Source organism: Ictalurus furcatus, chromosome 5 (assembly GCF_023375685.1).
Source record: "Ictalurus furcatus strain D&B chromosome 5, Billie_1.0, whole genome shotgun sequence".
Taxonomy (NCBI): domain Eukaryota; kingdom Metazoa; phylum Chordata; class Actinopteri; order Siluriformes; family Ictaluridae; genus Ictalurus; species Ictalurus furcatus.
Window position 1 is genome coordinate 5451542 of NC_071259.1, and position 72089 is coordinate 5523630.

Genomic DNA, 72089 nt, shown 5'->3' on the forward strand with positions numbered 1-72089 from the left:
GCACTGCATATGAGTGTGGTTTGTGCATATGTGTTAAAACCAGCCCTAATGCTCTGATGATGTCCTCTGAGATGGCATGAACTCGCACATGTTGGGACTTCAGCTAAAGGGTCCAGATATTATTTTACATCTACTTACAGCTAGCTTAGAGCTAAACCGTGGCAAATGTTCCCATACTGGTTCAGTCCTGTTGAACCGTTTGCTTGTTTGTTTGTTTGTTTGTTTGTTTCATGATATGGACTTCTGACCTGAATGAAGTCTCAACAACATGAACCAGTGTAGAGTTCAGCTTTATGAAGAGGGCAGAATGAAGCTCTCAGTGAAGCACCACGTGGAGAGATCTAATGATCCTTTGAGACGGGCTGATTTTAAGAATATTTGTGCACATCGAAATTTATGCATAATCCTAAAAATAGCTTGCACGCTTTGAACCTTGGGAATTAAGTCGAAAGCTAAATGCAGGAACGAAATTTTGGATGCACTAGTCGTCTGGCTGTTGGAATTGAGCTAGCGTATGTTGACTTTGGCCTCTCGTACATTGCGGGTGAGTGGATATTTGGCTTGAGCGCATTATTTGCATCAGTGCTGCCAGTGACTTGACTGCTGCCAAGCGAAATCCTTCTCTCATCAAGTCAGCTCTTAAATCTCTACCACCCTGTCCTCCTAACCTGAAAACAACCGTGCTTCTGTCATGTCTATGGATGAAATTAGTCAATAAAAAAATGACAAAGTTTACTTGAGTTTGTCATGTGTATAATCTCAAAACTGCAACGCTGTTAAATTCTTGATTCGGATTATTCAGAAGGTGATTATTTCTTTCTGTAACCGCAGCTCTGACAGTATTCCTATCTGCAAGGTTCATAATAATGTAACAGATCATTCACAGGGACATGTATGGCAGCTGTTCCATATAAAATGTTTGTAAAAAAAAAAAACCAAAAACAAAACATGTCTAATTGTTGATACGATTAAGTTTTCTGTGTGGAGATGCTTCTTTATTGCTTTTCTTTATTACTAGGAAATACTTGTATTTATGCCTTATATTGTATGTCTTTATTAGCATTGTAAAAATGTATATAGTCCATTTAACGTCTGCATTTTCTTCTTCCTAGCAGAAGAGAATATTGTAATATTAAAACATCCTCTAGAATGATTATTATTTCATTATACTGGATGTTATATGAGGGTTTTAAATAATATATATCACTGCAGTGGAGGGGTAGGTATTGTAGAAATTTACAGTGCAGAATTGATGTGTTTGTTCTTTAAAGAAATATGCAAACCTGATCTATTTTGAATTCGTAATTCGTATGCTAAGGGAAGCTGCACGCATAGAAGCGACTTGTTTTGTCACTTTTTGAATACCGTAGTTACATACTTTTGCAAATATGATAAAGCTGGTACGTCCTACAGATAAACTGTAATGAAAGTAGTACAAACAAAAATGTTTAAATGAACGAATACACGAATGGTAGTTATCATTTTCCAGTTTCCATCAAAAAGGAATCAAGCTGCAATAAACTCGATGTTGCTCAGGGATGAGAACATTAGCCTGAGTTCATTTCCATGATTCAGCATTTTACCTCCTGTTGTGCCAAGCCGAAGCTATTCCTGGCACACTGCCAAAACAAATTATCTTATGAATATGTGCATTTGATTTTCTCTTTGTCGCAGCCTGACAATAAAGAAGCACATCTGGTCATATACACATTACACTAGGCTTTGCTGAATAGCCAACTGTGTGAATGGAATGGGGTGTGTGTGTGTGTGTGTGTGTGTGTGTGTGTGTGTGTGTGTGTGACACAATTCAGTTCAAAATGTTATTCATGCAGAGAAACTTAACTATGGCTAATGATGCCTCATCCCATTAAAAAAAAAAAAAAACCCAATAAATATGAAATCATCAAGCCAAACCAAAGGGGCTTTAATGTGGCAGGTGTATAATGTAAGTAACTTGTGGTAGTAAGCCTTTGTCATTAACATTACAGAGGCGTGTCTATAACATTGTAATTGCTATTATCACAGCTACATCAAATACATCTATTATAAAAGTATCTGTCCTTATTTACAAGACACATCACACATAAAAGATTTACAAAGTAACCTTACAGTGCACATAAAGTGCATTGTATAGTGCTAGATTACAGGCAATAAAATAGTCAGTTTGCACATCCACCAGCCTCCATATACACCCTTAGCCATCCAATAATATGTAAAGCATACAATATACAGAAGAAAGAAAGGAGGACAAGAACAAACGACAACAATATTACTAGTAGAACTTTTACTATTACTAATACTACAACTAATAATAATAACAATCCATATCCCAGGAAACTCGGGGCACAAGGCGGGGTACACCCTGGACGGGGTGCCAACCCATCGTAGGGCTACAAATAATTTGGAAATGCCTGAAAAATCAGCCTAGAATACATGTGTTTGGACGAGGCACGACAAGAACATGCAAGCTCCGTCCACACAAGGCGGAGGCTGGATTCAAACCCCCAACCTCTAAGGTGTGAGACAAACGTGATAACCACTAAACCACTGTGCCGAAGAAGAAGAAAAGGAAGAAAATAATAATAATAATAAGAAGAAGAAGTAGAAAATCTAGTCCCTGCATCCATTATCATGTATATAAACTCTTACAGAAGATGTAATCTGGCTGCACAGCACTTAATTGTACAATACATTGAACCAAGTGGGCGGGGCTAAAGACTTCTTGGCAGTTAGTGGGCGGGGATGAAGACCGTTTGTATGCAGAGCGATGGGCGGGGCTTAGCAACTTTTTGGCTGCTGTACAGTACAGTACGTTCACTCGGGTTCTGGGCGTGGCTAAACAGTGTAGAGCAGCCCGTAGTGGGCGTGCCTTACCGATTTACGAGCCGATAAACAGAGTCAGAAAGACTCTTGGATGTGATGCGGTGCTGTAAAAACTGCTGCAGTGTGTCGTGTTTAATGCCGGTTGGAACCTGTAGCCCAGTTAACATGAACTCAGGAGGAGAACTCCAGCCGTCGCGGTGTCAAGTGGACTTGAAGACTTAACGAAAGAAAGTGAGAATATGCTGAGCGACTTCAGTTCAACCGGAGCACCACTCACAACGTGAGGCATGTCGGTTTGAACTATGTGCTGAAGATAAGATAAAGCAGCCCGGTTTCTTCTGAACTGGCTTTCAGCTGATTTCTCTTTAACCGGTCTGCTTGCGAAAGGCACCTGTAAGAAACACCTATCTGTCAGAGGACTTTTCTCTCCCGGACTAGTTTATCAGGAATTGGGATAATGATGGAGACGCTCACGGATGTTTTACTAGTCACTGCAAATGTTGGCTCGTTATTTGACAATGTAAGTATGCAAACTATTACCGTCTTGTTTCATATTTGTTAACAGTTTATTATTATTATTATTATTATTATTATTATTATTATTATTACACAGAGGATAGAGCCTGAATTGTTATACTGTGTTCAACTGCTGTAACTGAAGGTGACATGTAATAATAATTGAGGTAACCACGCGACATCTTGAAAACAACCGCGATTGCACCTTGTATAACCCAAGTAAACTAATCTATGTTAATTCGCTCTTACTAGGAAATACCACTATCACCATCAGCAAATCAGGTGATAGCAAAAAACAAACAAAAAAAACCCCAACCAAAAACACCCTCCTTATGTTGTAATTCAGGTTGCGACATCTTCACAATATTAACAATTCTTGCGCAGTCGTAGAGTTTAGTCTAGTCCCCCTGCCCCCGCTGCCCCCCCTGCCCCCCCTTTCTTTTTCGTCGCTAGGCTACTTAAATACTGCGTTCACAAAATATCATACTAGCCTACTAATTAGTATTTCAAATTATAGTCGCGTACTGTTTTGACATACTACTTAGTACAGTAGTATGCGCCTTTTGACTCGCGTCGTTCCACCAGGCCTCGCGGAGCTTTTTCACATCCCCGGGCTAGAGTAGCGCTCTGTCGCCGGCTCGAAGCGCGCTGTCACCGGATTGGCTGTGAGAGTTCCTCGCAAGGCGTCGCGACAGGAAACTAGCAGCCAGCCTATCAACAGCCGCTCAGTGTTTGTGTTTAAATGAAACAGGAAACAGACCCGTCAGCTCTGAGACGTTTAAAAGAACTTCATCCATTTCAGTCTTAGCAGAAATCACTAAATGCTCAGTTAAAAAAAGAAAAAAAAGGCCAGGCCTTTTTTTTAACGCTATAAATAAACGTACATTTACATTTTAAACCGTTTACATATCACGACAGAGCGAGCAGCCCGGCTCTTACAAGTCTGGATACTCCAGACTGCATACTACCGCACTAAATAGTATTTATAAATAGTGCACAACCCTTGATAATTTAGACATTTGGACAGCCTGCTTAATTTGGGTAGTTTGGGGTGTAACCTTTGCATTCAAATAAATCAGGAAGTCGTCGGCTTCTTCATTGACGTTTAAAGGGCTGTGGCGCGAAAATGAACACAAACAAACAAAGAAACAACACACACTGAGACATTAAATTAGCCTTATAGCTAAGTGAGAAGTGAAATAGTAACCATGAATATTATTTATGAAGGTGTCTGTGCCTAAATACTACATCACGATATTTGAAAACTTATTCAATATACTATATGTATCCCAATATTGTTTTCTCACAGAGTAGTCATCAAATTAAAATAAATAAATAAATAAATTAATTAAAATAAATGGAGCTATGAGTTTAACAAAAGAATAAATATTTTACCACAGGAAAGGAGAAAATCATTCGCATTTTATCATCCAGTCAGCTACTTGTTACAATGAGCTGCTCAATAGTATGAAAGTACTGACAATCTATCAAATAAAAAAAAAAACCCCAAAGTATTGTGATGTAATTTATCACGATCACAATATTACGTAATAACCATAATCGAAGATACTGTGGTGTGACGCGACCACGCAGAAGTCGATTATTTCTCAGTAACAGTTCATCATGAAATGTTTAGTCCTCTCGTACTACATCAATATGACAACGCGAGCATTTCTATTCATTTAGAAATGTTGTACATGTTATAAACAGTTGTTAGTTTTCCTGCATCTCATTTTTCAATCTGTCGAAAAGTTATTAATACAAAAAAAAAAGAACAAAACAAAAAAACGAACAAAACAAAAAAACGCGTGTCTTGTTTGTGAAGACTTGCTTGAGATTTACTTTCTTACTTCTGACTGTTACAAAACACTGACACTGGAAACGTCTTCCAGAAAATGCTAAATAAATATCTCTTTACAGAAAACTTTATTTACACAGTCATTTACACACATTTTTAAAATCTGTTTACGTAGCGAAGCCCCATCAGAGACTCTGGTATATAAACTTGATCAACGGCTTCTGAATTCAACAGTACTGTAGTATGAATTGTCATAATGACCTAGTCCTTGTAGAACGTTGAGTTGAGCTTGTGAATAATATGAAACGTATTAGTGGTCTAATATTGTCATGAGGTGCTTCATGTAATGGGAGCTCTGCACAGGTCGATGGTTTCCCTGTTTGAACACACCTACAAAAAGTAGAAGAATTAAGGTGTTTACATGTCTATAATGCACTTCGATAATGCGACTAAAACAGGAATACTCCACACGTCTTAATTTGATTTGTGTTTACTTCGAGTACGATCTTAATCGGATTAAGGTAATTAAAAATGGCTGTATACATGGTAGTTTCTTAATCAGAGTATCGTCTTAATAGGGTTAATAGTGGATTATTGTTGTCCATGTAAATGCACTGAATGCTCAGCTGGTTTCTGTGATGCACAGAAAGTTCTGTAAACGATGTCTAATGTAAATATACGGACCACCAACATCCAGTCTATCAGAGATGCATCCCACATGTTTCGACCAGCTCCAGTTACAGAGCCTGGTGAAAACCTGGGAGATAAAAGCAAACAAACAAACAAACAAAAAAAAACCCCATATGATACGGACCAGCAACATCCAACCAATCAGAAAAGCAGGGATTTCTATTTGCATGTCAGTCATGTTGCCTGTCAGATCAGAAAGCTTTCCTATTGCACTAGGGTCCAGGTGTTCTAGCCGATGGACAGTAGTACGTGTTTTATGGGCTTGGTTTTGGAGGGCGGCGGCGTGGGGGGTTCAACATCCAACAGAGTGACTGACTAATCCTTCACTGTTGTACATAGTTGTACATTGACAAACAAGACCATGTTGGTTCTCAGCTTGAGATTACAAAGCCCAAGTTGTTGTCTTAAGAGTTTTGGTCAGGACTTCGCCTTCATTATATCTGCAAATGGAAATTTGGCCACACATCCAGCTTCCAGTGGCCATATTTGGCACAGAGAGCGCATGTTTGGGTCCACTGTGACCATAAACAGATGAATATCTTTCCTCAAAACCATTTCAACCTCCTCTTGACTTTTTTTTTTTTTTGTAGTAGGTCAGCGCTGACGTGCTGGCTGTGAAAACAAACGTCCAAAAATGGTGGGGCTCCTTGTATTCACGTCAACGGTTCACAGATATGATAGGAGCGCTGAGAAACCTGAGGTGCTGTCTGTCTTCGTGCAGGAAAGTTATGAAATGTTTATGTGTGACCTGATTGTAGCAAACTGTGTTCTGTTGTTGAAATTCCTACAGATAGTGTGAAGACAAAAAGCAGCTTTTTGGTTGTGTTTCACTGCAGCTCAGTTATACTTCTGAATTGTGTCAAACTTTGTATTGACAGCTTTTACATTGAAAAACCACATGACACCTTGTGTTGCATGCTGTTGTGAAGTCAACAATCCTCCAAGCAGCTGAAACCATCGAGCACTTTCCAGGTCATCTTTCTCCATCTTGCTGCTTATTGTTGCTTATTAATGCCTTTTTTCTCTCTCTCACAAACATGTCCTGTTCAGCCAGAATTAAACGACAGCTTAAATGCATTTAAAGTATCTCTGAAATATCAGCTCTTCCAAGTGCAAGTCCAGCGAGCCGAAATGACGCAGTATAAATTTGCGGATTTCTCCTGAGACAGGGAGATGAAGGAAGTTTCCACTGGCCTCATTGTTTTTCCACTCTCAAGGAGTGAATGAGTGAAGACATTTGCTTCGAGACTGCTTTTAGGCAGAACAACCTGGGAGAATGCTTCTGTAGGCAGACCTTTGACTCGTTTCTTTTTGTGTCATATCTGAAGTTAATATCAAAAGCATATTGACATTGAATTTGAATCAGTGCACAGTATATAAACAGCCTTCTGTTTAATCTATCTGGCGTGAAGCTATTTAGTCACTTTTGTTTTCCATGATTTGTCTGCGAACACGACTCCAGAAGATTTATAAGATAATTCAGGCCTTGCGGCATTTTGGAGTTTCTTTCTTTCCGGCTCGTTGATCATGTTCCTAATGTTCTTGGGCTTCCTGATCTTGTACTGATGATCAAGATAGTCTTCATTTGTCTGGCTTCAATATTTTTTGGATTAGCTGCTCTGCCCACTGCTAGATGATCTCAGAATTCTGCCTGGAGCACCTTGTGTACTTCTGTTATGGTAAATGGTCTGCACTTATATAGCGCTTTTTTTAACCTTAGCGCTTCCAGAGCGCTTTACACCGGTTCTCATTCACCCATTCACACACACACACACACACACACACACACTCACACACCAATGGTAGCAGAGCCGCCATGCAAGGCGCTAGCAACGTTGGAGCAACTTGGGGTTCAGCTCTTGGAGTTCTTGTCCAAGGCATGTGGAGTCACGTGGGCCGGGAATCGAACCGCCAACCCTACGATTATTGGACAACCTGCTCTACCTGAGCCACAGCTGCCCATAATGTAGAATATGGTACTTCATTGAAGTAATGAATGAGCTCGACAAGTAAACAACCCCGACATTCGGCACCAGTTTGCCGTACTGGAGTCTGAAGGAATGATGTCAGATGTCTGTGATATGAAATAAAAAGACACGCTCACATTAAGGTTTGTGTAACTCTTCTAGGAAATTGCCATTTAACGAATTACCCTTAATGACATTCCATAACGAAGCAAGGAAATGCTTTATGAGTGAGCCGAGGTAATTGCTGCAACTGGTAAACAGGACAGCGCTTCGGTGGAATACAGTGAAAGTGGTTTTGATGTCATTGCCGTGTGGTATACAGGTTCTGCCCACGCAGTAGACCAGTGCTGGCTCACAAGCATGCAAATAATTTATGCAAAGCCCCGTGAACCTTATATGGTGGGTCAAGGTAGACCATTACTAATATAAAACCATTGAACCATTCTTTTTAAATCTCCTGGAGTCCATGTTTGCTTTTATCCTAAGAAGGGAGCTGGCACCTTTGGAGACAAAACAGACCCACGACATACATACCACCTCCATCATACTTAACAATGGTGATTTGGTTCTTTTCTGTATAACCCATCCTTCTTTTTACACCAAAGTCACCTTGAGTGTTTGTTTCTTACATTTGTTGTTAGATGTAAGAAAAGGTTTTTTTTTTCTTTTTCTTGGCACTCCTTCCAAATAGCTGTCATACAGTTAGGGAACTAATTAGATTTTCCAGATTTGGCAACCAGAAAATGCTCCTGCAAATCCCCAGCCTTGACCTGTGGAGTCATTTTTCCTTCTCTTACCATCCACTTCATTGTGCATGGGAGCAAAATACACTTGCATCCTCTTCTTGGTTGGTTCATTACAGCTCAGCTTGTTGTAAAAACTTCCTAAGTCTTGCCCAAACAGCGGATATGGGCATTTTCAATCGTTTAGCTATTTATAATAAGACTTTTGTCTCGTTTCATTTATGGATTCTCTAATCTAACCTTCTCCCGTGTTACTAAGAATCACTAAGGGAATTTGGCCTCGGTGTCACCTCATATTTTTACTTCAGTGAAACAGGAAGTCATGGATGACCAGTTCCATGGACAAGATTTTCTAAGGTACACTCAGGGGAACCTTAAAAAGTAAGATATAAGAACTTCTAGGAGTCAATATTTGTGATTCATGGTATTGTTTAAAAAATTGATAAGGGATTAGGGTTTACCTTCAAATAACTTTACTTGAATTAAAGGTTAGATTTCTTTATTTTAGCATGATATTAAACTAATTAAAGACAAAGACATTTCAAAGCTATTTACCGGGGGTGCCAATAATTCTGAAGCTGGCTGCAACCCCTTAGCTACCATGGCCCTGTTAAACATTTTGTGACTCTAAATTTAACAAAAAATATTATGACAAAATCAAACGAATTAATTATTTATAATTAATACTAATTAAACATTTTTATTGAATATAATGAATCACTCATAAGCAGTTTCTGGGAATGCTTTTCTTTAAATTTCGTGTTCGGAAACCGGTCTGCACCTCTTTTGTCTTAAAGACCGGTCTAGCAATGACTGATATGTAAGATATGTAACTCAAGAGCATGACCTGAAAGCCTCCGCTTAAAACCGATGTATGCGAGCAGGCTCTGGTTTCTAACTTAATCCTCACACACATTCTCCTCTCATGTACTTTAGATAGCTTTGGTGTTTTTCTGCCTGTGTCTCATGTATTATTCAGCATGGCCTTTGATCCAGGTTTCTACAGGCTTCGCGTTATTGCTGCTCTTTGTTCAAGCTCCCTTTGTTTAATCACAGATTTTCGAGGTTCCTCAGAATTCAGGATTGATTTGAATGAACTGAGTACTGAAAGTGTTTGAAAGAGCGATGTACTGGATAGAGGTCGACCGATAGTGGATTTTACCGATACCGATAACTAAGCTGGGCAGTACTTTCCGATAACTAATTAATCAATAGATAGTTTTAATGAAGTAAAATTGATACTGAATGAAACCGTAACACTCAGAGTAAAATATTACTGAACTTCATTACAAAAAATAAACAGTACTGACTGTACTATGAAAATGTACTGTACTTTTTAAATTATATATATATATATATATATATATATATATATATATATATATATATATATATATATATAAACTTATAATCAATATTAAAGTAGCTAAAAGATATCCATCCAAACTGTATGAAAAAACACTCCAAATAACAAATAAAAATAGAGACATCCAAACTGAATAAAAAACACTTCAAATAACACAACAAAATTTGCCACTGATGCTTTTTATTTCGCCTCTAGAGGCCGCTCTCGTACTGTATAACGATTGCGGACCCTTATCAGCCGCTCTGCAACAGACGCAACCGGGATATGCTATCGGTGTGGATTTTTGTCGATAACCCATAGTTCCAGCAGCCAGTTATCAGTGCCGATTAATCGACAAAACCGATCATTCGGTCAAGCTCTAGTACTGGATCTGTGGTCTTAGTTATTGAAGTCAAAGACTAGTATATATTCGTCATCATCATCAACAACAACAGCAACAATAATAGCAATAATAAGGACAATCACGACAATAGTAATAACATTAACAGCAACAACAACAATAATAATAAGTATTTAGAATCTTTGATGACTGTCTTGATATTGAATTACAGTTAATATAATGTATTTAATTATAATTTACTATTATTAAATTGCGGTAATGTATATAATTACGCAATTACTTCAATAGGATGCCTAGCTAGCTACATATCTGGCTCATGGGTTTAGCAAAAATTTTGGCACCTTGCAGGTTAAATCCTTTTTCGTTGGTAATCTAATGCATAGCATCCACATTATAAGTAAAGTGTGTTATGACGATATTTTTTTTAAACAACGTATGTCTATCTGTAGACATATTTTATTATTTGGTGCAAGAAATTAAACAGAGGAACAAGCTCTCAATACCACCTTCTTATTACTTTTATTACTTTTATTAACACTTTTTTAAAGTGACTTTTCTTTTTCTTTTCTTTTTTTTTTTTAAACTGCGGCAGAATCCGGACCAAGTTCAGAGCTGATAAATGATCAGTGATAGGATGGTTGCATGACTAAGTTTCCACTAACAGAACAGAAACAAGTGCATGATAGTTTATAGGAAAAAGAGATAAAGCCACAAATAAACACAGACACGCACACACACACACACACACACACACAATGACACAGAGAAATCCATAACTACATACACGCACAAAGCACAGAGAAGGCTGATAGCGGCTAAGCGGAACTGACCCTCACAATACTCTTAAAGTTATATTCACTTTGTTTACCATCTTATAAAAATAAATAAATAAATCCCCCCCCCCCCCAAAAAAAAGGGAATTATTTCCGTCATCATTTTTCTGTATCGTGAACCAAATCGAAGCTTCACCTTCCTTTCATTGTCACTGTAGTTACTGAATATCAAACTGAATAATATTGTTTAAGACAAATCACCGTGACACTGATACCAGAACCATCCTCTCGTCCACAGCTGGGCGAAATCCAGAATGACTGGCTGCGAGAGTTCTTCACAGTGAGTTCAGCAGCACTCTTTTCTTTGCTGTTCCATTTCTCACGGACACATCATACTCACGCTCTGTCAAACAGGAATATGAAGAATATTGAACATGCAGGTACAAGCAATATGAATGATCTCTGTGTTTGTGTGAGCAGACTGTGGGCACACACAAGCCCCGCTTCGTCGCCCTGCACTTCCAGGAGGTCGGGGGGAAGGACTACAAGGCCAACATGGCTCACGCTGAAAACTTCTTCTGGTAGGCTAACTCTTTTTTTTTTTTTAAGTATTTTTTTTTTTTTTTACTTAGCCGACTAGGTTTAAAAGTTATAATTTCATTATGGCAGTATACTTTGTTTTATTATCAACAACTTTAATTGTGCTGTCTGTTTTCTCTCTGTACCAGTGTTATTGTGGAGAAGTGTGAATGGTTTGCCCAGCAGGGGGCTCACACCCCTCCCCTTTCCCATGCCCCTGCTCACCAGCAGATAAACACACAGTCACGATACTCTACACACAGAAACCCAACAGCGTCCCGGCGTTCTTATAACAGACTTGTGGCGATAAAATGATCCACTTGTTAAAATGTCTAATAAGTCGATTTCCATTCAGCCGGCGGAATAGAACGCCAGTGTACTGCTAGAAAGGGTTAAAATAAAAAATAAAAAAATGTATCCAGTCATAAAGCATCCAGTGTTAATAATGAAAATGTTCATTTGCAGGCTAGTTAAAATAGACTGAAGACATTTGGGTTTGAGCTGAAAAGATGAACACGAGAAGAGAGATTAGAATTTCAGCTTTTATTTCCTGGTATTTATATGTAGACGCGCTAAACGACATTGAATGTAGTACGTTTTGTATCAGACCAACCGTTTTTTTTTTTTTGGCAAGAAAAAATCTTAGAATAGGTGACTGACAGGAGTTTCTTGTTACTCAGGTGTGTCCTGTTAGATTGATTGTTTAAAGAATAAATAGCTCCGAACATCTACTCTTGGTTTTAACCTACAGTTTTTCCAGTGAAGACTGCATGTGTTGTTAAAAAGGATAAGCCCAGATGAAGATCAGAGAGCTGTCTATGGGAGAAAAGTGAGTCATTCTGAAGCTGAGAAAATCTCTCGTCTCATACCCATCTCTTGATCTCAAACCCACATTTCTGGTGTACAGCGCAAACAAATGAATTGCCGTTCTACTAGTTTCAGAGGGGAGCGTATAAACCGTCATTCCCTCACCATCCTCTTGTTTTTCTTTCTGTCGAAGTTACTAAAACAAGCTAACAACACCCCCCCCCCCCACCACCACCACACAAATGTCTTGTTCCATATCAATGAGTATACATTTTTCTTTTTTAAAAAATAACACCATGTTTATATTTATAAGATTATATAGAGAGTTCACCATACAAATGCCTGTAAATGAGCTGTTACTATAGAAACGAGTACATAAAAAAAAAAAAAAAAGCAATGAATGATGTTTATAAGACATGTTCCCATTTAAGGTCATGAACTCTTAGAGTTCTCTGAACCAGAAATATTTCCTACTGGCTCTCACAGTTTGTCTTTCTGTCTTTTTTTTTTTAAATTATTTTTATTTTACAAGACTGATAAATGATGTTTATTTCCACTACACTGTCATGTTATCCTTCCATTCCAGGACCATCGAGTCCAGCTCGGAGATGTCCGAGTTTGACCGAGCGTGCGTCTACATAGACAGCGACTTCAAGACCGAAGACAACTTCACGGTGAGGGCTGCTTGGACATACAGTTCAGTTAGGGTTAAGACCACTAGGTGGAGCACTGCTCCAACAGTCAAGGGGTGTGTGTGTGTGTGTGTGTGTGTGTGTGTGTGTGTGTGTGTGTGTGTGGTTAAACTGTATGTTATTGTTCTGTTCGTTAATCCACAATCAGGCTTCGAAATATATGTTACGTAATAAGAGCACACCTCTCTTTGTGTGTATCCATTATCTCTGTGTCGTGCTTCAGCTCGGTTTCCGTGAGCGGCAGGTTTCCTCCTCAGATCAGCTGGATCTCTTTATTAACAGTTCTGAAAAACATATTGATTTATACACAGGTCTGTAGTGGATAAGCCCAGGTTTGACAGGTTTAACATTTCCAGAGGGTCTGCACTCTCTCATACGCAACTACAGAATCTGGGGGTCTCAGCCACACACACACACACACACACACACACACACACACACACACAGATGTATGTAAAGCTGAAAGGTCTGTGTGCTTTTCAGTGCCTTTGGGTTCCTGCCCGTCGTGTGTGATTGACAGAATGTACTAGGGATGGGCGATATGGACTTCAAACTATATCACGATATTTTCTGGTATTTATTGCAATAATGATATCAGTGACGATATAAATATTGTACCGTGCACCACTGTTTTTGGCTACAAGTGATAGCTGTGATCTTGAGAGCCTCAGAAACACAAACGTTGATCAAAAAATAAAACCTGTAATCAAACCAGTTCCAGATTGTAGAGGTAGCTCCTCGTTTAGCGATAAGCTCCTCCTCAGCTTCACGCCCGCCTTCCGCCGTACTCGTTTTCGCTCTGTACGTGAGCCGCGAACGGGTTGCAGAACGTCGAGCACAAAAATAAATCATCAACTAGGCTTTATTGTTATTATTATCGCGGGCAGATTAATTCTTATCGTGGGGAGAATTTTTACCAAACGATAAGATATCGCCCCATCCCTAGAATGCACACATGCAGCGGATATGTTTACGTACTAATCACCGAAGGTTGTGAGTTCAAATCCTACAGCTGCCACAGCGCCAGTGTTAGGTCCGCCAGTGTTAGGTGAACTTCTCAGTTCATGGATCGGATTTCTTGTCACGTCTAAAGCGGCGGCCACACTAGACTTTCTGCATGCGAAATTTCTTCCGCTGCGAATATGGGCGGCAAACAGATACAACATCACACGCCAATGTTAAAACATACCATATGCTCCTGTATGCAGCGACACCGCAATCCAGGGAACTTCTCTTTTTGACGTTGATTTGATATTCTTTTAAAGCAGGAATCGGTGCGTCCTAGATCTCGGGTTTTCTTCTCACATGTCTTCGCCTGACACGGATTCACAGGTCAGAGTTCACCAAACTCGTACTTTGGAACGCAGTGAAAAGCTTGCGTTTCCGGTCCACAACACGCGTATGAACGGAAGTCAGTGGAAATGTCTCGTGAAATTTACCTTTACGGGTATTTACATCGTAAACGTAAATACCCGTGAGGTTTCTCAGTCACATCCCAGCTGACAAAAAAGGATCCCCTGGACATCCCCTGAATGGCCTCAATGAACGTCCCCCAAACATCCATGTGTAGGATCCCCTTGACGTCCTACGGATGTTCAAGGGGACGTTCACAGGACGTCCAGCGGCCATTTGGGACGCTTAGGGGACTTTCACCGAAATGAAAACATTCAGTAGTGTTATGATTTGATATCCTCTGACGTCCTCGGACGTTATAAACCGGACCAAATGCGGACCTAAGTGGACGTTCGCAACGTCCGAGGGACGTCCTCGGTTTGCTGGGCTGTTTTTACGTGAATTTTCCGAACTCTAGGTTAAATGTCACATAAAACCTTTTTTTTTTTTTCCTCCCTAGAAGAGTCTATGTTCCAATCTAAACACAACTAGAGAGTATCAGACCACAGAAAAACAAGAATTCCAGATTCTATGAATATGTACAATGGAAACACACCCCAGGATAAGCGGTATAGAAGATGGATGGATGGATGGATGGATGGAAACACACCCCGCCCCTTTCCTCTGGTTACCCAGTGATGTATGGCCTGCATTTGCATACTGGAACATGATTGGCTCTTATAGTTTACGTTAGTAATAACACTGCATTCGACTTCGTGGGAAGTCGGAGCTTGGAACAATGTCATTATCTACCTCTGTGCATTCGAGCTACAAAAATATGGACGCCTCCATGTCAGTCTCTAGTCAGCAACAAGCTAGCCGGCTAACTGTAGTGAGCAATGCATATTGTACTCGTCAAAACAACAACCAGTATAGTCAGTGCTATAGATTTAACAAGCCAGTATGTGTGCATGTTGATCGATCTAACGCGAATCCTTGTATATCCTGTATAACTCATTTAAAGGTAAGAGGTGCTACTTTGTTTACTGCTGATTTTGTGAGCAGCCATGTTGATTTGATGAACTGGGAGGAACTCGGACTTGAGGAGACCATCCTGAGTTCCCGAGTAGGAACTCTAAATTGAGAGGGTGTGGGATTAATATATATATATATATATATACATATATATATATATATATATATATATATATATATATATATATATATATAAAGTTTGAGGTTAACTGGCAGAGGAGTGTTACAGTAGGTAATTGATATATGAGGCTAATGGGCATTTGAGTGTTATACTGGAAATCCTATACGGAATTGGCTTTCTACTGGATTTTGGTCGAAGTTTTGAGAGAAAGGTAAACACGGAATTGTCAGCATTAAAGCACTGAATCGTTTTAGGAGCAGAAAATCTGACATCAGAGCGAGTGGCAGGATATTAACCCTAAGCCCACCCAGGTGAGGAGTGATAGACCTTTCGTGTGTGTGTGTGGGTTTGTGTTTGTCCCGGCAGCTGATGGACTGGGTTAATGTGCGGGAGTGGCCAGGCAGCAGGCCGAGTCAATACGTTTAAGTCCAGATTAAAAGTATTGATCAGCATCTTCAGTTTGGCCATGATAAATAAACTTTGGGGGGGTTGAACAGCTGTGGATGTGTTTGTTACCCCTTTACCACACGCTTATCCTAAACACACGCACACACACACACACACACACACACTAACTCTAACTTGTGCTATAAATGTAAACAAACTCTCTTTTCCGCCAGTAACACACAGGTGCACTCACACACACACACACACATACACACACATGAAAACCCACAAACCACTCACTCAAACCCACCTCTCCTTTAGAAACACTTTCTCTCTCTCTCTCGCTCTCTCTCTCTCTCTCTCTCACACACACACACACACACACACACACACACTCACACACAAACTATAACTATAACTTGCTCTAAATGTAAACAAACTCCCTTTTCCACCAGTATAATAGGTGCACACACACACACACACACACACACACACATGAAAACCCACAAACCACACAAACCTCCCTCTCCACCAAAAACACACACACACACACACACACACACCAAAAATGAGCTCTTGTGCACAGTCTCAACACCCATCTTCATCAATCAGGTCAGTGCAGCATTTAATAAAAAATTATTGACTTACAAGTGATTTTTTATCAAAACACAATTTGTACTGCTGCAGCCTGCTCACACACATACACACACCTGCGCACACACACACACTCTCGCTCACACACACTCACACACAGGCGCTACTGCCCAGGAAAGCGATGATCTACAACCTCTGGAAAACTGATAACAAATCAATAGAGGCGGTGTGAGAGAAATGAGAATGCAGAGATGTGTGGAATGGGGACACAGCTCCGGGTGTGTGACCTTGATTTTGGAAATACGCCCAGATTCATTTCTCTTTATCATCTCTAATTGGTGGGATTTTCTGTGATGTTTTGAGATTATTATTATTATTATTATTTAATGTCTTGATTTTGTACATTACAGAAGAATGCTTTGTCTTCTTGTCTTTGTTTAAGTATCTGGAGTCAAATGACTGCAATCAAAGAAGAGGATGAGTTTGGTTTCTCATAAGACTTCCTTGTTTGCGTGAGATAAGATTTTATTTGGATAACTAGGTGTGTGTGTGTGTGTGCAGCCTGCCACATTTCTGCATAATACACATTAAACTCAGTCACTGATGTACTCAACATCTAATTGTAGGATTTAAAAGGTCACACAAGGGCTAGGTTTGACAAAACAATTCAGCAGAATTAAAGCTTCGAGATTCAAACGAAACCAGCTCGTCTCTAAAGACACGAGCCCCAAACACACGTACACATGCTGCCTGAGCGAGAAAACACCTTAATACTAGTGTAAGAAGCGGAGAATAGAGGCCTGAATATTTATTATTAAAAGCTGCCACTGTTGGGCCCTTGAGCAAGGCCTTTAACCCTCTCTGCTCCAGGGGGCGCTGTATCATGGCTGACCCTGCGCACTGACCCCAACTTCCTAACAAGCTGGGGTATGAAGAAAAGAATTTCACTCTGCTGTAATGTATATGTGACAAGTTTAGGCTTCTTCTTCTTCTATTGCGGAGTTTCCTTGATTTTTACGTTCGTTTCTGCGATGGTAAAATCCCGAAATCACGGAGGGACTGACTAACTGTTAAAGGTTACACCCGAACATTTATATCTAAAATTACTTGGCAGTATTTGGGTCTGTATGAAAAACCAAAGCAGAACAAAATCCACAAGCATACAATCATGCAACAAAACAAAAAAGTAAAAACCGAGCAGTTTGAAAATCTGAAAATTGGAAAGATTCGAGCCTACACGTTAAAAAAGCATTTGTTTTTGTGATTCTCCGGGCTTCCTGTCATCAACCGGATCAACTCTCCCAGTGCAGTCCTGCCTCAGGGCCGGTCATCTGGAAAGCACCGTCGTATTAAACAAGCATCGCTTTACTCACAAGATTTATTCCCTCCTCCTGGGGATGTCTTGTCACCCTCGGTGGGGCTCTATGTGTGTGTGTAAGTGTGTGTGGGTGTTTCAGGACTTGTCAGGTGTTGGTGCTGCAGCGCCAAGTGGCCCAGAACGGCAGGCGATTTTTCTTCTGCCTGCGTCGGCCTGCGCCGTGGCCCGCGTGTTTAATCACCGTGTGATTGTTTTAATTTTCTGTCTGTATCGATCTCGCCGGGACGCGATTGATGATCGAGCGCAGGAGCGGGCAGCCAGTACATTAAACCCACTCATGACTTCAGCACTTCTGAGTTTGTGTATATGAGTGGGCGCTCATATTTATATGCATCCGGACAAATCTGCGTCCTTGTCTACGAGTGTTTTAAAAAAAAAAAAAAAAAAAAAAAAAAGGGTGTAGATTTTCACAGACTAGCGGTGTGTGTTGAAATACCCGTGTTGTACGTGTCTTTACGGTTTAAAGTTGTGCAACCGACATACTGACCTGTGGCTTAAATATCCATAGTGAATGATTTATAAAGATGTGAAAATCAGTGGTTGAAGATCAGTAAAACCATGGCAAAACATGCCATGCCAACTGGCATGGGCAGCGGTGGCTTGGTGGTTAAGGCTCTGGGTTACTGATCGGAAGGTTCAAGATCCAGCACTGCTAAGCTGCCACTGTTGGGCCCTTGATCAAGGCCCTTAACCCTCTCTGCTCCAGGGGCGCTGTATCATGACTGACCCCAACTTCCTAACATGCTGGGGTATGCGAAGAAAAGAATTTCACTGTGCTGTAATGTATACGTGATCAATAAAGACTCATTATTAATTATTATCGAAACCTACAAAGGCCGCGTTTATCCATAATAAACAACATGCTAACGAAGAGGACTCTTCCTCTCTCTGTATGTGTCCACAGGCCCTCGGGAGCATGTACTTCATGCACAAATCTCTGGCGAACATCCAGCAATACGATTTCAGTGGTAAGCGATCACAGAGCTGACTTTTTACATAACTGTGTTTTAATTGTGTTAGTTCAGATGAAATCTCAGTGGTGAAGTGCTGGGTAGCTGCAGCACTCGTGCACTTAACTACATAACTAGCGCAGTTGGAGCGTAAGTTTTTCCATCATGTTAACTACCCATGTTTAACCTAGTCAATTAAATGTCCGTTAGCGTACTTGTCCAGTGAGCTAGGTAGATTTATGATTTGTCCATCCTTAAACCTGATAGGGTGCAGACGATTTTCATTTTCATTTCGGTTTGATTTGAACAGAAAGGGTATTTTTGTTTACGTTCCTGCGCTCGCGTTCCACGCCCTCTCTTTTTTACATTTACAGTGAAAAGAAAATACTTTTCTTTTCAATGTAAAATTGCCAGCGTAGATGGAAAATCAGTATTTGTGTGGATATGGCCTCAATATATTCGCTGTATTTCTTAATATCTTCAGGAAGAAAATAGCGCGAATGTTCCTTTTGACAGTATAAACTGAACTTTCTCAAATCTTACTCAGTTTCTAAAATAACATGTTATTATTATTATTATTATTATTTTTTTTTTTTTTACCCTGATCATATGGGATGCCAACTTCAGCGTCGGTCCTGATACGCCGACACCTCACATATCGCCTTGTATCGCTCTCACGCCATAAAGCGCAGATAAAGCGTATGAAACCAAACCTGGCGTTAAGCAATTTAAACAGGCTTCTTCCATTCGTGCTATTCATTAGTGCAAACATTCAGCAGAACCTGGAACACTTCAGACAAAGCCTTTCTGTATCCTGCAGGTCTTTATCTTTGAGCTAATACGGCGGAACACAAAAGCTTTGAGATAGTAGGGTTCGGCAATCCTCCCGTTTCATTCGTCGTGATTACAGTTATTAGAGCTGTATCGTGTCAATTACGGGAAATCGTGTTTGCCCTTTCACTTTATTTAAAGAAAGTCATTTTAGGTGTTATTTAGTCCGTATTTGATTTCGTGCAGGCTTTTTTTTTTTTTTTTTTTTTTGTGATAGGTGCAGCGGCTTTTGAAAAAAAATTTGAAATAGCAACTGCACAAAATAGATTTGCACGCTCTTCTCTTTGGCTGCAATGTTTGTCGGTAAACGAGACCTTTTAGCTGTACTCGCGATGACGTCACACGACGCGTCTCGGCCCAGAAATTCGAAGCTCATTCGAATATTGCGGAGTTTGCTTGATTTTTGCGATCGGAAGATCCTGGAGGGACGGATTATTTCGGGTATAAAACAAGAAAATAAGCATCGACACTGGAGACTCCTTCCAGAAATGTTAAATAAACGTTACCGTAATCCCAAAACCCGCTGAGACGAGAACTAACATGGCGTTCGTTTTACATCATAACACTGTATTTTGTTAGCATGACGTAAATCTAAATGTACGTCAACATATTCCGGCCAGTTTACTTCGGAGTTTTGCGGGGGGGGGTATAAACCTAGGTATAAAAGTCCTGTTTCAAAGTTGTTCAGCTCTAAGCCTGCGCGTGATTCATTCAAGCACTGCACGGTGATTTTTTCTGCGTTAAATGCGCGACCGTCGTAAACGCCAGCAGCTTACTTCCATTAGGCCGTGATTCGTTTCTAATCACTCAGTCTGGAAGCACACAACAAAACGCTCTTAAATTCAGATTCTCATTTGCTTTTGCCGCTCTCGGGTCTCTGCGTGCACCTTCCTGTCACGCTGTCCCGTGAATAAGCCTTAAAGAAGAAGCCTAATAGAAGAGCCATAAAGCTCCGCGCTGCCGAATTCGGCTCCCCATCAAATTCGTGCCTTATGAATCTCGGCGCACGCCGTAGGGGAGCGAGGTTAACATTAGCGCATTGATTTTGCGTTTGCATGTCTTGCTCTTTCTCTCTCTCACTCGTTTACTCACCCTGCCTCTCCCCCCCCCCCCCCAGCAAAGGAGTTCAGATCGGTGTCGGGACGCAACAAGTACGCGGGTTCGCTATATGGCGTCACGACGGTGGAGAAGGAGAAATTCCAGAGGAACTTTTGGCCAGATGTGAGTTTGTGATGTACTCCTGGGTAGCATTCAGGCAGAGCCAAAAAAAAAATGGACTAATAGGACAGTATACAAATGCGAAGCAGGCGAAGATCCACATCAATTGTAATCGAATGAATGTTTATGTTGACGATTCTATCAAACTGGTGTGGTGGTCTGGGAAAGCCTACTGGGGATATCACTGTTACTAAGATGATTCTTTGGCTAAAATGTTGACGTTGAAGATTGGAAGAAGACCCGGTGATGTTTTTCCAATCTTCGACCGTCCACTTTCGGTGTCCCAGCGTCCACCGTAGCCTCAGACGGCGTGGTCTTCTACTGTCCTAGGCATTCCGACCTCGAGGTTTGGTGTGCTTTGTGTTCTGAGATGCGTTTCTCCTCATAACAGTCGTAAAGAGTTGGTTATTTGAGGTACTTTAAGCCCTTCTGTCATGCTCAAACCTCAAAGTCTGGCCGTTGTCCTCTGCAAGAAACGCCTTTAACAGATACTTAACACGCAAAACTGAAATATTTCCGTTCCGGATTAAGTCCGTACGTATATTAGAATGGTCCGAAGGTTTTCCCAGGCCTCCTATCACGTAGTTAGTTATTGAGTCACTGTACTGATCCAGACGATATTGTGCAAGGAAGTCTGACTTCACCTCGAGATCAGTATCACACACATCGCACTTTTGCCGCAAGTGACTATCATGAATATGAGAGCAGCGCTTTACTCTGTACTCCAATCCGAGCTCCGAATACCAACGTGCAGGTCTATTTCTTTTTTCTTTTTCTTTCAGAGAAAGTGGTCAAGAAAAGGATACATGAGGACACGCTGGATGATTCACAACCAGTATGTCAACATGAACACACATACACACACACACACACACGAATAGGCTCCTGCATCTCGTCCTCGAAGTGTTCTCTGGTTTTTATTGTTTTTATTTTTTTAAGTCTGTTTGGTGTATGTGTGTGTCAGGAGTGTGTGCGTGCTTACGTGTCCCCTCAACTTACATCCGCTTACATGAACACAAAAGCTGTGTGTGTGTGTGTGTGTGTGTGTGTGTGTGTGTGTGCAGCTTGTCAGCGAGAATGATTGGCGTTAATATCAGACGGGTGTTAATAGCGGCGTCGTGGCAGCAGGTGTGTAGAAAGTGTGTATGGGGGTGAAATGATAAATGGGCCGAGTTACCCTGGCTGCACTGACAGCACACACACACACACACACACACACACACACACACACTCGGCCGCACACAGATTCTCCTTCCTTACAGCTAATGAATTATAGCAGCCAGCGAGAGTGACAGCACTGATAGAGAGACTGAGTACATACGCACACTCATGCACGCACACACGCACACACACACACACACACACACACAGCTAGACACTCCCTCTTGATAGCTAATGAGTTATAACTGGCATATTCAACACCACGCACAGACGAAAGGTTAAACACACCTGTGCAGTCGAGTCATGACGAACGCCGACCGACGTGACGGTGCGATAACGATGCGGTGACACGGGGAAAAAACGCAGTTCATGATACAGATCTGAAAAGATAAAAAACACAAATAATTGCAAGAATCTAGAACGATGCAGAACACACATAACAGGTGCACTTTTCCTTTGTCGGGCTTCTAGTACCTGGGAAGATGCACAGTGGCTTGCGTAAGTATTCACCCCCCTTGAACTTTTGATCGCAAAATCGCAGAAATCCTGAAGGGGTCGCTTAATGTCAACGTTGTCTTTGTCTTGTCCATTTGCACGACTTTTTTTTTGTCATGTCCCACGAATACAGTATCAATGAGTATCAGTGGTCACCTCTAGATGTCCTGTAAACCTTACATACTAACCAACAACAACAAGCACACATTGTATTTGTAGCTCTATTTGTATCAGTTTATGAATGTATAATGTATTCATATTTGGTTATGTCTTTATAGTAAACACAGCCTGCATATTCTTATTTCTGTGCGTGTGTGTGTGTGTGTGTGTGTAGGGGCCTGGACTTGGTAAACGTGCACCTTTTTCACGACGCTTCAAACCTCATAGCCTGCAAATCCAGTCCCTCGGTGTACTCCACATATCGGCAGAAAGCCCTCCGTTACGTCATCAGCAGGTCAGCCCATCACTATGAACGTTACAACATCTGCAACATCTGTAATCCTGAAACTCATTTAGACAATCAGGATTCCGGTAGTGTAGTATCGGTACGCGGTATATTTTCTTTTAGAGAGCGAGCACTGAAATAACACCGAAACCCTTGAATGTCTTCGATAAGCAGGATATCCGATGACTTCGTCCCACTGCCGTTTTTCCTGTTTGGAGATTTTAACTTCCGCCTCGATACACTAAGTCTAGTACAGGTAGGATGCACTTCTGATCTGGACAGACACCTCAGCATTGGTGGTTAAAATTAAATAAATAAATCGTATTTGGAATGCGCGTTTGTGTATTCAGGACCTCTCGACGTCTGCGGAAGTACAGATGGTGATGAAGGACAGCACTAACGAAGTGGAGAAAATCATCTACGAGGACAAAGGCAATGACCACAAGGTGCGTTTGCGTGATTCATGGAATACATCCTGGTGCTGTTGGATGCACAGGACATTATATGGCACTGGTACCATAGAGAATATGGCATCCCTGCTGCTCTGTACACTACCTGTGCTGTACCGAGATGATTTATTGACTCTTTTTGTGTTCAGCTAAACACTGTCCGGTTAGATTTATGACTCAGGAGACAATATTGACTTTTTCGCCAGTGGAGAGAATGCGTGTCTGCATTAAGATCGCTCGGGTTGAGGTGTGATTAATTTTACGTGCCAGACCAGTTGGACTTAGTGTCTTGTTCTTCAAATGTCTAGCATTAACCTCTGTCTTTTTTTTTTTTTCCTCCTCTTTTTCTCACTGTCTTTTCTTGCACTTGTTTAACACATTTTTCTTCTTCTTCTCTCTCTCTCTCTCTCTCTCTCGCCACAGCAGGTGCTATTTCAAATAGAGACTAAGCGCTTTTTATACCTGCACCACAAACTCTTCAGAGAGGACACTGGACGAGAGGTGAGCTTAAACCCGTTTGGTGGACATAATCCTTACGCAAGCGCCTTTAATCATGTACGTTAAGGACATCTTTCACACCTATCAGTCCTTCTGCTGAATCCGAATCAAACTGTGAAATCGATACTTTTGATTCGTTTGCTATTTGGTTCGGTTTGGTATCAAATGAAGCGAATCAAAAAGCAATAAATAAAAAATAAAAAAAAATGAAAAGGTTCAAATCAAACTCTCGTTTATTGGTAAGAAGCACGGACCTTCGCTAAGTGCGTGTAGAAATCCAAAAATGTCTCCCAAGCATGGACAACATGGAGTCGGTGCTAAAAATGAATTCGGTAATTGTATAAATAAGTAGTTTGAATATTTTATGTTGGACATCCGGTGTTTATTTTCTCTGTTTTTATTCACTCGGATAAACATCGCTAAATACACGGCATGTTTGATTCACTTCGAATCGATTCGGAGTCAGATTCACTGTGGCGCTAAAGAACCACACCGAGGTGGGAAACGCACCAGGATAACGTTTAAATCAAACCGACTGAACTCCGCATACGTGAAAAGTCTTGCGTCTAGAATCGTATGAATGAGCTCTTATTTTCCTGAAGGTTGTTCTGTCTATGCAAACACATCTTCTAATCCCCACCCCCACCCCCCAGCTCCTGGAGTACGACCGGGAGACCGCGGCCTTCCAGGACATCATCACAGAAGAAGAGATTCTGTTTCCTCCCAGGTGACGCACGTCTTTTGGGGAATTGTGCAGAATTTACTGCATGCCTATGTCTATGCCTACGCCTATATCGATGTTGTATTGTTCTTTTGCAGTTACCCGTACAGTGAAGACTACACTAAACCCACACAGTACATGAACACGCGGTGTCCATCCTGGTGCGATCGCATTCTCATGTCCCACAACGCACGGGACGTCATCTACAGGGTGAGCACCGCCCTACGTAACTCTCACGTCCTCCCCACGCTATTTATCCGTCGTCTCATCGACAGAATTGATGAACAACGTTTGTCGAATTGACACAAAAACCCCCCATGCGTATACTTGGGATCATCTTAACGGCACGTCACGTGACGGGGAGTAAAACTACGTTTCTGTTTATCTTTAACTGGATTTAAATAAACTCTTCCTTGCTACTGTCAGGTTAAATGACCTGTACATGATGTATGTAATAGAAGTGTATAAATATGATTGTAAATCGAACAAAACACAAAGTCTAGTAGCTATAGCAACTCTAGGGAAATAGAGCGGTGTGACGCAGGCCGATTCGATCATTGGGTTATTTTCCAATAACTGCACATCCCGAAGTGTTTTATTCCACTCATACCACAGAAACTTGCCAATGATTGCATGTCATACTTTCGATCCATATCTGTTCGATGTTGTGGAACATCCTTAAGCATATTTGTTACTGCGCGGTACTAGTTATAGCAGCTATAAACAGTGGTTCCTTCACTTTATTTCGTGGATAATAAGACAAAAAATGTAGCTGGTAATCAGGAATTTTATATGAAACATTTCCTAGCAAGTAAATGAACTACAGGTTATGAAAAAAGCCTGGTAGGTCAATTATGACGTCAGTCAAACAGCCGCTTTTTTTTGTCTAAGTGGGCGGGTCTTGGCCAGGTTTGTTGACTGTTGTTAAACCTAAAATTTTGTCTCGAAAGATAAGTTGCTAATCAACTAATTAATATTAGCGACTATGTTTGAAAAGTACAATTTCTCAAAACGATGAGTTTTTGTATTATATACTAAATTATATGTATTATAACTATGTTACTATGAGGTTTTTTTTATTTATTTACTTGTCAGCAGATCTTGGTAGTGGACTCAACACTTTGGACGTGATCGTTTCAGATGATTTTTCTTTCTTTATATCTATTCCCAGGGAAACGAGGGAGACCGTAACATTCTATACAACATCCTGGGCCCGAAGGTCTGCATGGGAGACCACAAGGTAATGCATTAGGAAATGACTGGTCTGTGAAAACCGTAAGCAACGGTTAGTAAGTAAGTAATTCAGTTTTATTTATATAGCGCATTTAAACACAGCAAAGCTGACCAAAGTGCTGAACCGAGTAAGAAAAAGTTCAATAGAAAATAGAATAAATCCAAATAGAGACAGACAATAAACAATAGTACAAATGAGATTAAAAACGCCCGGGAGAAGAGAGACGCTTTCAGCCTCTTTTTAAAAATGATAAGAGAAGGTGCGAGGCGGTTGTTCGGTGGCAGTTGACTCCGTAAACGAGTCATTAAACTTATACAGTATTAAAGTACATATATTAAACTTATACAGTATATACAGTATTAAACTTGATCATTAAAGAGTTTTAAAGACCAACAACAGAATCTTAAACTGGATTTAAAATGGATGGTAATCAGCATCACTATCACTGATCTTTGACATGAACAGGGAAGTGAAATATTTAACATGTCCATACAGTATAATTCGCATATAATTCGAGAGCTGTTTGTTGTTGCTCGCTCCACTCTGAGTATTTTCTTCTGTTATTTTCCAGCCTGTCTTCTTGTTCTTTGCACTGAAATCCAATGTCTAGTGACTTGGAATATGGAGCCATTACAAGGTAAGTGATTTATCACACACATTGTATACTTACAAGAAAGAGTTCTGTGTGTTCATCGTTTAAGACAGTTATGACAGATGTGGAAAATTCGACACGTTCCTAAAATTTCTGTTACATTTCCTTTTTCCTATAATTAAAACGAGGTACTGATGATTATTATTATTTTTTTTTCCCCTGAAATCGTTTTTTTTTTTTTAAACCCATTTGATTTTTGTTGTCGAAAGTAAAACGCTCAGCTTCAACCAGATAAATCAAACCGCAGCATGTTATTTTTAATCATCTTGACAGCACTAATCTGTCAGAGCCATCTGCTGCGAGTTTGTGCAAAATGTCAAAATTCATTAAGGCATTTATTCATAAATGATATGAGTACACTTTTAGCTGTTGTGTCACAAGGTGTAGCCCTACTAAATACTCTTTATACAGTGCATGCATTTTAGGCATGCTGGGCAAAAAGATCTTGTAATGATTTAAAATGGTATTTCTGTTCACAAATGACACACGTGACGCTCGAGTCATTCGGAGTTTTGAAGTAACAGGGTGAAGGGAAAGTGTTTTCAGTGTGAATGGGATTTATACATTTGAAGCAGAAGCGCAGGCACACGCCTTAACGCACAACTGCGCGTGTTCCTGTAAATATTGTTTAAAGATGCGTTCGATTTTTACAAATGTAGAATGATCAAAACTAAAGAGAACATCGGAATTGTGAAGAGATCAGAAGAAAATCTATCCCCCAAAAAAAGATTTTTACTACTGTTTGCATTATTGGAAAATTATTCAGTACTATTATTATTATTATTAGTAGTAGTAGTAGTAGTAGTAGTAGTAGTAGAAGTAGTAAATTATTTGTTGTTGTTGTTGTTGTTATTGTTGTTACCTGCTGGGAAAAAACCCAATAAAAACTATCGCAGAAATTCTAATGGTTTCCACTACAAATACCAGTACAAACCATCAGCTGTTAACCATTAAAATCAACACCATTATTGGTCCTTAATGGTATCCACTAGACATAACATTCCACCAATAAAAGGCAACAAATTACCATTAGAGGCCAACAGGGACCACTGTAGTTTCCATTAAAAACAATATAATTCCCATTAAAACCACTACAAATTCTATGAATTGTTTTTTTTTCCCCCGCCAGGGTCACTATTATTATTATTATTATTATTATTATTATTATTATTATTATTGTTGTTGTTGTTGTTGTTGCAGTTTATGCAATATTGTGGAAGCAGGGTTATTATTATTATTATTATTATTATTATTATTATTATTGGAGTTTATGCAATATTGTAGAAGCAGGGTTAAAACACCTAAATACAAAATAAAATCTTAATTAAAAAAGTGGTTCCTTCTTCATCATAGTATCTACAAGTGCTTTTCTGTGCACCATGTTTGCGTAGTGTTGGACAGATGTTCATTGGAGTATAATGCGTGTTCACTAGTTCAGCTCCCTGCTTTCTCATGGAGCCATTTTCCCCTCCAGCACTCTCGTTCACATTCATTTGCAGCGAGCGTAGGCCCCCGGAGATTCCATCTGTGTGAAACAATAAAAACAGAGCCGTCTCTTTACCTCCCCTGATCCATGGCTATCGAATCCTCTACATTTTGCCATTTGCTACGTTACTAACGCTGAGCAGGGCATTATAAAAATGCCAGCGTTTATTAATTACAGCTAGCAGGGTTAGCGGGGAGAATACATCCTGGCCTGTTGTCCTGTATTGGCATTTTTACGGCCATGATTTTGTTTTGCCGCCAGGTTTATGTGTGTTCTATAGACTGCGGCTGTCAGAGGGTTAGACAGGTCTCGTGATGTCGTTGGAGTTTGTTGGCTCTAGACTTGCGTGTCGAAGGAAACCTTGACCTTAAGCAAAAACAGTTGTTAATTGGTTTTATACCACTTTGATTCTGATTGGTCAGAAGGTGTTGATTATTTTTCTATAACAGCAGCTCTGACAGTAGTTCCAGCTTTAATTCAAATTGCTGCTTTATAGCAGTGTGCTTGTTTTTTAATATGTTATAGTTTCTTTAGTAACAGCTCATTCACTTGTAGCTTCTATGGCAGACGCAAATCATAATGTATGCCTGATCAGCCCATACAGCCGTTTGTTGTTGTTGTTGTTGTTGTTGTTGTTTCAAACAAAAATGCTTCATTTTGCTGTGGCTTTTTTTTTCTTCAAAATTTGTGTTTTTAATTTTTTTTTTTTTTTTGTGGAAAACAATCGCATGAAATTGTTGCCTGGTCTTTCGCAGTCATGTTTTTTGGTAAGTGAGACCTTTTAGCTGTACTCATGTTCGACGCACGTGAATCAAAGAGGGCTTCGGCTGGATGACGATACGTGACGTGTCTCGACCCAATAATTTTGCGTTCATTTCTCGCAAAATCCTAAAGGGACTGACTAATAATAAATGGAATTTTAAAAACGTGTTGTTATTTAACAAAGACAAAAAAAAAAAAAAAAAATTAATAATTATATGAAGTTTTTTGTACGGAGACGTTTATTTAACATGTATGGAAGGAGTCTCCAGTGTCAATATGTTGTAACAGTCAGAAAGTTTTCCACCATGGCAGAGTGTTGAGTTTTTCTCAGTAACATGACAAGCTGGTTGTTTTTTTTTGTTTTTGTTTGTTTGTTTTTTTTTTCATTCTTGGAGTTTGGCTGTGGTAGAGGAGCTTTGGGGTGGTAACAGTACCTCTGCTTCGTGTTGGGCCGCATGACACCACTCACACAGTCGTTGATTATTTTCCTATAACAACACACCCCGTCAAGTTTAATCGTTAGAGCTAATAAAACGAAAGAGGGTTCCTGGTTCCAAAGGTAACCATTTTTTAACCGAATCATCATGTAACCTCGAGATGTTCTGTGACAAACATCCTCTGATTTCTTCATTGCCTTTGTCCTCTAGGTTTGCTGGTGTGCGTCCATGAAGAAGAAGAAGACGAAGAAGAGGGTTTAAAGACGGCTTTTCTTCTACTACAGTAACTCACAACCTGTGTAGACCTCAAACCGCACACAAGAAGGGGGCATATTTCTTAAAGAGAATGAAGCAAACAAACCCTTGTACAAATTCTACAGTTTTACAGTTCTCGAGACTTTTTTTTTCCCCTCTTAGTTTTAGATATTCTCACCTGTCTTATGACTCAAACCTACAGTCTGGGGAAGCATGCTAATCCACTAGCTTTTTTTAAAAAAAAATTTTGTTGTTGTTGAAACTTTATATTACTAGCGTGCTCGATACACACATTGCACAAGCTGCTCAGTCGACATTCACCCACAAACATTACGATTTTAATTATACGTTATTCTTTTAAGCCTTTAAACCTTTATGTAGTCTGTGTTCGGCGTTGCTGAGGCTTTTGCTGTGGCCCACGAGCTTATCCGTATCTCAGCGGTGCTGTAAGTCAGAGATCCTCAGATCAATAGAATATGTACGCGGCGATCGCCGGGGGCCAATTCGAAAGCCATCAGCGGTGTGTGAAATATGGAAATCCTTCTCCAAGCAGCGAAGCCCGACAAGACTTTTAATTACAGCTTCGGGTTTCAGCTACAACCGCTCACATACAACACCACCCGATAAAGCTTAAGGTTCATTCCGTAATGTTCTTTTTTTTTTTCTTCTCTTTCGGTTGTCGGGCGTGTGAGGGGTGTAGTCAGGTAGAAAAACAAATAAGAAAGTTTTATTACTGTGAGGAGACCTTAGTCGTCTTTTTAGCTAAGTTTAACAAACCAAGTTCAGTACCGAATCTGGTACTGCTTCATCGTCATGCTGCTATAATGACTCCCAGCATGCGTATACTGATTTCCTTTCTATACTTAACGTTCTGTTATTACTAATCTGGTGGCAAGGCAAGCTATGTATCCAGCGGTGTCGTATATTCCTTTAAAGAAACACACCCATGCAACATATCTTTAACTGTATTAGATTGATCTGTGAACAGTTTTGCATTTATTCCTTTGTGTTTGATTTGTTTGTTTTTTTTTTTTTTTTGCTTTTATATTGTGGGGTTTATCCTGATAATAGCGCAGCTGGGGGTTTTGATGAGTTTTAACTAAGACTCCATTCGAAGATATTTTAATTATTTTTTTTTTAGTGGCCTAATCACACAACGAGTCCCATCACGGATCATTAAGCTCGCCGGGTAAAGACGACACACGTGGTCGGATGTCACACAGCGGACGTTTTTAGATTTCAAAACCAATTCGGTTCACTAATTGTCAATATTCATTAACCGCCGTTTAAGCATGCACAAGAAGAAGAAGAAGAAAAAATGATACAGATATGACAAGCAGGCCATTATTTCAATCCGACCAGGATTCGATCTATCCGTGCAATCTAAATAACACCCCTCCCAAACCGGCTCGATAATTTACGTGCGAGGGTTAAATTGCACGGCCCATTTGTCAATAATGGACTTGTTGGAGTTGATCCATGATGGTGCTCCAGATAATGCATTGCTCTCGAGAGCTTTGCTCCAAGCTGAAGTTCAATACGAGACTGTGATGTTGCTCAGTGAGAAGCACTGATGTTCTTTTGGCATTTGTGATTTTATAACGAGATCGAAACACTACTTTTTTTTTTCTTTTTTCTTTTCCAAAAGAGTAATTTATATCTTTTGTACGTTGTAAGGGGCACTGATCGTAGCTGGGAGTCTCTTTGGGCTCACGTAGCCGCTAATGTTTGCACTTATCGGGGATGTGTCTTATATGTCATGCACAGAGTTGATTTAGGACCACTAAGAATTTTATTGCATTTAAAGAATCGTTTTTAGAAAGTTTGTTCAAAACATGTCATTATTTGAATTAGGGATTTGATCATCCACAGGTTTGTTTATATATATATATGGTGATACAAAAATGTCATGTTATGCCTTACTGGTGTGTGATACATCCCTTGAAGTATACGATTTTAAAGCCTTTTTGTTAAAATACCATGTGAAAATGATAAAAAAAAAAAAAACTTCACTGCCGCTAAATGATATTTGAGCTGTAGTTATTATATCTTTAAAATTTCATAGTGTTCCACTTGTAATGGGAATTTCATAACCGCCACTATTCCCACTGTACGACGGTTTAACTGTTAACTCTACGCAAGATGTCTAAAGCTATAACCACACACATGGCTTTGCTCCAAAACAAACGAGCACTTAACACCCTCGAGGTGAAACGGGTCCAAGTGATTTTATTTTGTTTTATTTGTTCAGACAGACAGATGAGGGCAGCTTGTCCGGCTCATCGGCATGTCAAAGAAGAAAGCCAGTTAAATCCTTCCTTGTTGTAGTCATTAACACGCTCGAGGAGATTAACGGCGCTGTGATTCCGACAGGTTTCGGGTTTCTGCTGATCGCCAAGGGGGAAAGTAGTCAATAGAGGGACGGCGCTCGGAAAAGTCTCACCTTAGCAATTATATTAATTCCTGAAAATAATCAACTAAATTGACCTAATCCGTTATATATAAGAGTATCTTGTTATACCAAGCTTAAATGCTGTTCATGACACAAGCACCAATATAAATATAAAGTATAAATATCTCACTTTTGGTTTTCCTTTTTGAATTTCCTGTTATGTTTATCTGGAAAAAAAAAAAATCAGGAAGCGGTTATTAGACTGCGTTTGTACCTCTTAAGCAGCTGAATGTCAAGGTGGACGTTGGTATTAAACCCTAACACGAATGTTTCATTTTCAAATGGTATGTTAACCTAAACTGTACGTCTTAATTCCCCATAAAGTGAATCTATAAATCATTATCTGTGTCCATTGTTCTTTACACCAAAGATAATTCTCGGTCGGAATAAACCTTGGAATGGATTCTTTTTAAATAAATAGATAAATAAATAAATAAATGCTATAAAATACACTCACTGACTACAACCGTACACGTGCTCATTCTTGTCATTATCCAATCAGCCAATCACGTGGCAGGAGTGCAATGCATACAGATGTTTACATCAAACATGAGGATGGTGCGAGAAACAAAAAAACATCAGAAAAGCCTTGTTGAAATGGTCAGACTGTTTTAATCTTCCAGGATAACTCAAATAACAGCTCTTTACGACCGCGGTGAGCAGAAAAGCATCTCGGAACGGACAGCATTCCGAACCTTGTGGTTGGACGATCTACAACAGGAGAAGACCACATCTGATTTCACTCCTACATCTGAGGTTCACTGAAACCAGAGAGTGGAATATTGTAAAAAAAAAAAAAAAAAAACCAACAACAACAACGTTTTCCGATTTTCAAAACTGTGTTGTAATGTCCTAGCTGTCCAAATTTTAAATGGTTCAATAATAAGGCTAACGTTTTAATCATTTCTGACATCGCCTGTCAGCTGGCGTATATCGCAACATATCACACCGTTCCCGATTTCTTTTGTCGAGAAAAGACAGCAAACTGTATCAGACGTCAGCTGTTTACTCGTGATTTTGCCTTCCTGTCGTTCAGTTGTCATGGGATTGCCTCGTGGATTACAAACGTCGACGTTCGGCACGAACCGCTACGAATAAACAACAACATAAACAACAATAGCGTTGCTAATAATTGACGCCTGTAGCCTACATGTTAACACGCACTCGTGTTTTCTAACACTCGGCTGCGGATAATGTTTACTCGCCGCTTTACTGCAGCAGGTGTTATTGAAACACGCACAGATAGCTTTATGTTGCCTTATCAGTAAGAGGGTGTTACTGCACAACTTACAGATACAGCTTTTTATTTATCGTCGTCTTGACATCCTTTCCGACAATGGTGCAATACAAAACGTCTTTGTTCCCTTCAGCGACTAGGAGCGTTGCTCGAAACGTGTGCTGAAAAGATCTCAAGAAGCATATCGGTTTTCAGTTCATTTACAAAGAATGATCCCTGTTTGAGAACATGCTAAAGAAATTCAATTCAGTTTCATTTGTAGAGCGCGTTTAACGATGGACATTGTCTCGAAGCAGCTTCACAGAAATATATACACACAGGATGCAGATTTGAAGTGTGTGAATTTATCCCTAATGAGCGCGACGGTGGTGAGGAAAAAAACTTCCTAAGATGATATGAGGAAGAAACCTTGAGAGGAACCGGACTCGGAAGGGAACCCGTCCTCATCTGGGTCACAAAACGGATAGTGTGGAAGTAAAAGAAAGTTCTACACTAACGTAAGGCTGAGTACGGTACTACGAGCCAACTATGCACTATGCATTAGATCTGACGTATCATAAAATGAGTTTTGAGCACAGCTTTGAATTCGTAACACCTACGAGTCAGGAATTAGGTCAGCGTCGGTTCTCGAGAACATCTTTAGCTAAATGAGGAATTATAGACATTGTCCAAAATGACCAGGTTAAAGCTTCTAAATCTATGTTCTCTCGAATACGATGCGTGTAACGAATAAATAAACACGACGGACCATGCTGATCATTTATTCCACAGTAATGTGCAAGGATTACAATTTCTTTGACTGATTAACGAACGGAACATCATACTTTCGTCTCCATTTCTAGATACGTCGAATGTTTTGGAGCGTCTGCGAAACCAATTCGTTCCTGTTATCGCTTGACTTATAGCCGCTTTAAACCTTCTTTCCGTCCCCGGGCTCTTGGGTTTTTTTCCTTTCTATCTCTTTGTGAGATCATAAGACCCCCATAGCTTGTCGTTTTACAGCGCAGAAAAACTTCCATACACGTTAAACCAACACGCCCTTACAGAAAACTTCATCATATCGACGACGAGGTGTTTTAACATTCCTAAAGGTTCATGCTTTAAGCGTAACTATAAACAAAGAATTCGTCAGCGTTGGAAAATTTCTTTCGGAGTCAGCGATCACAGAAATGAACGCAGAGTCAAACGAACGCCGCGATGTTCGGAGGAGTGTAGAATTTTTCAGAATGACCGCAGATTTTCTGCAGATTTTGGGACGTGTGTGACGTCATCCCGACGCGAGTACAGCCAAAGCCTTCTTTGATTCACGTGAGTACAGCTGGAAGGTCTCGTTTCCCGACAAACATCGCCGAGAAACAATTTCGTGCAATTGCAATCTCGGCAAACGAAAGTAGTTTTCCGTAAAAATGTTATTTCTTTTTTTTTTTTAAAGCGCAAGAAATTCCGCAAGTTGCATCAAAAATCAAGCGTTATTGCCTGCAACAGTCGCAAAAAAACATCGTTTTTGAAATCCTGTACGGTCTGTCCGGCTGTAAGAGGAATAAAACAGTTCAGAGCGTGCTGTTATAGAAAATGAGTAACTCTGCTTCACCTCAGCCCATATTACACCAACCCATCGTTGATAAAGTTGACAATAAACACTTTATTGCACTATTATATATTTATTAAACATCGACATTGCTCACGGTGGCATACCCGAGTCGTGCGGAACAATTCCTCTTGCGTGTCAAGTTCAATAAATAAAGAGCATTTTGGAAATTATATACAGAAACATGGGGTTGAAACTATAATCTGGAGATGCTGCAAGTTTGAGTAAGTGAAACGGTGTATATATATATATATATATATATATATATGTGTGTGTGTGTGTGTGTGTGTGTGTGTGTGTGTGTGTGCTTGTGTTTTAGGATTCAGCATGTAAACATTATGTCATATACACATGTAGGTGTGTGTGTGTGTGTGTGTGTGTGTGTGTGTGTCAGACGTGATGCGGCCCCAGGCGTAGCACTGAGAACGATCTGCGGTGTTTGCGCAGCAGCAGGCGGATCTTCTCGTCGTCCGAGTCGGGGTCCAGAGGTTTGTTGTACTCCTCGTCCTCGAGCTCGGTGTCTGAGGCGCCCTGTGTCTCGGCCCTGGACGCCTGAGTGGAGCTCGGCTCAGACGCGCTCTTCTTACGCCACTTAGTGCGCCGGTTCTGGAACCACACCTGGGGGAACACACACATCACAGCAGAGTGTCAAGTCCCGCCAGAAAGAGTGTATACAGTAAGTGCCCAGGGGGACACACAAACCTCCAGGATCACACAAATGGCAGTGTGAGTGTGAGTGTGTGTGTGTTTAACAAACTAGCTGTTAGGGCACCTCACAGCTTCAGGGTCACATGTATACATGTGTACAGTATTTTCTGCTCTATATTCATAGACGACAGATTTCTGATTTTGTGCTGTATATAAGCGTCAGATACTTCTAAATGACATCTGTATTTGTACAGCGACAATAAAGCTTTCTGTTCTGTTCTATTCTGTTAAATTCTGTTCTGTTCTATTCTATTCTGTTCTATTCTATTCTGTTCAATTCTATTCTGTTCTATTATTTTCTGTTCTATCCTCTTCAGAAATACTTTTTAATTCTGTTAAGTCGTATTCCTTTTGTAATCGACTCTTTTTTTAAATTCTATTTTATTCTATTTAAACATACATTTTCAAATTCTATTCTGTTGTAATCTCTGTTAATTCTACTTTATTCGGTTCTATTCTATAGCAATTTGTTTGTTCTAATCTATTGTAAACTACTCTTAAATCCATTCAATTCAGTTCTGTTCTATAGAAACTTGTTCTTTTGATTTTATTTTAGTCTATTCTGTTCCATTCTGTTATATTCCTTTTTGGATCTTCTCTTTTCCTTCTACTTTAATATACGTTATAAATTATATTCTATTGTGACCTATTCCCCTCTGTTCTATTATAAATTCTTTAATATAATTCTTTTCAATTCTATTCTACGGCAACTTGCACTTTTTTTTAAAATTCCAATTCAATGTAAACTAACATTGTCATTATTTTCAATTCTATTCTATTTTTTATGTAATTTTTAAATTCTGTTCTATTGTATTCTATGCTTTTCTGTTCTGTGTGCTGTTCTACTGTAATCTACTCTTTAATTCTATTGTTTTAGAAACCGCTTCTTTACTTCAGTTCCATTCTATTGCAGTGAATTACTCTTGTAAATTCTATTCTATTTTAATATACATTTTAACTTCTATTCTAGTAGTCCATGCTATTCTGTTCTGTTCTATTTTGTTCTGTTGTAATGTACACATTTTTTAAATTATTTTGTTTGTTATAATCTACTGTATTTTATTCTATTTTATTCTTTATTATTATTCTATCCTGTTCTATTCCACTCTTCCAATAAACACTTCTATTTTGTAATTCTATTTTATAATCCTAATTTGATCATTTCTATTTCATAATTCTATTGTACTACGATAAACTCTTCTATTGTATAATTATATGTGATCATAATTTACTTTTCAAATTTGATTCTTTTGTAATCTTATTTTAATCTGTTTGTACTATTCTTTTGTAATCACCTCTTCTATTATAAACTGCTCCTTGGAATTCTATTCTATTTCAGAGTGTGATTTTCTAATTCTATTCTACTGTATTCTGTTCTCTTCTGTTTTATTGAAATCCACTCTTTTCAATTCAATTTTATGTTGGTCTATTTTATTCTATCCTAAGTATACGTTTGGCTGTATGACTATATCAGGTAGAAGGATAGTTGCCCAAGGCAGAGGCGGTCCGCACACTGGATGAGACCAGACCGCTGATATCTTATCAAAATATTTATTTTTATTGATTTAAACTTATAATAGTGTTTTTTATAGTGTAAAAAGAGCCAAGATCGGTGAATAAAATAGACGTAGCGGTCTGGTCTCATCCAGTTTGCGGACCACCTCTGCCATAGGCAACTAGCAACTATCCTTCTACCTGATATAGTCATACAGCCAAATGTATACTTAGGATAGAATAAAATAGAACAAAATAAAATTGAATTGAAAAGAGTAGATTTCAATATAAATCTACTATATATATATATATATATATATATATATATATATATATATATATATATATATATATATATAAACAGAAAGACTGCATTTCATGCAACAGTGAACATTAATAAGGACAGACAACTGTCATATATAGACTACAGAATCAGAAGGTTAATGTGTGGATTTATTCAGAATGTAATCACTCATGCATTGTGTGTGTGTGTGTGTGTGTGTGTGTGTGTGTGTGTGTGGTCACATATCAGACTCTGTTGTCTTACTTTGACCTGTGACTCGGTCATGCCCAGTGAGTATGCCAGTCTCGCTCTCTCTGGTCCCGCTAGGTATTTGGTCTGCTCGAAGGTTTTCTCCAGGGCGAAGATCTGATGCCCGCTGAACGTGGGCCGCGTGTGTTTCTTTCTGCCCACTGTCTCACCAGGGTGCCCGCTATCTACTGACAAACAAACGACACATCCGTATTGATGAACCCTTTTACATTTGCATTTTGGTTTACTTGGATGCCTTGTTAAGATTTCCTGATGTGTCGTCCCATCATGTTTTATCAGGTTGTTTATTAAACGAGCAGATTTAGATGCTATTAGAACATCTAGTCCAAGAATCAATTAAATAAGCATTGCACTGAGTCAGTCAGGGGTTTATGTCTACTGGGAGGTTAAACAGAAATGGCAAAGCCAAAAAAACAAAAAAAAACAAAAAAAAAAACACCCCAAGTTGCGGAACTTTATGTACATGGCTATGTATATGTATATGTATGTATATGTACATGAACATGTAATGTATTTGGTATACTGGACCTTTTATAGTATACTCAGAAACTCAGTTCAGTTCAGTTGAATTATTTCCAGTGAGTGTATTTTTACATGGCAAAATAAAGATGTCTAATAATTCACATATTTTGTTCTTATAGTGCATTTTAGTAAACACCGTAATTAACAGAACTGTCAAATGTTAAACCTGTATTAATTATCATTCATAGCATTTAATACATAACATTTAGCATGAATCATAATTATTTGATCAATTAATTTACACATTATACAGTAGATAAACTGTTTCATTAAAATAATAGTACAATCATCGTGCTACTAATATTCATATCAGCAATTATTTACAGCTATTTTAGATTACATTTGATTTTATTGTATATATACAATTTTTAAATATTTTTTTTACCATTTATTATGTTACATACATTTAAAATCTTTTTTTTTATATAAACATATAAAGAAAACCTAATGATTCGAATTTGTTTCTAATGATTATGGCTAATATCATGTCATGGTGTTATTTAGCAATCATAATCATAATCATAATGATAGACAGGAATACATTTTGCTTATTGGATTTCTGATGAAAATGAATGGATTCGGTGCTAATTCAGTAAAATGATACTGAGCTTTCTTACAGTTGCTGCACTGTTGTCTTCCTCCTCTCCAGTCGTAGCCTCCCTCCACCCAGCAGCTGGTGCGTCCCTTCACTCCCGGACACTCACTAGGTTTGGGGAAAGCACCCAAAGTCGTTGGGGTGTAATCCCGGTTGTAATACACCCCTGGAGTGGGCACAGTGCCACTGAAACCCCCCATGCTGGAATATCCTGAGAGCAGGGCGGTGTTAGCTGGGGCTCCCACTACAGAGCGACTCAGGATGTCGCTGATGCCGTGTGGCGTGCCTGCCTGCAGCTGGGCGTTCAGGTTGCCAGGGCCGAGCTTGTAGAAGCTGTTGGGCACCGAGTATTGGCACATAGGCGCCTTGATGTCCGTCGGGAACTGGTTCAAGCCATTATTGAAGAATAAAGACCCTGACAGGTTGGGCTCCATGGGAACCAGCGAGTGTCCTGCGTCTTTCTCCAATAATGATGGATCCAGGGTGAAAATTTAATATTTAATGGTCAGGAGGATCTCACATCAAAGGCCAGCTTTGGTCTGATCCACTTTGGGAATGCCCTCCAGAACGAGATGAAGAGTTTGCTGAAGTTTTTTTTTTTTTTTTTTTTTTTTTGAGTCAGTTTGAGTCTTAAAATTTCTTCTCCTCAACTTTCACCTGTTTTGTTCCATAATTTGTACTGCAACTCCAAAGTCAACACCAAGCGTCTCGCCACCTTTAACCCAGTCCTACTCCCTGCAGATAAATGCCCTCAAAGTCAGCGCCTCGCTCTCAGATCATAAATACGAGCTACCTTGCACAGATGTGGCACTCTCTTGATAATGATGACCCTGCGTTAGTTTGCTGGGCCTCAACTGGACAAGCACGCAGCATGCAGAGGACCTGATTGGTCACCGTGTAGGACGGCACCTCCGGATTGGTTGGTGGCAGATTAATGGCTTTTTGAAGTGGCAGGGTGGGAATAAGTGAGTTTTTGATGGCCTCCCTGCCCTGTGTGTGGAGCAGCAGTTACACATCGGAGTGGAAAGAGATGGCACTTTAGGAGCCTGTCACGGTCGTCGGTTTGATTCTGATTGCAGAATTGTGAGCTACAAATAGTGACTTAATGGAGAATTGGTGGAACAGCTTTTACACTGAGCTTGTTATTATGCTATATGCCATGTTGGACAATATGGACATTTCTGATTCATTTTTTCCTTGTGGATTACTATGAAGATGACAGACAGACAGACAGATAGCTAGATAGATAGAGCATCTAAATTTCACAATTTCACAGTAAAACAGGAACAAATGCATGGGGAAAAAAAGAGAAATTGAGTTTTGCTTTATTATTATTATTATTATTTAAATTATTTAAATTATTTTTTACACATATAGTATGTCCACATGAAAAATTATTTTCTCTCCTTTAGTTTGTACTTCTTCATTTCTATAGAGAGACAGACAGACAGACAGACAGACAGATAAACAGATAGACAAACAGACAGACAGATAGATAGATAGATAGATAGATAGATAGATAGATAGATAATCATAAAGAAAACACAATTTTTGGGTGTGTGTGTGTTTGGGAGATTGTGAGAGTAAACAAAACATGCCAATGCTTTGAAGGATGTGAACTGGAACGGAGTAATGTTAGTCAATTGCGAATCTGTTTTTAGAGGATTTAAACCTAACATGGTGAACAAATTATATTATAGAATTCAGGCAATTGCACTGGGGTTATCTCATACAGTGTGGCAAGTAATAATCTGGAAAGACCTTTGTAATATCACAGTCTAAAACTGGATTTAAAGAGAAGGAAATCAGTAAATGAATCACATGAAAATGAATCACATGTAAATGAATCACATGTAAATGAATCAGATGAATATGAATCACACACACACACACACACACACACACACACACACACAAAACACAATTTGCCAGCAAAAACGGGGACAAATATATGGGAAAATAATGAAAAATGGAAAGTACATAATTTTTTTGCCTTTCTTTTGTTCCCCATCACTCTCTTAACAATCCATTCATTTTCTCCCCTTCCCTTTTGCCTCCTCTTATAGAAGTACCTATATGAGTCTTGAGAGCAGATAAATATGAACTTGTAATGTATGGAGAAATAGATAGATAGATAGATAGATAGATAGATGCAATATGTTACATATTTAATGCAAACTACATATTTAAGCGTAACTTAAATGGAGTTTTGGTTGTCAAAATTTGACAACATTTCTTAGGAAGATATCGTAACAAGAAATTTATTTATTTATTCATTCATTTATTTATTTATTTATTTCGACCAGTTTTTAAAAAGTTACCAAACAACCAACAGTGACTTCAATTTTCACATTACAAAAGCACAGCACCATGCGTTTACTGGATGGATCCCAAACCTGACAACATGTTAACACACAACAGTGTTTTTGGCCAGCAGGGGACACCAGTATCACAAATAAGTGCAACTATCCTAGTGCATTTAAAAACAACAAAACAAATCACCCAGACATGATTTCAGAGACCCAGTGACATCAGAGTGAGACAGGAACAGTCTCCAATTAATATACAGATTCTGCTGATGGCATTTTACAAATGAGTAAAGAACTTAAGGTTGTAACATGGAGTGTGTTTGTATTTTCTCCTTGATCTGTAAATACACCATGTGTTTATGTGCGAAGACCAAAAAGAAGTTCACAGGAAAGACAGTTACACTCAATGAGAATTTAAAAAAAAAAAAAAAAAGTAAACAGTTCAGATCTTAGTCTTAAAGGTGCATTAGTCAAGATTGGAGCTCTAGTGGTTAAGTAGGTGAAGTACAACACAATGGAAGTGTTTATTTTATTTTATTTTATTTCCTTTAAGCTGTTTCCTATTCCCACCTATGTACACAAAGTACAGAGTCTATAATGATGAGCAGAGTTTGGCTACATGGATGATGGTGTTAGCGTTTCAGTCGAACCTGTAGACCATTAGGCTATTAAAACGTGCGTCAGAGCCGAATACTACAAACATGTGAGATTCAACTCGAGAATGGTGAATAATGCCTTCGCTATGCTGATTTTCTTTAATGAGGTCCCATGAGTTTTTCACCTGATCGTCACTACTGGTTAGTGAGTTTCTCTGTCTGCATAGGAATTTCATGCAGTTATTCACCAATTACTTCATTTTCATGAAGGTGGTTCATCCAGAGCATTAGTGTACCTGGCACTCCTACTTGATTCATTATGTAAAAACGGACATTCATACCTGTCCGAAAGCAACGCTGATTCCAGTAATAGGTTTCTTCATCTTGGAAACGTGCTACGAATATTTATTCTAGCTTTCACGTTTCTTGTCATTAAGTTGTTTGGAAGCGCAGGTGTTGTTGTTGTTGTTTTAACAGTAAATGTATATGGCTGTACATGTTTTTCTGTCCGTACAGACTGAGATGGGGTGAAGTAAAGTGGTATTGGGGTGTGTCTACAAAACAATGGACAGGTTCCCCATGTAAACACGGACAAGCATTCCGGCCAAGACGGCAGTTTTCAAACAGGTTTGCTAAGCCACTTATTATTATAAACGTCACTGCTTACACATTTTTTTTTTTTTTTTAAAAACAAACAAAACAAAATATTTTTTATCCTGCCCTACATATTTTTCAGGCAATTTGTACTAATAAGAAATCTAATTTAAAAAGTTTTGCATATACTTCATCCATGAAAGATCATTTTCCAAAAATACAGACACGGGTCTGCACAAAATTAACCAAATAACTCAATTCGCTTCAGGTATAAAACATTCAGTTGAGATGTAATTAACAGCAAATGTCAGGCATAAAAAAGAGATTAATCCTCTGTCTACTATCTAAATATCTATATTTTGCTCTTCACCCATATTCCTCATAAAGTATCCTAGCACAATATTCCTCAACCTTCATTCACAGCTCTGTTTTATATTCCATCCACTCTACCAAGAAGATTACAATTTTTATACATTTATCGATTTTTCTAAAGGTTAATGAATAAATTATGACAATTTACATATAATTTAACCCAAATATATTCCCCTGTGGGTATTAAGATGCAATATTTGAAATGTGCATGCTGGGGATTTATTTTTTTTAATCACTTGGATGGCTGATGTAACCTGATTGAAGTTTTCAATCTGTATTTTGTTTTCTTCTACAAAAATTTGTGTGTGTGTGTGTATATATATATATATATATATATATATATATATATATATATATATATATATATATATATATATATATATATATATATATATATATATAAACATACAGTGGTGCATCAGATTTTCAAGTCCCTCCTCAAGGCAGCGTCATGGATATGTCATATTTATCCACTTATTCATAAGGGATTCATTAGTGATTCACAGGTTGTTCAAAGAATGTTTCATAAGCAAACTCTGAACTTTTCCTTTTTTTAAAGGGTGTGAAATTATATCACTATATATATATATATATATATATATATATATATATATATATATATATATATATATATGATATCACAATAACACAATGATATCCTATATCCATCATCATCATCATCAAATCTTTTGTTTTCTGCCTGCATGTACATGTCACACACACACACACACACACACACACACACACACACACACACACACACACACACACACACACAGCACATAAAGCAAATCTAGTCCAACAGTACTTATCCAACAAACTGGTGCAGTTAGACTGGTTTTACAGACAGCACTGGGTGTGAGGAAAAGCTAGAAAGAAACCCAACCATACTTTCATACCTTTCACATGCCTCACATTTGTTGGAAACCACCGAACAAAAACGTTGATCCGTCATCTCACGTTGGATGCAGCAACAGATCTTCCAGACGGTAAGCGTTAAAGTCAGATGCCTCTTAAAACACAGTCACAGATAAAAGGTAAACAATGACAGCTGACATTTATTCATTCATTCATTCATTCAATGACATTCATTCATTCACCGGAATTAATACATAATTTGTATTTTTTTAAGCACATTTTATTTATTTATTTATTTATTTTACATTTATTATAATGATTAAACTTTCCGTTAATTCTTTTCTGTTATTATGGTTGTGTGGAGTAAGGTCCTGTTTTAATTTAATAATCTATGAACGTTTTGGTCACGTTATTTCTTATTTCAAAATCGAGTCAGGAATTGTCTTTATAGTGTCCAAAATGATAAATGAAAGTACATTTAGGGCTACTGGTAGGGCTATATTAGGTCCAGCATATAATGGAGCATAAATAAGAAAAGCCATAAAGAACAGTTACTGAAAAATGAAACTTAATACTGAAACTTAATGAAGGCCTGCAGCTAGTGGTGGCCTGCTATGCTGTGTGTGTGTGTGTGTGTGTGTGTGTGTGTGCACTAGAAAAACTCCCTGGGAAGTCCATCCCTGGGGCCGTTGTTGTCCACTATAGGGGGCTCCCATAAGTAACGCAATCAAAGAAACAACAACAAAAGAAAGAAAAAGGAAAGAATTCTAGTAGTCATCCCAACATGTGCATAAGTTCATAATGAGAAGTTAGACAGTAATGGCTGTGTAAACATGATTAATAAAAACCTGGAGGCAGCTTTAACCAAATGCACGGGGTTATTATTTCATCGGAAAGAAAGGATATAGAATTCTGAAATATTTCAAACAAAGAAAGTAACTGTTCAGTATCTTGACTGCTTAATGTTCAGGCTTCAGCACTATTTCTAGGTTAAATGTGAGTAAATGTGTGATATTGACCATATTAACTGGTTTGTACAGAAAGTCCGATTCTCCTCACGTCTAATCTCTTCTACTGAAGGATGTGTTCGGATGATATTCCGATGGACTTGATCTAAAATGGATAAAAGGTTTTGCACAAAGATGTGGAGTCCATGTCCGTCATTAAAGCAGAACCGGTACCAGATACTAAGAAAATCTGATTTTACTTTTCACTCAAGTTCTCATCAATAAATATATTTCAATAGAGTAGAAAAAGAATGCGAAAGACGCTCTCAGACTTTTGGATCCATATATATATATATATATATATATATATATATATATATATATATATATATATATATATATATATATATATATATATATACCCCACACACACACACACACACACAATTACAACATTTATGCAGGACTAGTATTGGTGCCAGAGACTGTTTTCAGACACATGACAGAAGATCCGGCATTTGTCTGGACTTGTCATACCAGCTATGGAATTCAGGTTTATTTTCCCACACTTGGAAACTTGAGCAATGAAAGCTCAATGAAACCTGCTGTTTAACAGACTAGTAAGCCTAACATCTTGGAAAAATCCAAGCAAAGTAGCTGCCTTCCTTCTTTGGCGGTGAGGAATTCTGTTTTTGTAACCGGCTTTAGCCCGGCCTCTTTCCTTTCTCCTTCATCTCTGCTTTCAAGTATTCATGGTTGAGACAGATCAACCCGGTTTAAATGCTGCTCTACTTTCTCATGGAAAGCTCAGACGTACAGAACTTCAGGATTTTCTCCACGTGAACTCGTACTGCATCTGCAAGTCCAGCGGTGTGTGACAGTGTGTACATTTTATGGGGAAGAAAGAAATGAGTGAGTATTACTCGAATTACATACCACAACCTGGTGAGCTTTCGGCAGAACAGATAAAGTAATATGAGACGCTGTAGTTACATAATGTTCGCTTTTAGAGGTGGTGAGAATCCCTCGGGGTGTGTATGTATGCCAAGACCTTGTATGCCCATATGATGTAGTATTTGATTTAAAGACTTCTTATCATACAGCCATTGCTGTTAGTTTCACTGGCAACTTAATAGTGTCATAGTGACGTTTTTTTTCATGTACTGCCTGTAATTAGAAACAGTAATTAACTGCAATGTTCTAGCTTATTATAACCCTGAAACTAGGACAACCACGTTAGCACGCCCATCAGAGTAATTTACACAAGTCCGTTACAACTGAGAGGAATAGTTCAGACACATGCTACAGTAATTTTGCTAACATGGAACAATTTATTGTACTTATCTGATTCAGTGAATCATATTAATGGGTAATTGTAGCACTTTCTGATGCTGGTTTACTTTTTCATTATTGTTATACGGCCTATTGTGTATGTGTATTATATTATACTACAAACATTAACGTTGCTAACATGGAACAGTCTTTTGCAGTCACTATTAGCATGATTAGCAACATTACTGAGCAGTTTATACTCTCTATTGCCATTATAAAATTTTTGGTATTTATATTCACCTCACTTCAAAACACCAGAGAAGAAGAACAAAAATACTAATTTTGCTAAACAGGAAGCAAACTCTTGTAGCTACTTATTGACATTAGCCTTTTTTTTTTTTTTTTTTAACTGTTTAACAGTTCCTTAAATGCTTTAAGAGCTAGCTCAAGGCTGAAACTATTAATTGGTTAACACTTAGTTAAGACTGTAGGTGTTAATTCAAGACTTTAGGAGCTATTACAGCATTGTAAGAGCGAATTCGACACTTCAGGAGCTAATTGAACACTGGCCGATTTGACTGCTGTTCGTATAACAAAAGTCCTGTTGAGTTATTTTAGTATTAATAGAGTTGTTTAAGTCTTTTTCACTTAACACTGGCACGTCATGGTCAGCATCAATCCCCCACGTTCTGTGTATGTTTCTGATGCTCTGTATTCATTCGCTTCCAGATAAACATGGCCGCATTTGTGGTAGCCGCTGCCTGGGTCCCATGAAATTCCTTTCCAGAGCGGATGGAAACGCAGAGTTTCTCGCCTCACGGGGCACCTCGTCCCGCACAGACAACCTCGTTTTCCTGTGCCGTCCAGTAAAAGTGAACGAGAAGATCAGGATACAGATGAAAAGTGTCATGGGACGCTCGTCACAGGACGGTCACAGAGCTATCAGGATCGGCTTTACAAATGACTCGCCGCTCAATGCTAGACGGGGCCTGAGGGACAGCCCACGATCCTGTGTGGTACCTCTTCCTGAGGACTTGTGCCTGCCGGGTGCAGAAATTGAGTTCTGGATGAACTATGCGTTTTTTGTGATTATCCAGGCAAGCGATCGGAGGAAATATTATATGAAAGCAGAAGGACTAAATCTCCACGAGCCACTGTTTGTTTTCTTGGATTTTTCTGGAAGCACGAGCACGGTGTACCTTTTGGGTAATTAGTGCAAATTTTACAATATATTTAATAATAATAACAACAACAACACTTATTATTGTTATTACTATTAACAACAACAACATTTCTGGCATTTGGCCCTTATCCAGAACGACTTACATTTATCTAATTTATACAACTGAGCAATTGAGGGTTAAGGGATTGCCTAGGGGCGGTAGCCCGGCAGTGCTGGGGCTTGAACTTCTGATCTGTAACCCAGAGCCTTTAACCACTGAGCCACCACTGCCTAGTGGTGCAACAACAACAACAACAACAACAACAATAATAATAATAATAATAATAATAATAATAATAATAATAATAATAATAATAATAATATTTATTTATTTATTTATTTAATGATACAGGCTCCAGGAAGGGGGGTCGCAGATCCTGCTCTGCTCTTCCATCAGGAACAAAAGCGCAAGCACTTGAAGAGAACCTTCTTAACCTCAGTCTCATTGCTGATGATAACACAAATTCAGGTGGGTGTGCATTTGTTTATGGAAAAATGTCAGTTTAAATTCTGACAATTCCAGTGATTATAAACCCTGTGCAGGTTCTCAATAGGCTACCATCAAACCATGACAGTCTCAGCGTTATCAGTTATTAAATATTCACTAGATACTGATTTCTATGGAAACGTATGAATGGTTAAGGTGAAGGTTTGGGTCAAACTTTGATGCAGTTTCATTCATGCAATTATGCATTTTCCAGAAATGCATTTTGCCAGTTCCAATACGTTTGATTCAACTAATTAGGTCATTAATATTTGGGCAATGGAACCATTTATACTTGATGGATACGTGTAGGATCCAATCTCACACACTGTTATACTATTATACTTTACATTTACATGTTATCTCACCCATGCAAGAATGGGCAGTATTCAATACACCTCATATACAGAAACAAAAGTATTACTAATCACAAGATGACTTAATAATAACTCAAGAACTCGAATAAAGAAGACATCCACAAACAATTCCGTTCAAAATTCGATTTTGCTTTAACCAACCTCAGTGAAAATCATACTCAAAATGTGACAGAATGTCAGATATAAATGCACATTATATCAAAGTTTAATTCTATTTTCAACAATTTAATTGGATCTCTTCTGATAAGGCACAGCTGCAGGAGCTTTTGTAATAAACCTCTGTCTGAGAAGTATTTGATTATACCTTTGATCATTTTTGTTTTCAGACCAAGCAGTTTTCAGAGAAGCATCACCATGGCAAGCACATCACCCACCAACACATACTCATCCACCGGAATCTACTCAAAGATCAGGTCCGACCACACGCAGCAAGACTGCAGTCAAAAGAAGTTTAAAGAGAAGGCTTCAGTCCTCAGTGGTAATCACTCATCATTAATGATATATGTGAGGTGGTCTGAAAAAAGCCAAATGTCACTTAAAAAAAACCAAAATTGGGTTTTGGCCATACATTTTTTACATTATCATGCAATCTTGCCTCTTTTGTCTTTCTGCAAAGATCATGTTTACTAAGGAGCCAATTTAACAAACATGGTGGTAAAAAAAAAGAAAAGAAAAAAAAAGTCAGTCTGTCTAGACACGTTCCTCACAGAGTGTATCTCAGGCTTTGATCAAGTTGTTGGATAGCTAAGTGTTGTAGTGAAACGGACAAAAGCCTAAACAACTCTGTCAAACTGGCTGTCAACATGTCCATGACGCTCCTGCATTGAGGGAGGCATTTTAAAATACTAGGGGTTTTCCCAGACCTCCACACATTTTATACACATATATATATCAGTGACACACTTATAATGTTGTACCTTAATGGTAACCATTAGTACATCACCATTGTGCAATACAGGTGTGACTTTGATTGGTAGTTTACGAAGCACATGTATTGTGTTTACTCCATTATCACTAGGAGGAGACGGATGTGACGTCTTTGCTGAGAGCATTTCAACAGCAGCATCTCAGCTCTAATGAGGTGCATGTGACCATCTGGAGGAAAAGTCTTCTGAAGAGTGCACTTGGTGCTCTATGTAACACGAACTTCTCCTGGACTAAAAAACCTTATATCGAGTTTGCTGGCGAGGAGGCTTTCGATAATGGTGGCCCCAGAAGGGAGTTTTTTAGGTAGGCCATAATGAAATCTCTGGGTGGTATGGATGGCATTACTCTCCCCTGTCAATCAGAGCAAACAAACCAATCGTAGGTGTTTTCGAGCGCATGCACGCGGAAGAGGGCAAGTGTGTTACGCTGCCTTTTGATGCAGCACGAGAAGCAACTCGGAAAGATCTGGTGGCTGGTTTCATGTGTTTCAGAGGAAGCACGTGTTATCCTTCACCCTGATTGGTAGCTTTCGTGTGAAAGGGGAGAGCTATTTAGTTGTTGGGAATTGGAAAAAATGACCAAACTGGGAAAGAAATCCGATATGAATTTTGTCTACTTGCAGAATAACTGACATACTGAAAAGATCGTTGATTTTGCCTTTCATTGATTGGTGAACTAAAGTGTTTCTCCCAACACATTCCTTTCAGACTCCTGATGCTCGAGGTGCAAAGCAGTCTGGGAATTTTCGAAGGAAACCCAAAACACTTGTTCTTCACTTATGACCAGACGGCTTTGCAGCAACGTAAATACGAGCAAGCCGGGAAGCTGGTAGCTTGGTCTGTAGTTCACGGAGGACCAGGACTCAAAGCTCTAGACGCTCATCTTTACCAGCTCATGTGTGGTGTAGAGATGGAACTCTCAGACTTTGACTGGCACCTCATACCAGATGCCGACGTCCAAAGAAAAGCACGAAAAGTACGCGTTTGTCTGCATGATCAACTAATAATATGTCCCTTTATATCCATGCTTATCTGAAAACATGCCAAACGCATATCTCTTGTGTCTTCAGGTCTTATCTTGCAAGACAGCCAAACACCTTTGTGCTCTGCAAAGAGAATTAGGTGACTGGATCTGTGATTGTGGATTTCCAGGCATTTACGGACCAAACATTTGCATCCAAGACGTTCCTAAGATTTACGCCCACATTGTGAGGCACTACATTTATCTCAGGTGATGTATGAAAAGCACTGAAAATGTTCTGCTTAATGTAACATGGGCGCGTCCAAACCTGGACGATTTGCATTCGGTTTCGTTTCAGCTCGAACCATTTCTTTACTTTCTTGCAAATTCAATTCTTGAGTGATTAGCAGGTCTGTGACTATTCCAGTGACTCAGAGTGTTCAGGAGCATGCAGATAAGAATGTAGCCATGCCAGAGAAAGGCATTTCCTATCACATAAGCTCTGGCTTTCACAAAAGACTGCCACAAACATAAAAAAAAAAGTAATACATCAGTCATGTTAAAGTGGTTAAAGGCTCTGGGTTACTGATCAGAAGGTCAGTAATTCAAGCCCCAGCACTGCCAAGCTACCACTGTTGGGCCCTTGAGCAAGGCCCTTAACTCTCAATTGCTCAGTCGTATAAATGAGATAAATGTAAGTCGGTCTGGATAAGGGCGACTGCCAAATGCCATAAAATGTAAATCTAAAGCTAATAATAAATAGATTTTTTTTTAAAAATGTGTTGATATTTAGTTGTTGATACAGTGAAGCTTTTAGAAGGAGACTCCAGTGCCATTGCTTTGTTTTTCACCACGGTAAAGCCTTTGTGCTTTCTGGTTTATGTGTAACAAGACAAACTGCTTTTTTGTCTAATTGACTTCAAGAGTGAGCGAAATAGAGAGGCGGGTGAGGAAACAACTGGCTATAGCTGCTATAACATAAACGATAACAAGAACTAACTTGGTTCTTGGATGTTCCATAACATGGGATGTAACTATAAACAGTTCAAATGCATGGCGTTGTTCATTAATAAATGAAAAATGGTCATCGTTGGCAAATCGCTGTTGTATAAGATCAATAAAACACTTCAGTGCATGATGTTAGGAAATGCCATGCATAATATTTATTTTATATTCACAACGTTCAGGGTGTTGAATATGATCAACCAGTTCACCGAAGGCTTGAACTCATGCGGAAATCTGTGGGACATAGTGAAGATCAACTGGATTGATTTCCTGCCAATGTTTACCAAAACGAACGAATGGCTATCACGAGCATCATTCAGGGCCCTGTTTGAAATCAGCTGGAGTGCGGAAGGTTCCAAGAGGAGAGAGGACGAAGAGGAAACCATCTACTACTGGGAGCTGGTGCTTAAGATGATAGAGGGTGAGCGTCATCTTCTCGTGATACCCTTGATGTTTTTCCTTGTAATTTATCTGGAGAGTGAGCACTCACAGCATACCAGAGCCAGAAGTATTAGCGAAAGTAGGAAATGATATGATGTAATTTTGGTTACATCCTGTCTCATGCGTATTGTTCATCATTGTTCATTGTTGTCCATAGCCAGCCTTGTGACTACACCGAATTGTGCAGACCAGATACAATACAATAAGCCATGTTTGCATGACTTTTCCATAGATAAAGAAACAGAGCTGCGTTTCGAAGAGCTGCTCGTTTTTATCACGGCGACAGACGAGGTTCCAGTGTTGGGATTCCCTGAAAAACTCAGCATCCACTTTTACCAGCCTGAGAAGAGAGGCTTTCGTCTACCGTACACGTCCACTTGCATGATGGGACTCTTCCTTCCACGAGGGGTCAAGAGTCATGCAGAGCTCAACACGATGCTGCTGAGAGCAGTGAGAGACTCGAATGGATTTGGAAAATCATAAGACAGTAGTTAAAGGGAAAACACCGTTATATCTGTGGTATTGAAAGTAGAAATGGCTCGGTCTTGTGCAGTGTTGTTGCATAAAGGAGGAACTGAAAATCTGTACTGAAGAATATGACCGTATCATTTTTAAGCTGGACGTCAATGCAAAAATGTAATATGTTTTTATGCCTATCTGTATAAATATGTGTCTGTGTAGCTCTGACGTTGTGCTGTGAAAATAAAAATATAGGTATTTATGACTAACTTATTGAGTTCTTGTTGAATTTTTTTAATAAATCAATCAATATATAAAATTACACAAATACACTCTAAAAATAAAGGTTGTCTTATGAGACAAACATGAGAGGATGTCTTACCACAGTTTGAGTAAAAGCTATAATAATTCCATAATCTCAAAAGGTATGTTTGGCGCAAAAAACACATCAACAAAAGTGCACCATGGTGCCACCCAGAGTGAAGCATGTTGGCGGTAGCATCATGCATTAGGGCTGCTCTTCTTCAGACAGAACTGTATGGTTTATCAAAGTGGAGGGAATCACGACTAGCTACAAATACCAGCCACTTTAATGCAAAACCTTCAGGTGTCTGATAGTAAGATGAAAATGAAATGGAATTTCACCATTCAGTGTGACGGTGACCCAAAGCATACATTCAAATCAACAAAGGAATGGCTTAACCAAAAGAAGATCAATGTTTTTGAATGGCCTAGCCAGAGCCCAGACCTGAATCCAAATGGAAATCTTTGGGGTGACCTGAAGCAGGCTGTGTACAAGAGATGCCCTTACAATTTGATAGATCTAGAATGCTGCAAGAAAGAGTGGGAAAATATTGGCAAGTCAAGATGTGCCACGCTGATAGACTCACCCAAAAAGACTGATAGACTATTACCAAAAATGACTGATAGACTCTTACCCCGCTGTTTTAGAGGAAGCTGGATTACATCATTGGAACCCTGGGGCAAATCCAAAGGTATATTGGGAAAATGGGGGTGTTTCCTGCACTTGTCTTTAGGCTTTGGGTGGCCATTTATCCGCTTGTGATTCATGTCAGCATTCCCCAAAAAAACCCAAAAAAAACCCCAGGAACATGGCATTGTTTTATACCATCTACAGTGATGCAATGTAGAAATCCACAAACGGTCAGGTTATGTGAGCTTTTTTTTTTTCACTGTAGCACACTGACAGAAAACCCTTAAAAATGAAAATCTTATCCCTATTTATACTACATATAAACCCTAAGTGGTGCGATTCACAGGAGGGGTAGGATTTTGATGCTGATGCCAAAATGTTCACCAGTTTAAGTTTGGTTCACTTATAAACATATTGTTTAACTTTGCATTTCTGATCTCTCTCTCTCTCTCACACACACACACACACACACACACACACACACACTCTCCCTGGAAAGCCCCACACTGTTTGGAATGCTTGGACGTCTCTGAGTCATGCTTTCTGAATTAGACCTTAAAATCTTTTACAACAGTATATTTAAGGCTCATAACCATCCATCCATCCATTTTCTATACCCGTTATCCTACAGTGTCATGAGGAACCTAGCGCCTATCCCAGGGAGCATAGGGCACAATGGATGCAGTGCCAATCCATCGCAGGGCATAATCATACACTACGGACACTCCAATCAGCCTACTATGCATGTCTTTGGATTGGGAGAGGAAACCGGTGTACCTGGAGGAAACCCCTGCAGCACACAGAGAACATGTACATCAATCAAACCCCCAACCCTGGAGGTGTGAGGCGTACGTGCTAACCACTAAGCCACCATGCTAACCATGTTTTCAGAAATAACAGAACAGGCTCACATGATATACAAGCCCAATAGCTTTCTTCAGATTATAAATAAACTTTTTAAAGTCACACATCTTCCATTTATTTGATAACACTTTCTTTGAATGGAACCTGCATAATGCCTTCATAACAAGCACACTCCTATGTATAAGAAGTAAATACTGTAATAAAGAATTGGCAAAAAATGTGTCCACCTGCTGTCTTACCTTTTGTTATGGTATTCATGGCTCATAAGCTCATGGACCTGAATGTTCAGTCCATTTTTAATCAAATGATTTTCCAATCCAGCTTCTTATTTATGAAGCCCTTATTTATAATGCCGTAGGAATGAATTGAATACCCTCACACTAATGCGTTAATCCCATTTCCTTTCACAACACGCTTATGAACTACCTTCATGTACCTACATGTACCTACATGTACCTTCTACAACTTTCTTGAAGTGTCATGAATGTCCTGTTGGTAAAAAAACAAAACAAAACAAAAAAACAACCTACATGCAAGATATAGATAAAGCATTGCTTTATAAAATGTATAGGTATATGATATACGTAGGCACCTTTCAAATTCAAAGTGTTTCCGTTTCTCCTATCCAGCGTTCTGACTCAGGTTTTCCTAGCACCTAGTGAGTGACAAATGTGTCATTATTTCCATGTGTTTGCTGAAGCTATGCTGATCTCATTTATAGATGGCGCTGCATTACTTCATCATAAGCTTTCTCAGTGTCTTACTGACTTTTCTGAAGCTTCTGGGAAACAATAAAGAAGAATATTATTGCGCTTCTGAGGCGCAATATTCAGTGACATCAGCACATAAAATAATTCAACCTGTTCACACAGATTCATTGAACTATTTTGCGGCATAGTGACTGTTAAAGTACAGGGTGTCTGAAAGATCAGGAAGCAATGGGAATACGTTGAAAGCAAATACTGTCGACATGTCGATCCGAATATGTTGAGCAAAATCCGCAGAAAACATGAAAGAGTAGCTCAGAATATGTATATGTAGTTTTACTCTCACTGCTTTCTGGCTTTTCGAGCACTGTGTATATAATAGATGAAAATAGCAAAAAACTTAAGCTAGATAGATAGATAGATTGATAGATAGTGGATTCCTCTCAAAGCGATGGCATCAGTCCAAGAATTTTGATAAGGCATGCATCTGTTCGTATGGTTCATCTGGACGTTGCACACAGAAAGCAGTAAACTGATAGTGTAGTATTTGTTTATACCCTCTTTCCTTTACCTTTATATTCATTCATCTTTAGTAAACGCTTTGTGCTGGTGCCGGAAACACTGGGTGTTCAGGGCAGGTGACAAGGCGGGAACACACCCTGGACGAGATACCAGTTTAACGCAGGGAGATACGCACACATAGCACGAGCAATCCAACATCATGCAGGAGGAAACCAGAGAACCCGGAGGAAACCCATGCAAACATGCGAAACTCCACACTGACCATCCGTAAGTTTACACGGACAACGATAATCCGATATTAAACCGATTAAGATGATACTCTCATTAAGAATCTAGCATGTAAACAGTGATTATTGATGACTTTAATCCGACTAAAATCATACTCGAAGTAAACACAAATCAAATTAAGACATGTGGAGTATTCCTGTTTTAGTCGCATTATCGACGTGCGACGTACATGTACACACCTTAATCACACTATTAACGTCGTGTGGGAGTTTTCACCGCATTTTGCGACAGGACGCGTACACACATGGCAGTGCTCAACCGTTTGACGGCAAACAATAGAGCACGGCTCCGTCCGAAACCGCATACTTACCTGCTACATAGTAGGTGAAATACTATAATACATGTATTACGGTTACTATATAGTAGGTAAATACACGGTTTCGGACACAGCCCTATTTGCACTATCAAGCAGCCTTATCAAGCAGTCGTCTATTGCACGTCTATGCACGTATAGCATGACAAATAATTAACTGCACTTGAAGCTTTCGTAAGATTAGAAATGAAACACCCAGAACTGTATACGGTACCATAACGAAGACCTGTACGTCGATGTGTGAAATTCTGGAGGGAACATCGGACGGCGTGGCGTGGGGACGTAATGACGTGCCATTAATCGATCTATGTTCTATAACATGTAAAACGGGAACATGAAAGGAGTATTCTAAAAGTGACTCATGTACACACCTTAATCAGAATATTATCTTATTCAGAATAAGGTCAATAACTAGATTACTGCTGTCCATGTAAACATAGTCACTAACCTAAGCTCAGAATCGAACCAGCAACCCTCAGGCTGTGAGGAAGCAATGCTACCCACTGCACCACCATGACACTTTACTTTTATGTATTATATTTTGATTATATGTAGGAATAAAAAATAAAAAATAAAAAACTTCCTTACTATAACCTGAGCAACATAAAAGGATGTATTGTTTTGGAATCATCATTGGAGTAAAACTATACATAAACCAAGTTTGAGTTGTGTTCATGTGACATAAACTGTGATTTGTCAGCAATAATACACACTTGATAAACACAATATTGAAAAACGTGTGGTAATTCAGTGACTATGAGAGAAATATACAAACTTACTTACTATAACATAACAGCACTTGAACTCTGGCATACTGTAAATGTCTTGTGATATCCATTCAGTTTCATTTTGAAGCACACATTCCTATACAATTAAGAGAAAAGAAATTAACGCACTTTCCGGAAAACCATCGTTCAGCCACACCTTCAGTCACCACTATGACCAGTGAGACATAAGTGAAGTAACACTAAAGGAATGATGACTGTGTATTCACACCTTTAGGTTCTGCAGGATACATCTCAGCACACTTCCGTGTGAAACTAAAAGGCGGTTATTAGTCACTACACACTCACTGGCCACTTTAAAAAGAACACCTGTATCCCTGCTCATTCAAGCAATTATCCAATCAGCCAATCATGTGGCAGAAGCACAATCATGCACTGGAGAAAATCATGCATTGGGTGAAAATAAATCAGGCATTGGGGAAAAAAAATGTGATCTCAATCACTGTGGCTGTGGCATGAACATGAGTGCCAGATAGGCTGGTGTTGAATATTTCAGAAACTGACCCTTTAGTCATGTGGCTAATTTGACAGATGAGACAAAGAGTAAAGTAACAGTGAAATGATTACTGCTTATGATCTCACTGACTTGACCGGCTGGCTTGACTATTTTTGTCACGTTTTTACCGTAATGGAGGTTAGGACAGATGCCAGTGCAGATAAGAGCATTTAATACAGAGAGGCAGGCAGACAAATTCAAATCATGAGACAATAGCGTGGTCAAAAACAGGCAATGGGTCAGGCGATCAGCAAATAGGCATGAACGAGGCAAGGTGAGAATCGAGAACGAGAAACCAGAAAAAAGATCAAAGACCATGAATCAAAACGAGGAACTTGGTACAAACGCTTGGTACGGTGATAACACTCAATACTTCGCAAAGAGGGAATGCCTCGAAAGTCGTTTTAAACTGTGGTGTGAATGTGTGTGAGATTGGATGCAGGTCTGCGTGATTAGAATGAATGAATGAGTGTTCTGGTAATTGCCGTCCACGGCGGCCATGTTTGTAGGCCGCAGTGCAGGATGGGAAATGTAGTCACAAGTTTGCTGTGACATGACAGTTTTATTTGAGAAACTGCTGATATCCTTGGATTTTCCATACACAACAGTCTCTAGAGTGTAAACAGAATGGTTCGAGAATGCAAAAAAAAGCATCCAGTGAGCAGCAACTGGTTCTAGTTGACAGGTAACTCAAATAACCCCTCTTTATAACTGTGGTGAGCAGAAACGCAACTCAGAACATACAACACATCAAACTTTGAGGCTATAACAGCAGAAGACCACATCGTGTTCCACTCTTGTTAGCCAAGAAGAGGAATCTGATGCTACAGTGGGGCACAGACTCACCAAAACTGGACAGTTAAAGATTGTAAAAAGAGGAGGTGATGTCTGATTTGAAGATTAACTGAAGCTCTTGACCTGTATCTACGTGATTTCATGCACTGCACTGCTGCCACATGATAAGCTGATTAGACTGCATGAATGTGCAGAGCTACAGGCGTTAATATTAAAGTGGAACTGAGAACTTTTCGAAAATGACTAGCACCAGCCGTAAGAAAATAATTCAGAATCGCCCTCCAAAGCACTGAGAGTGAAACTATGGAGGTAGTGACATGCTAGAAATGTAGCCTAGCTGGCCGACATTATTTTGCTAACCCAATTAACATAATGCTCTTAGTCTGAAAATGTAATTAGTCTGGAAGTATACGTTTAAAACTAGGTAGTGTGGTAACTAATACCTTTCTTTTCATTTCACATGTGCGTGTGTTGCAATTCATCTTGCAAAACCTGGGGTGGATATGCACTAATCTTTTCTCTCACTGTTACTTCACTTGTTTTATCACCCATCATACTGGTCACATGACTGAAGCGGCAGTCAAAGAAAGGTGTTTACTGGAACTCAGGTCATGGGTTATCTCTAAAATGAAACTGAATGTACAGTATGTTGCAGGATAGGTAACATCTGGATTCGCAAAATCCTGTTATATTACTCAGGTTATGCGAGGAATTTTAATAAAAATTTCTCCCATACGCTTGAAATTGGCCCAAGTTTACTGGCAAATCTATTCTATAGATCATGTTTAAAATGCTGAATACTGCAGTCCATTTGTTGCTCTGCAGTCCATCTGTAAAAGGACCATCACAGAACCACCTCCGACTTAATCGTTTGTGATATTAATTTTCCCGTCCAAATAAACGGATTTTTCCATCCAGAAAACACGCATTTCAACCATTTCAGGTTTAAGGAGAGAACGTGAGGGAACATGAGGGAATAATAATAATATTATCAGCGGTGCGGTCGGGAGCTGCTGGCAGACAGAGCCAATCACAAAAACATAACAGTACATTTCCAGTATAATCCTTTTACAGATTGGATACGTAATGTCCACATGGCTGTCGTTTTCCTCTGTTGATCTGCTGCTCAAAGTGTTTGAATGTATCTGAGCACTAACTAGTACAGGAGAGATAAAAACCCCAAAACAAAACAGAAACCTACTTTTAATAATGTTCTAATTGTCATCCACATTATCATTATTTATAATGATAAGTGTTAGACTTAGGACTTTGTTGCAGACATATAATGAATCTTTTTACACCAAAACTTGAACCCTTTTTTCTCGCTTGCTTGAAAAGCTGTTGAACGTTAGGTAAGTCGAACATAAACTGATAGATTCTCAACACATGATAGAACTCAACACATTCTCCCATTCTACCATGATACAAAGTAAGGGGGAGTCCAGTCCAGACCATGTTATATGGCGCAATCTTACTTCTGATCCACCACACTTTAATATCTTTTATATCCTGTTTTATATATTTATCACCGTTTGTACAGTATTCAGTCCTTTAACTGTTAAAGAAAACCCCTGTTTCATGTGACTCTGTGTTCTGAGGTCAATTTCCTATTCACATCTGGTCAGAGTCACTCTAATCTGAGGTGAGCACAATTTTCTTGTGTTTTCTTGGTACTTCACATTTTACGCAATAAAACTTGGTTAGGTGTGAAAGTTCAAAAATGGTGTTTTTACTCTGAGAAAAGGAAAGGAATATAAAATAGTGTCTTTTGATCGTTTAGCTGCAGTACCATGTTAAGTTAGCCTTGAGATATAGCCACCGTTAGCATGCACGTCTCTGGGGCAAGGTGTCACAAAGGCTGTGGGGTAAGTTTTCACAGATTATATACATGCCTTGGTATATAACTTGACACACACACACACACACACACACACACACACAGACCAAAAATAATGATGGTAATGCATAATCATCCACATGCTTTTGGATAACAGTATGAGATGTTATTGTAAATTGTGTTCTCGTGTTGAAAAATCCACAGTTTGTCACAAGTCTAAAACTCTGTAGTGAACTAAGATTTGAATAGGAATAAAAACACTATATGTGCCTGAGACTTCATTCTTCCATTTGGTACAACCAAGAAACATGTCCCAACATGTCCCGTTACACTCTCCACTAATTTTAATAACTGCATTTGTACATCAAAGTGTGACACGCAATATCCCTGCCAGGTTAATGTTAACTGAGTTCAATCTGCATTGTGAAATATATAAACTATTATTAGGAAAGCTGCTCTTGTGTAAAAGCCAACAGGGATTTTAGGTGTTTTTTTTGTTTGTACAAGCTATCTACAAGCATATTACTCATCTGGAAACAATAATAATAAAAAAAAAAGTCTCCTGGCACATCACTGATTCAATAAAAGAACTGGAAAGCAGAAGTAAAATGCCACTCTACACTTTATTATGGAAATCAGAGGTAAAATACAACCCCTTTTCTCACGTGTTCTCGACAAGCCTTCTGGCAAAGTGTGAAAACCAAACTGCACTTCTGCATGTAATAAAGCAATACAGATTGTAAAGAAAAGATGTACAGTACTGGATAGACTGGACCCTGTGTCTGTACAAGGTGGACCCACTGATGACACTTTTCTGCTTTTGGTACTGAACCTGTACTAAACCAGTTGTCAGTATAAACATTTATTGTATGCAATCGAGTACAGTGAGGTTTTTTTTAAAATTAAAATTGTACACCTAAAGTAGCAGTAAATATCACCAATAACTGTGCTTATCTTGAATATAATAGAAAAAAAAAACCTTATTGTAGTTCATTACTAACTCTCAAACCTTTGAACTATGGATACTACAGCATTGTTGAAATTCTGCTCAATTCTGATTAGTCAGAAGATTTTCCTATAACAGGCTTGCTGGCTTCAAGACTTAATTCGATGCATCTGAAATGGATGAAAATCGTGTAATTGTTGATATGGTGAAGTTTTCTGGGAAGAGACATTTATTTAGCATTTGTGGAAGGATTTTCCAGTGTCAGTACTGTCTAGAAGTAAATTGAAGTTTTCCGACAAGGAAAGTCTTAAGTCTTAGGCTCTTTCTCTGCACCATTTCTCAGAAACAAGACATGGTGCATTTGTTGGTCTTATTCATTTTAAAAGAGAGAGAGAGACTGATAAGCAAAGGTTTATAGTTGCTACACCGAAAGTGATACAAGGAACAGACGTTGTTTTTTTTGCAGCTGTTCTACAACATTATCTATAACTATAAATGTGCAATAAAGATAAATCCTTATTACAGTATATGCAAGAACAAGAGATAATTGGGTGACTCGCTCACTTTTAGTAAGTGATTCATGCTAGTGAGGGTCACAGTGAATCCTGGAAACACTGGCCGTGAGGTGGGAATATACTTTAGCTGGGCCACATGTCCATCACAAGGCACCAGGCACACTCATTCACACCTACAAGCAAGTTATATTAATAATAATATAAGATAAAAAAAAAATAAATCCTACTGGCATTTATGGAAGGTGGGATGAAACCCGAGAACCCAGAGGGAACCCACGCGGACACAAGGCGAACATGCATAGAAACTCCACACAGACAGTAACCTGAGGACCTCAGGACCCTGAAGCTGTGAGGTGACCTAATAGCTAGTTTGTTAAACACACGCACACACACACACACACACACACACACATTTAGACACAAGCATTCTTTATTTTTACACTCCCCCCACCCCCCATCCCCACACACACATTTTAGAATAATAATAAAAAATAAAAAGTCGTCAAATCTCTGGAAAAACACAAATGGAATTATAGGAATTATGTTGTGATAAAAAAAAAAAAAATCCAAAATAAATCAAAATAATTTAGCATTTTAGCTACTTTGTAGACACGCTTTTTGCCTAGAATTTCCAGAAATGTATTATTGGCATTTTCTCACCCGATTTCTTGAGGAATCCTCCTAAGATGCTTTTTGAACAGTATTAAAGGAGTTCCCACCTACGCTCGACACTTACTGGCTGCTTTTCGGAATATTTCACTCCGAGTCGTTCATTTAAAAAAATATTTTTTTGTAAATAAAATGTTAGTTTTCTAATGAAAGAAATGAATATGTCGGCACAATTATATTTTTTGTCTACAACACTGATTTCACACATTTAATCATACACCTTCAGATCGAAAAGTTTTTAAGATCATGAGAAACATTTCAGTCGAGTGTCTCCGGTAGTGTGTGTGTGTGTGTGTGTGTGTATATATATATATATATATATATATATATATATATATATATATATATATATATATATGTGTGTGTGTGTGTGTGTGTGTGTGTGTGTGTGTGTGTGAGTGTGTGTGTGTGTGTGTGTTCTGTCTGTGTACTCTCGATTTTCCAGATCTTTTTTTACTTAACTGTATTACATTGTAAGGTAAACCTATCTATCTATCTATCCCTTTCTTTCTTTCTTACTTGATCACATGATCTGGTGCCAAAGCCTGCTTAAATCGTTTCCATGAAATTCCCCAAAACAGGAAGTTGTATCACATGTTCAGAGTTTACAGGAAACATGCCAATCAACATGCCTCATTTGGCTCCTCCTAGTTTCGCTTTCGGGCCTATGGTGAGCAATGTTTTGAGTTCAAACCCACAGCACGTGCTGAGACGCGTTATAAATACAGGCACACACTATCCGTCTGTTTGGAAACGGACAATTTATAAATGATCGATCTACACCACTTATTAACTTGCTCTGGTTAAGAAGAAGAAAACAAAGATGGCACGTATGGCCAAAGGTAAGACTTTTGAACAGTTGTAGGCTATTGGAGTTTTCTTTTCTTCTTCTCTTTCTCTTTTTTTAAATATTATTTTTATGAAGTCGGGTCACAATATTCTGATTATTTATGTATGTTATGCGACTGGAATAAAGTTGGTTTGACGCTGGACGTTCGATATTCGCAGATATGCGGTAATTAAGGGACCGTCTCTAAAGTTACATACGAAATTGTTATACACGTTTCTAACTTCAATAGCATTTGAAGGGAATGACTTACAGTCATATAACCAACTGTAAAGTGTTCATCTAGGTGTCAGGTATGAGAAACATCTTTTAGATTTTTGATATTTACCAAAATAAACTATTAAATCATATATATATATATATATATATATATATATATATATATATATATATATATATATAAGTTATATAATGCTTCTTACTAGCATTTAAATGGAGGATATAGTCTCCTTTTGAATATAAGGAAAAATACTGTGTTTATTCATACTATTCTCTGTAACTTCATGTGAGATTAACAGCCAACTGCAACCACTCTACTGTATTGTCTGTATTGTGTATTAGCTACTACTATTACCACGTGACATTGGTTTAAAATAAAAATAACAACAACAACAACAAACACGGACCTCTTCTGATTTATCTCAAGAACACAAATTTTATTTACTTTATTATTTGTCAGTATTTAAGTGTTTATGATATATATATATATTCCAGGATCAGAGAAGAAGGCTTCATTCTGCACGCTCCCAAAATCAGCTCCCAAATTCAGTGCTACAGAGGACAACTGTGGCTTTGGCCAGATTCCTGAAGAGATCCTGCAGAGGCTGATGGATAGAAACAGCCTCAATCTGAATCCTCCGTTCTTTCAGAGAAACGCAGGTAAGAACATGAATAAAATAATAGCATTCTGCACGTGCGCCATGAGTTATTATGAGTTACATATTTCATTCCACATAAAATCTCAAACATATATATATATATATATATATATATATATATATATATATATATATATATATATATATATATTAGTTTTTTTAATACTAATATCTTACTTGTTTTTTGCATGATTGACCTTTGGAGTTCATTACAGTCACGTGACCAGTCAAATTAGGCTAATAATAGAGTTTTTAGAGTTAAAGATACATACTAAAGTACCATTAAGGGTACCAAACGAACAACAAGGACAGGTGCAGTTCAGTACCCTTTTTTTCTGACAGGGCGCACAGTCCTGCCATGTTTCCAAACAGTTTCTGTATTCCTTCCAGTCACTCGTACGCCGTGCACGTGCGGAAAAAGCTGCCTGGGTCCGATCACCTTTCACCCAGAAGTCAAGGGGCAGCACGTGAAGCTGAGTGCAGGCGACCGGCGCGCGACCAGAAACCCGCTGTCATTCCGTCACGGTGTGACTTTCAGCAGCCGGCCGTTGCGCGTCAGGGAGAAAGTGCGCATGCGCGTGGAGCGCTCTGTAGCAGCGTGGCACGGCGCGCTCCGGCTCGGCTTCACAACGGTGCCGCCCGGTACCGGCCCCATGTGCGCTCTGGCCATTCCCGATCTCACCGATCGACAGGGATTCTGGGCGTTCCCCATACCGGAGAATTACTCCGACCCACGCACTGAGCTGACGTTCTGGGTAACGTGCACCGGATACCTTCGCATCCAAACGGACAACGGGTTTGATCACAAAGAAGAAATGTCGCAGATGGACACGAGCAAGCCGATCTGGGCCATGATTGACGTGTACGGCCAGACAACCTCTGTCCTCTTCCTAGGTGAGTTTTACAAATATTATACACACAGTATTGTATCATAACATCATTCATGTATACACTTTGTGGACACCTGATGACCATCACACCTAGACGTAGGCCTAGTTCTTACACAAACTTCTGTTATTACAAAGTTTGCCACACACAATTGTATAGAATTTCTCTGTATGCTTTAGCATTACAATTTCCCTTCACTGGAACTAAGAGGTCCAAACATGTTCCAGCATGACAATACCCCTGTGCATAAAGTGATCTCCATGAGACATGCTTTGCCAAGGTTAGAGTGGAAGAACTCGAGTGTCCTGCACAGAGCCATGACCTTAACCCCACTGAACACCTTTGGAATGAATTGAAACACCGACTGTACCCCAGGCCTCCTCAACTAACCCCCGCACCTGACCTCACTAACTGACCCATAAGCATGCTCCAAAATCTAGTGGAAAGCCTTCCCAGAAGAATGGAGGTTATTATAACAGCACAGAGGGGGACTAAATCTGGAATGCGACGTCGAACAAGCACATATGGGTGTAATGGTCTGGTGTCCACATACGTTTGGCCATATAGCATGTAACAAATCAATTGTTAACAAAGAAGATTACTTTTTTTTTTTCAGCAGGAAAACACACAACACCAGTGGCTTCATGTTTTATTATGATACATATTCCAGGTTCAGAGAAGAAGACTTTCTTCCGCACGCGCCGCTCCTGCTCTGTTCCCACAATCAGTGCTACGGAGCAGAACTGTGGTTATGACCAGATTCCTGAAGAGCTCCTGGTGAGGATGATGAATAGAAAGAGTCTAGAAGAGAACTCTCCGCTCTTTCCGAGCAATGACGGTAAGAATGTGAATAAAAATATCATGCATTAATCAAGTGCACCTTGAGTGTCAGGAAATGTGTGAAATATATAAAAATCCCTATTTCATTCCACACAAAATCTCTTCTATATGGCATGTCTATGGCATCCTCGGTAATAAAGCAGCTGTGATTACGTCCGATACGAAATGATCTCTAAGGAGACATTTATTTAGCATTTATGGAAAGAGTCTCCACGTTTCATGTCGGCTGCAATAAACAAAGTGATAACTAGCTTCACAGACATTCCACAACAAGTAACTATAAATGGATAAAACGTACGCGTCATTCTTTGCATAGTTGTGGATTGTTTTCATCTAACAGCACGCCCCAAATCTTTTATTTGCTACTTACTGTAACTCTCAGAGCATGATGTTGTTACACCTTCCTAGACACTTATCTCTAATGTTTGGTATGCACAGAAGTAAGCTTCCATGATTTTTCTTCTTGTCTTTTTAGATAACGACGAGCACTGTGTAGTGTGCTACTCCGAGACGGCCAGCGTGCACCTGGATTGCGGTCACTCCTGTTTGTGCTCTCAGTGTGCCGAGAGGGTCATCAGTGACTTTGGGACGTGCCCGTTATGTCGGCGAAGCATTCGCAGCTAATGTAAAAAAAAAAAAAAAGTGAGAGAGAGTGCGAGAGAGAGAGATGATGTATAGAAGTATAAATATTGAAAACTGTATTATATTCTGATGTAAATATTTTGTACAAAGTGTGAACGAATAATGCTTTTATATATTTATTTTATATTTATTAAACAAAAAAGATGTAAATGTGATTTGTGTCTCGTCTTGCATATTACTGAGCATCACTTTCACACACTATGGAGAATTTACAGATGCCAATCAGCCTACAGCGCATGTCTTTAGAATGGAGAAGGAAACCGGAGTATCCAGAGGAAATCCCCAAAGCATGAGGAGAACATGAAAACTCCACGCATGCAGGGCAGAGGCAGGAATCAACTCCCCCTCTCAGAGGGTTTTTAAAAGTTTCCATAACCTTACTGATGAGTCAGTGGTTTTGTTTCTTAAAGTTAAACCACATCTTGCATTCCTAGATCGTTCCATAAGGCTTGTAGCACTGTAATTCACACTAAGGAAGAATAACCTCCTCCAGACCAAATCTTTGGATTATTTATTGTGGACTTAATGAATCCTTGCATAACATCAAATCAAACAAATACATGTCTTTTCTGTTATAAGATCACTGATCATTATGAAAGAAAAATAAACCACACAATGGTGGTTATAAATGCCACTCAAACTACAGCACGTGTCTTCGGACTGAGGGAGGAAACCGGAGTACCCAGAGGAAACCCCTGAACCACAGGGAGAACAAGCAAACTTTGCGCACACATCATCCAATTACAAATTCTATAAGAAATACATAAATTATATACATAAGCTATATATATTCTACTGTATAGATTCTAATAGTGTAATACAGTATGTTACGATTATTATGGTGCTACGACTGTCTGTGTAGCACTGAAAATATGTTTTAAACAAGCAAACAAACAAACAAATCAGGCTAGAGATATCCACTAGCTATGACTGTGAAAAATGGAAAATAAACATTTAGTTTTAAACAAACAAGCAAACAAACAAACAAACAAACAAACCAGACTTCATATACCCAAAAGCTATGACCATTAAAGTGTTGTTTAAAAAAACCCAAACACTTATATGTAGCATTTCATATGTAGAAGACGAAGCCAAACTGAAAGCAGCTTATTAATGGAGCAATATTGTGTCAGTGTTATATGCACACCACCTGTGGTACCTGTAGTCAGTAATGGCTGGAGTAGCCTACTGAGAAATACTCAGGTATTTGTATTTCGAGATGAAGTTTATGAAGGAACGTGTGTTGCTTTCCGCGTGAAACCAGCAGAGGGCGACAGATGCAATTTTAAGAGCACCACTGAGACGTCATACTCCCGAAGTCAAACACTTATCTGTAAAACATTTCCCCTCAGATGTTTCTGTAAAAGGAACTGTGAAGTTATTTCGAGATGTGCCAGTTCAGTTAACAGTATTAGCTCGGTTCCATGACTATGGAGAGGAGAAGAGAAAAGCAAAAGAAAGGGAAAGGTCTGGGGAGATGGGGAACAATGACCTTAAGACTTTAGACCTTTAGAATATGACCTTAAGTTGTTGCTCACGCAGTTGGGCTGTTAAATATTTATTTTAGATGGCTGGAGTGGACAGAGTAGTAGAAAGAGGAAGGAGAAAGGAAGAGGGAAGAAGAGTGACTGGAAGACAAAGAAAGTGATACGGAGACAATAGAGTAAGACAGAAACAATGAGAAGAGAAAGTGACAGTGATGGACACTAGTGTTTGTGAGAGTTTTCCTGCTCTCACATCACACCAATGCTAAAATCCACTACTCCATTCCAGCTGTCCTTCTTCCCAAATCCTTTGATGGCAACAAAAAGTTCATTTCCTTTCTCCAGGAGTCTGTTTTGCAATCTTTCTTAAAATTTGAAGTAAAAATTCACCCTGAACAACTCACCTATTCATCTTCGTAGCGTTCCAAGATTTATTTCGATTCTGTCGTCTTTATTTTTCAGCTCCTTTCACCGGCATGTTGCAATGTTCTGTTTTCACTTCCTGGTTTTCTACATTACCAACAATGCTGCTTGACTGATAGTGGCTCCTGGGCTGATTTTGCACTCGTTCCACGTAGCCCTTTAGTCTGTCCAGCTCTCTCCTCTCCTCGTCTGTACACTCTGCTCAAACAGATCAGCTTCCAAAGCTTCATCGATGCTAATACCATCATCAACACCATCGCGCTGGTCATCTCGTAATATTATCTACTAGCCGAGCCGTGACTCGGCGTCGTAGAGCTACTTCGACGTTCTCATTAATATGACGTTGCACGCCGTTGGAACATGATGAGTCCTAACCATTATCCCTCATGTTTTATTTTTCCTCTTACTAAATGCCATGGTAAGCGCACTAGCATTGTCACCCTGTGACATCACCCTGGCACATTCGTTAACTTCTTACAGGAATCACGTAGTCACAGCAACGTTGAACAAATTAGCACCTGGATCACTAAAAACATGACAGATCCTTTAATATAAACATATTTAATGTGTTTCAGGATAAAAATTGCTCTTTAAAGCACCACAGCTCTGCTCTACTACATTTTTATTTAAAAAAAAAAAGGCTTTTCGATGTTTGTTTGGATAATTAATAATGAGTCTTTATTGATCACAGATACATTACAGTGAAATTCTTTTCTTTGCATAATCCAGGTTGTTAGGAAGCTGGGGTCAGAGCGCAGGGTCAGCCATGATACAGCGCCCCCTGGAGCAGAGAGGGTTAAGGGCGTTGCTCAAGGGCCCAACAGTGGCAGCTTGGCAGTGCTGGGGCTGGGGCTTGAACCCGTGACCTTCAGATCAGTAACCCAGAGCCATCGCTGCCACTTTTTATTTTCTTAAATAGGCCCTTAATTTTAATAAAATTACGGGCTTAAGGGATTTCTACAAAGAACTGAAGAAGTGTTATTGGCTGTGGATCTTTGTTTTAATTTTTTTTGGGGGGGGGGGGGCTATAACTACATCAACACTGACAGTGAAAAAAAGGTTGTTTTTTTAAATGTACAACCAAATGTTTTGTATGTGAGGTTTTATAAGGGATAATGCACCTGATACAGTTGCAATCAAAACGCTTCAACCCCTATTGCAAATCAGGTTTACTGTCAAAATTTACAGACGTTCAGCTGTTTGCAAATCAAACAAAAGCGATCGAAATAGTTCAACACAACGAATGTTTCAAGTGCTTTCCCCAAACTGAAAATGCAACTTATTTCAAAATTGTATGTATTGATGAGGAAATGTCTGTGCATTAAAACAATGCCCACAGTTCAATATTTATGTAAAAATTTTGCTTTCAGCATGGTTTGATTTGCACTTTAATGCTGCGATGAGGTTCGTAGGTGAAGACGGGTGTCACGTTTACATGGAATGCGCATTATATAGCCCAGCCTTCCTGAGACGTTCCTTCCCACGTCAGGTGCAAAGTACCTGCCTGTCTGGCTTTTATCAGCTATGCAAAGGGACGTGCAGGATTCATGCTATTTACACAGAGATTTTCCATTTCCCCCAGAACGCCTACTGCCCATCAGCTGAATTCGTTACGCTCGAGTAAGTATTACAGTCAGAAATCTGTCTGGCACCTTTGCATGTGGACATGCAGTCATCTGGAACTTCATGTAATCTGTATCTAGGTGTTGGTGCTGTTGTTGCATGCTGGTTTTCCTTTGCAGACATAACTGGTTTGACAGTGACGCTATGTTTAGTTAGAGACATATGTTTGGTGGTGTCTTTCCAACGGTTGGTCTTCCTCCAATATGTCGGGATTGTAAATGCAGAGGTATTTCGATGAGATTAATGATTGTTGGCAGTTGATGAGCATAGTGGAGGCACATTAATGGAGCAGAAAGGGCCAGTTAACCAGTGTGCCAGCCTGGGGCTGGACCTGAGCATGGAAACTGTGAGAGAAACACTGATCTCTTCCAGCTGAGTGCGTGCATGTGTGTCTGTGTGTGTGTGTGTGTGTTCCATCGTTTGCAATATCTCCATTGACTGTATACAAGGGGTCCAAAAGTGTGTGTGCAAAAGCTAATACAGTATTTTAGTCCATTTGTGTGCCCACTAATTGCAGATCGTTGTATGTGTGTTGTATTTGGTTTGTGTCCTGACCACAAGCATTTCGACTTGCCTCCATTTAAGCCAGTTATTATCCAGATTTAAATCGGACTGCAAGTCTATATGAGCTGTAATATGCAAATTAGCTTCATACAGTTGACCTTTCTGTGTTGTTCCTCATTTCCAGTTTATTTTTTGAATGCAAATGACAGTTGCTACGGAAAACTCAGGGGTCACAGACCATGTGCGTTATGACCTCCTGTACTGGAAGGAGTTTTAGTTGGCACCTATAGAGACATGGGTGTGTTTACATAAGGGGAAAAAATCCCAATCGTGTTGATTACTTTCCTATAACCACATGTCCAAACATGTTTTATTGCTCTTATACCACAGCAATCTGCTATTTAATGGTACATTTTCAACATTTATATCTTTTATTAATTAAAGAATGATGTCATACTTTTTTTTTTTATCCATTTATGGTTAGATTTAATGCTATGGAACATCTGCAAAACAAGTTATCACTTACGTTGTAGGAGCTATAAACAGTTACTAAGGCAGTCTTGTTGCTGGGAAACCAGAAAGTCCAAATTCCTCTTGTCATCTATTATGTATTTATTATCCTTAGATTGTCACGTGTTGTTTTTATAGAAATTATAATATGAATGAGCTCATTAATATGCTGTAAACATGTGAGTCGAATTACTACTGCGCTATTGTCAACGCTGCTGTTCTAGAAAATGAATCGACACCTTCTGACCAATCAGATTCAAGGATTCGAATGCGCGGTCGGTAGTGCAGTGGGTAGCATTGCTGCCTCACAGCTTCAGGGTACCAGGTTCGATCATGAGGTTGGGCTCCCTCGGGGTTCACTGGTTTCCTTCCAGCTCGCAGAAACATGCCAGTAGGTGGATTTGTTAAGATAAATCACTCCTGTGTGTGTGTGTGTTATAGACTGGTGTCCCATCCTAGGTGTATTCCTGCTTCACTACCAGTGTTCCCAGAACAGACCCTGACCAAGATAAAATGCTTTACTGGATACGAATGAATGAATAAACACTGTCTGATAATCTGTTAAAGGAGGACAATGAGGGAGAAAGTGCCAGCGTGCGCTATCGAGGCTGGTATTCAGCACGCGTGCCAACCATATGCCCACACGACAGAGATCAAACCCACACCGCTGCTTTCAAACAGTGAGAGGAAATGGGTTTGTTCTCCTGATTCTAAAACACAAGAGGGAGTTGCCTCCGAAAACACTCTAGAGTTTCTATTATTTCCATCTGTGCATGTGTGTATTGGATGGAAACTATTATGGAGCCCCCCAAACTTGTTAGGCCCTGAGAAGTGTGTGTGTGTGTGTGTGTGTGTGTGTGTGTGTGTGTGTGTTTCTGGTTTGCACACAGGCTGAGTCACAGAAGCACAGCCCATTAGTAGACGCCCCCAGCCCAAAACAGAACAGCGTCTTTCCCGCTTCTCTCACATCCTCGCTCTAACTGTTTCACTGGAACTTCATCTCACAGTAGGTACCGGTTTCTCTCCTGTCACTGCATTCACACACTCCAAACGGCACATTTCTGCATTAGCTTCACCAGCTTGTTTAACACTTACCATGTGTGCTATCATGTTTCTAATTACTTCCTTTGTGCGTGTTTACTCGAATTCAGATCTCCACTTTTGTATATTGAGAAATGAGACTTTAATTTCCTCATGTGAACTGTGGCAGCTAGCACAGCCTGATCGTCTGGATTCCAGCACAGAGTGTGTGACTTACAATTGGGATACAAACCCATCTGTTGAGCAGTGCTGTATGAGTGCCATTGTTTTATTCACTACTGACATATTTTCCAAGCTGCACTGTAGAACTGGACGAAACTGAACGTCAGCATTAGGGTGAACTCTGGAGGAGCTGTATGTTTCTGTGTAGCAAATCTAATTTCCAATTGTCATTGTTATTGTTATAATCTGGCTATGTTTGTCCTGTTACATATGACAGGAATTGCATAGTGAATCGAATCTTATTCTTGAGACAGGATTTTTAGGGTGTGCATCATGTAATCATTATAGTATTACTGTTTAATATGATAACAGTAAGTGCTTTATCCTGGTCAGGGTTGTGGTGCATCTGGAGCCTGTCCAAGGAAAATTGGGCGTGAGGTGGGAATACACCCTGGATGGAATGCCAGTCTATCACAGGGCGCCATGCTATTGTGCAAGCAGTGCAGATTAGTAGTTTTAGCTCTGAGGTGTGGAAGGTCACACCCCAATTACAAGTGATTGACAGGCACAGAGGCCACACCTCTTTCTTTGTGACTGACTGGCACACAGGCCACACATTCTTCACTGGGATTGGCAACCTTAGAGTCCATCTCTTCTTCACTTGGACTGAAGGCCACACCTTTTTCACTAGGTTTGCAAGATAAAGGAGCCACACCTCCACTACTGGGACTGACAGGCACAGAGGACACACCTCTTTTAGTGGGACTGACAGATACTGAGGCCACATCTTCACTGGGACTGACAGACACTGAGGCCACATCTCCTTCAAACGGACTGACAGACACTGAGGCTACACCTCCTTCACTAGGACTGAAAGGTGCAAAGCTCACACCTCTTTCACTGGGACTGAAAGATACAGAGCTCATACCCCCTTCACTGGGACTGACAGACACTGAGGCCACACCTTATTCACTGGGACTAACAGACATTGAGGCCACACCTCCTTCACTAGGACTGAAAGGTTCAGAGCTCATGCTTCCTTCACTGGGACTGACAGATACAGAGGCCA

At 39.3% G+C, this 72089-nt stretch overlaps 5 protein-coding genes across 9 annotated transcripts in view; 4 read left to right on the forward strand and 1 right to left on the reverse strand.

The window, feature by feature from the left end:
- The first annotated feature begins 2900 nt into the window (after nucleotides 1-2900).
- On the forward strand, nucleotides 2901-32327 carry inpp5l (inositol polyphosphate-5-phosphatase L). Of its 2 annotated transcripts, none has more exons than XM_053624406.1 (16): nucleotides 2901-3343; nucleotides 11315-11356; nucleotides 11497-11597; nucleotides 12989-13076; nucleotides 18846-18909; nucleotides 20840-20943; nucleotides 21723-21775; nucleotides 22931-23050; nucleotides 23216-23297; nucleotides 23392-23487; nucleotides 23914-23991; nucleotides 24642-24715; nucleotides 24808-24919; nucleotides 25881-25949; nucleotides 26515-26580; nucleotides 29491-32327. In XM_053624406.1, the coding sequence occupies exons 1-15, from the start codon at nucleotides 3281-3283 to the stop codon at nucleotides 26551-26553; spliced, it is 1185 nt and encodes a 394-aa protein (XP_053480381.1). In that variant the 5' UTR covers nucleotides 2901-3280; the 3' UTR covers nucleotides 26554-26580; nucleotides 29491-32327. The 2 variants fall into 2 exon arrangements, with proteins under 2 accessions (XP_053480381.1, XP_053480382.1); XM_053624407.1 differs by having other exon boundaries at nucleotides 23917-23991.
- Nucleotides 32328-35136: 2809 nt separating this feature from the next.
- On the reverse strand, nucleotides 35137-39118 carry nkx6.3 (NK6 homeobox 3). The gene is made up of 3 exons (XM_053624418.1): nucleotides 38707-39118; nucleotides 37562-37731; nucleotides 35137-35430 (listed from the first exon to the last, which is right to left on the reverse strand). The coding sequence occupies exons 1-3, from the start codon at nucleotides 39116-39118 to the stop codon at nucleotides 35203-35205; spliced, it is 810 nt and encodes a 269-aa protein (XP_053480393.1). The 3' UTR covers nucleotides 35137-35202.
- A 4242-nt stretch (nucleotides 39119-43360) lies between these two features.
- LOC128607497 (G2/M phase-specific E3 ubiquitin-protein ligase-like) lies at nucleotides 43361-52498 on the forward strand. Of its 4 annotated transcripts, none has more exons than XM_053624396.1 (9): nucleotides 43361-43544; nucleotides 45172-46838; nucleotides 47207-47323; nucleotides 48042-48193; nucleotides 48734-48945; nucleotides 49350-49617; nucleotides 49712-49872; nucleotides 50790-51028; nucleotides 51281-52498. In XM_053624396.1, exons 2-9 carry the CDS (start codon nucleotides 46328-46330, stop codon nucleotides 51529-51531), a joined length of 1911 nt encoding a protein of 636 aa, XP_053480371.1. In that variant the 5' UTR covers nucleotides 43361-43544; nucleotides 45172-46327; the 3' UTR covers nucleotides 51532-52498. The 4 variants fall into 4 exon arrangements, with proteins under 4 accessions (XP_053480371.1, XP_053480373.1, XP_053480372.1 ...); XM_053624398.1 differs by lacking the exon at nucleotides 43361-43544 and having other exon boundaries at nucleotides 44799-45272; nucleotides 46362-46838; XM_053624397.1 differs by lacking the exon at nucleotides 43361-43544 and adding an exon at nucleotides 44799-45036.
- Nucleotides 52499-61625: 9127 nt separating this feature from the next.
- On the forward strand, nucleotides 61626-65428 carry LOC128607509 (E3 ubiquitin-protein ligase NEURL3-like). Its single transcript, XM_053624416.1, has 5 exons — nucleotides 61626-62020; nucleotides 62740-62904; nucleotides 63294-63797; nucleotides 64462-64629; nucleotides 65107-65428. The coding sequence occupies exons 1-5, from the start codon at nucleotides 62002-62004 to the stop codon at nucleotides 65253-65255; spliced, it is 1005 nt and encodes a 334-aa protein (XP_053480391.1). The 5' UTR covers nucleotides 61626-62001; the 3' UTR covers nucleotides 65256-65428.
- A 5265-nt stretch (nucleotides 65429-70693) lies between these two features.
- sorbs3 (sorbin and SH3 domain containing 3) overlaps nucleotides 70694-72089 on the forward strand; it is a 53190-nt gene continuing 51794 nt past the window's right edge. Inside the window, exon 1 of the mRNA XM_053624391.1 lies at nucleotides 70694-70823. The gene's annotated coding sequence lies outside the window, so the exon portion shown is untranslated. The remainder of the gene's footprint in view (nucleotides 70824-72089) is intronic.

Excerpts from the sequence above, each read along its gene's own strand:
- inpp5l (XM_053624406.1), top strand. The coding sequence starts at position 3,281 with ATGATGGAGACGCTCACGGATGTTTTACTAGTCACTGCAAATGTTGGC. Across the intron at positions 11,357-11,496 it reads GGCTGCGAGAGTTCTTCACA|ACTGTGGGCACACACAAGCC; the intron begins GTGAGTTCAGCA and ends TTGTGTGAGCAG. Across the intron at positions 23,992-24,641 it reads GAGAGGACACTGGACGAGAG|CTCCTGGAGTACGACCGGGA; the intron begins GTGAGCTTAAAC and ends CCCACCCCCCAG.
- nkx6.3 (XM_053624418.1), bottom strand. The coding sequence starts at position 39,118 with ATGGAGCCCAACCTGTCAGGGTCTTTATTCTTCAATAATGGCTTGAAC. Across the intron at positions 37,732-38,706 it reads AAGACAACAGTGCAGCAACT|ATAGCGGGCACCCTGGTGAG; the intron begins GTAAGAAAGCTC and ends GTTTGTCAGTAG. Across the intron at positions 35,431-37,561 it reads TGACCGAGTCACAGGTCAAA|GTGTGGTTCCAGAACCGGCG; the intron begins GTAAGACAACAG and ends GTGTTCCCCCAG.
- LOC128607497 (XM_053624396.1), top strand. The coding sequence starts at position 46,328 with ATGTTTCTGATGCTCTGTATTCATTCGCTTCCAGATAAACATGGCCGC. Across the intron at positions 46,839-47,206 it reads GAGCACGGTGTACCTTTTGG|GCTCCAGGAAGGGGGGTCGC; the intron begins GTAATTAGTGCA and ends TTAATGATACAG. Across the intron at positions 48,194-48,733 it reads GAAGGCTTCAGTCCTCAGTG|GAGGAGACGGATGTGACGTC; the intron begins GTAATCACTCAT and ends CATTATCACTAG.
- LOC128607509 (XM_053624416.1), top strand. Across the intron at positions 62,905-63,293 it reads GTTCTTTCAGAGAAACGCAG|TCACTCGTACGCCGTGCACG; the intron begins GTAAGAACATGA and ends TATTCCTTCCAG. Across the intron at positions 63,798-64,461 it reads AACCTCTGTCCTCTTCCTAG|GTTCAGAGAAGAAGACTTTC; the intron begins GTGAGTTTTACA and ends TACATATTCCAG.